The sequence below is a fragment of the Puntigrus tetrazona genome, chromosome 25, assembly GCF_018831695.1.
Source record: "Puntigrus tetrazona isolate hp1 chromosome 25, ASM1883169v1, whole genome shotgun sequence".
NCBI classification, from domain to species: Eukaryota; Metazoa; Chordata; class Actinopteri; order Cypriniformes; family Cyprinidae; genus Puntigrus; species Puntigrus tetrazona.
Genome location: NC_056723.1, coordinates 6,968,542 through 7,040,630, shown reverse-complemented (window position 1 = coordinate 7,040,630; position 72,089 = coordinate 6,968,542). Strand labels below are relative to the sequence as shown.

General features: G+C 36.5%; 4 pseudogenes; 3 read left to right on the top strand and 1 right to left on the bottom strand.

The window, feature by feature from the left end:
- The first annotated feature begins 26,175 nt into the window (after window positions 1–26,175).
- LOC122331106 lies at window positions 26,176–38,300 on the top strand (annotated as a pseudogene).
- A 1,812-nt stretch (window positions 38,301–40,112) lies between these two features.
- Window positions 40,113–52,882, top strand: LOC122331267 (annotated as a pseudogene).
- Window positions 52,883–56,135: 3,253 nt separating this feature from the next.
- Window positions 56,136–59,253, bottom strand: LOC122330490 (annotated as a pseudogene).
- Window positions 59,254–60,244: 991 nt separating this feature from the next.
- LOC122331266 lies at window positions 60,245–67,159 on the top strand (annotated as a pseudogene).
- Window positions 67,160–72,089: the final 4,930 nt, after the last annotated feature.

Here is a 72,089-nt window from a genome sequence, read left to right as displayed (position 1 = left end):
GACAAGGTTAAACGTCTCCATTGATTGGTAGCTTAGAGGGCAACTTTCATCAATGTCATGCTGCACATGTAGGGAGCTTCAGAATACTGTTCTCATGCACAGCTTTTTAAGTCCAGATGCAACTCAGTAAAGTGGCATGAAAGCTGTCTTCCCTTTTTTAAAATTGGAAACTTTGTCCCGTCTAGCCACGCAAAAAGACATTTTGTCACACTTCGGTTGATTCAAAACTCAACGATTTATTTGTGTCACTCAAAATGCTTGGTTTGACAAAGTAAGTAAAATAAAACATTGCATTTTATATGTATTCAAGATGGTTTTAATGCCAACGTCAAATATAAGCAACTCGACAAAACGAGTAAGTTGTCTGAAAACACATTTCATAAAACAATATGTTTTAAAAGTAATCAGAAATGGCAAGGTTGATAATGTCAAACTTGTTTTGATTCATTTTTAAATTATGGTTCTTAAAATAAAAAAAATAAAAAGGTAAAATAAAAAGCAGCAGTTTTTAAAAACTATTTAATATTTATGACATATTCAAGATGATTTTGCTGGCAAAGTGTTTTAAAAGAGCAGGATGTCTGAAAACACATTATTCATAAAACAATATTTAAATAGTCTCTCTGATTTAAACTTAAGTAGCGAAAAATGGCGAGCTTGTTTTAATTGTGAATTCATTTTGATTCATTTTTGAAATGATGGTTCTTAACATTAATGCGTATAAAAGTATAGCATTTTTTGAAACACAGAATATTAATGGTATGTTTAAGATGATTTTGCTGGCAAAGTAAAATTTAAGCAGCTCGTTATTTATGAAACAGTATGTTTTGATAGTGTCTCTTAGCAGCAAAAAAGGCAAGTTTAATTTTGAATCAGTTCAGACTATTCATTTGATCTCTGATTCAACGGTTTATTTGCATTATCGCTCAGACATTTTAGGTTAGCGTCACGTTTAACTCACCGCAAAATCTCACTGGCCTAAAATTCTAGCATATATAAGCCACCTATTTATTCTGTCCATCATCCTGTTCTTTCCTCTTGATGGTTGTTAGTTGAAATTTCACTCTGGCATGCATGAAGTGGGCCAGGCTTCCTATGCTCGCGGTTTTCAGGAAGTCGCACAGATGGAGACTTGCCTCGGGTGGATTTGTCACATTATCTACAATTAGACATTCTGACCAACATGCCCTGCGGGCTGAGTCCAATGCCCATGATACAGTTTGTTAGCAGTAGTTCTGGGACAAGGAAGGTTTTGCACAATATGATGCGTGTTTGACAAATTAAAAGTGCGTGGTGCAGCCTGATTTCCATAAAAATGATTCTTCAGATGCCAGGAGACTGTAAAAACACAGAGCTTTTTCAGAGAACTAAAGCGTTCCGAGCTCCCTGTGTGCATCGCTGTGTCTCAAGAGACTAAAAGACGTAAACACATCACAACACAACTTCACGTCTGTCATTTCGTAACCTTGAACCACTTAGATGATCTCATATGAGGTTTATAAATACAGTACCGTCGTTCAAAGCATCTCTATTTTGATGCTGTTTTCTGCAAACTCTGCTGGACTTCCAAATGTTTCAAAAAACGATGGGATGGGGGGTAAGATGTGCCACCTTTTTCTTGTCCTCTACGTAAAAGAGAAACAAAGGCATGACTAATACTGCTAAATATATATAGCAGTGTCTTATAAAGCGTTTATGAAAAGGAGTAAGTTGAAGTGCTGGGGAATATATAAAATATATGTGATTAAAAATACATACTAATGCATCTTATTTTATGCACATCATCTTCAATAAATGAATAAATGAATTTAATGTCATTATTTATATATTAGACTTTAAATAATAATTCATATCTAATATAAAAATATTTAATAGGATGAATTAATTATATTAAAATGTGTGTGTATGTGTATATATATATATATATATATAATTTTTACATATGTATGAGTGTATATTTATGTATATATGTATATTTAATATATAAACATAACTTTTTAATATACATGCATGTGTTTGTATTTATGTATACATAATAAACAATTATGCACACATATGTTATGTAAAAAAACTTTTTATTTACACTTGACAGCACTAATAATACATAACAAATTTAAAACATGAATAACAATCAATAAAATTGACTAAATACACACACACACACACACATATATATATAAACATTTTATTAAAACAGTAAAAACTTCAGCCAAATAATTTGCATGATTTTATACGCACATATATAATGCATATTTTTAGAACTGGATGAATTTGCTTTGACATTTAGTCTCTTTCAACATGTTTCATCAAGCGATTTCACATTGGCATGATTTATCAGGCATATGACACTGTGGCATATTCGCTTTCTCATTTTAATGACCCCTTTCCTCTCGTCAAACAGGAACGATAGAGGCAGCGGCACAATTTCCTGTTGTGAGGGGCTAAAAATACCTCAGACTTGCTGATCTAGACGGATTCAGTCAAAAAAAAAACGTGAAAATAACAGCGCAGCTCAAAGGACAGGGCTAGTATCGGTGAGCGTGCTTTTGCATGAGTAACCTATGTATTTGCGTGAAGATGTGCGTATGAATGCATCTGACAGGTGTGAATGCAATGCAGAAGAGCCAGGAGTCGATGGAGAGCCCTTTCTAATCAAAATACTCTGTTAAAGCCCAGTGCCTGAACGGAGTTATAGGAGAGCTGTTTGTTAGACCACTTCTCTCGGCTTTTCTCATTTGGTGAGCTTCAAATTAGATTCACTCTGTTACCGCCATCAGTTTTCAGCAGTCCGTCTACCTTCTTTACTCTCTGCATTCTAATTTGATTCTCTTTCATTCGCCATTCATTTTCCTCCCCTCTCTCTCTTATTCACTCACTCTCTTAAACTCCTCGACATCTCTGTCTTAGCAGTCCAATTTCATTCCAATCAGCCTGGTACTGTCCAGCAAAAAAATAGGAGCCAAAAAGAACAATGGAAGGCATTGTTAATCCAAGAAAGGCAGTGATATTGCATTCCACATTAAAGCTGAAATAGCTGCTTTAGAAACTTAAGTAAACAGATTGCACTTGCTTTTCCTAATGCTGTTGCACTTGGGCTGAAATATTTCCAAATTAAACATTAATTGCAACAAGGAGTAAGACACTAACAAGCCAGTATTACCCGTATTGCTTCATTTACTTGTAAATAAGGCTTCGTCTTCTTGCTAGGCCTGGATGATATATCGAATATTAATGGTATATTTAAAATGTTTTTGCTTGGTATCCAATTTAGTTTCTTAAAGATCATTCTAAATAGGCGACGTCCTTCATATACACTGAAACGTCTAAAGCAGCACCGTGCTTTCCTATTAAAACAATAGTTTATAAAAGAAATAATTAATAATAATCATTTAAAATATGTAAATATTAAAAAAAGTAAATAAAATATAAACTAAATCCTATATAAGCTAATAAATAAGCTAAAACATAGTGAGTCAAAACTCTGATTCAGTGGTTTGAATCAGAATTATAACAAAGCAATTTGAAATTATGGCCTTTTAGCAAGTTTGATTGTTTCTGAATCAGTGCAGATTCAGAATCAAAAGAAATGATTCCTTTTGGGATTGATTTGAATATTCTTATTTTTTACTAAGTCCTATTATCAACTATTAAATAAAATGAGATTAGCAAGTTGAATTCATTTTGAATCAGTTCAGATTTAGATTCAGAACAATAGTTATGACTCTGATTCAAAACTGTCCTTTTAAGTGTATCGATGTAAAACTTTTTCAAAGATCCATTGACTCCAAAATTCAAAATGGTCTAATTTAATGAACACTTACAAGAAATATGCAAGTATTGAGATATAGAATATCCATATTTCCTACTAAGCCCTATCTAAGTAGATTTTGTGGAGCCGAGAAAGGAAGAGAGCGATTTCAAAGTGTATCAGCGGCTCATTTGCATATAGAGGAGGTTGCACAATCGTGACCATTGTGAAATGAGGTTGGTCACTGATGAGAAAATAAACAGTATTTGTTTGCTTGTCTATGCACTGAAGTGCACTTTATGCACAGAGTATGTTTCCAAAAAATAAAATTAAACGTTACATCGCACTTTACAAACCATTTGAAGGTCATTCTGTGAATAGTTGCAATAGTTGAAATATAATTGAAAGGACATCCAGTAAGGGATGACAACGAGAACGAATTAATCGAATTGTGTTTCTATCCCATTTACAACTTATCTGTGCTGATAGCAAGCAGTTGGGAAATGGGAAAACTCTTATCTCCAACTTCATTAGCTGGGTTATCTAAATTACAGCCCTTATCTGTTTTAATTATTAATTTAAGTTTTAAATGACTTCTGCATCTGCGCCGTTCAAATACAGTGTGGCACTACGCTGCTAAAAGAGTTATAATGAAAAATCGTAGCAAATTTCAATTACGAGACTAAAACTACTAGGATTTTCATGCCCTAGAACTATCAAATTAATATGAGGCTCCCATCTGCTTGTCGTCTTATTCTAAGTCATCCGACAGACCCAAAAAAAAAGAGTGAAAAGTTCGATTTGAACCTGAAATCCACATGGTGCTTCGGCGTTTCATTTCCAAGCCCAGCAGCTCCAGACTGCAGTCAGATTTCAGCACCATGGAGAGCTCACAAAGCAGCTGAGCGTTCCTCTTTCAACTAGGGAATTTCTGTGTGTGCATGTGTGTGTTTTAGGTCTGTTTTTGGAAAGTGGCATGAAATATCATTTCCTACTTTACTGGATGGCTTCTGTTATATTGTTGCCCTATTTTTCCTCTCCCCAAATTTAATCAAAGCCCATTTGAGGACATTCTGTGCTACTAAATTGTTGATTAATCAGTTATTTGAGTTAATTTAGCAGCTTTCTAAAGTCTAAAATGGATGGATGGATGGATGGATGGATGGATGGATAGATAGATAGATAGATAGATAGATAGATAGATAGATAGATAGATAGATAGATAGATAGATAGATAATATAAATATCAATTTATTATACAATTATTTATCTGCAGGTAAATCCAAAATATATATAATATATATTTTTATATTTTAAGGTATCCTTATTTAAAAAAATAAAGCCTGTTTAAATTATTAATATTTTTATTATTATTTTGACATTATTTTCATGACAGTGAAGCATATTTAAACTCACATCACCTAGCTGATAGTAATACTAAATAAATAAAATAAAACAAAATAAAATAAAATAATTGTATTATTTCATGTTTTAAATGTGGTAGTTCATCTCATTTTATGGTCAATTACAATTATTTTATAAATGTTGTTTATGTTTTTAATTTCATCATCTGTGTGTGTGTGTGTGTGTGTGTGTGTGTGTAAATAGCCTTCTTGACCCCTAAATGAAACAAGAAATAAATAATAATAATAATAAAGTTATTGCATGTATATGTATGTAATTCAGTATCAGTAATGTTAAATCATCAGCATCAATAAAAAGTCAATTAGCAGACTCAAAAGAAGATACCTCAACCAATTAAAAACACGTATGCATTCAATGTGGCAGAGTTAACTGTGTTAGGGTTAAGTGTATTCTTCATTGAATTAAGTAATTCAATCCTAATTAAGTTAATTAAAACTACAATAATAATTTTCTTGTATTGCAGTACATAATGTTAAAACAAATCAAAATGCTTCCTTTTCTCTCTCTCTCTCTCTCTCTCTCTCTCTCTCTCTCTCTCTCTCTCTCTCTCTCTCTCTCTCTCTTTGCTTCTCCTTTCTTTTCTTGATGCCATTTCACTCAAGCCAATCCGAAAAAGCTACACAGAGCTATTTTAGCAACACAATGGCTTTTTTTTTTCCCATACAGCTCCGCAACCTCTTGGCACATTATCCACGGGGCCTGTGAGGTCATTCAAATAAGACCGTAAAGAACAGCAGGCTTTCAGGCGCTGTAGTGATACGTCTTCGGATTTACACAGTTCGGCCACGCGCATCTGCATATGAATGTACATTTCTAATAAAAAGCGTTCACGAGCGCGGACCTTTATTACCGTGCCGCAAAACACCTCCACCCAGCGGTTTAATTAGTCCCATTACCCAGCATTCTCTCTGGCTGAGCATTGATAATACAGCGAATGCAAACGCTGTGTAATTGTATTGGAGGTCCTTGCTTGAAGCGGGCGCCTGCGACACATTAAAAGTGAAGCGGCACACATACCCAACTCTCACAAACACTCCACTTGCTAATCTCCTGCCTGAGTTAGCACTTGTTATGTTGAGGAGAGTCAAACAGTATGGCCCACTGCCTCACAGACAAATGTGCCACATTAGCATTTGAATATGTATTGTATTCTAATCTCCTTTCACTCAAGCATATTTGAATATAAACCAATTTCCTTCCTGCCCATTCAGATTAGTCACTTTGCATTGCTCCGAAAGGACATGTTTAATATTCAGTATCAGATTTTCATATCTTGTAGGTTCATTGTGTGATATTGATATTTTATGCTATAATAGCTTTTTTTAGTGACTTCGCCGTACTTACTTGGCTTTGTCTGAAGGCCTTTTTTTTCTTTTACTCTGATATGAACCTGTCTTTGAAGCTGTCATAAACTTTGGAAGGATGTTGAGCAAAGTTTCAGCGTGCTATATTTAATCGAAGCTTTGAAGGCAGGTGTTAGCCGGCGTCTTCAAAAGGCCAGAGCTGACTTTTTTTTTTTTTTTTTTTTTTTTGACGTATGGTATATTACAGAAAGTATTATTAGCAGGGCTTTGCTGAACAAAACTCCTGACCCCGAGTGTTAAACGGAGGCACGTAATTGGAAGATAAGAAAATGACAGAAACATTCTGCTGGCTTGTGCTCGCGAGCTGTACGCAAACCATGCAGCGTGAGCGGTGTAGTCTGATTCACAAACAAGTGACTCATATGAGCCAATTATTTTTTGGGATTCGAAAACCTACACTATAACAAGTGTAATGTGATTTAAATCGTCCAAAAAGGTTATAGAACTCCTTTCCTCCAACCAATAAGCTGTATAGGCCGCTTTTCCAAATCAGAGCGTATGCCACAATTGCACCTTTATCGCAAAAGGAAGTTTTCATATTAATGTTTTGTACTCTTTTATCTGTGTCATAATTCAGGTTTGTGTAGCTCTGTCTGTAGCATTTTACAGTGATACTGATCATGTGATCATGCGATCATGGGCTTGATTCCAGAGAATGCACATGATCATTAAATATATATGTACTATAAATCATATACATTTCATGATCACATAACCCGACTACAATTTGATTGATATTATTAACTGGAATGCAGGGCAATATTTTTTTATTCACTATATATATATATATATATATATATATATATATATATATATATATATATATATATATATATATATATATATATATATATATATATATATATATATATATATATATATATATATATATATATATATATATATATATATATATATATATATATATATATATATATATATATATATATATATGTATATATATATAACAATATATATATATATATATATATATATATATATATATATATATACTTCTTTTTTGTAATGTATGTGTGATTCTTTGATGAAAACTAGTTACTTTACTAGTTACTTTACATTACTTTTTTTACCAACTTGTTTTTAAACTTATCATTTCCATTGCCTTTCTTTTTCTTTCTTTTTGTGAATATAGTCTCAGCTGAATGGTATGACACAGTAGGATTTTCCGGAAGGAACATTTAAAAAAGAAGAATTATTGATCTGGAAATCTGGAAATGTATATCAACATCCACTTGAAGCTGCATAGAAACTTCCAGTTCAGTGACACAATGCCTTTCCGTTGTGAAAGAGAGTCTTTCATGAGCACATACTGCTCAAAATCTACAAGCTTCACCATCCTTCAGCTTTGCCCCTGTTTTAAGATGTGAAATGTCTGGTGTGGGCTTCATGAAAGCCCTGTGCCACTAACAGTCTTCTATAATTAGAGCTTTGTCAATCAAATATTGAATTTGTGGGCTTGTTTTATTAAAGGACAGTATTGAAAAGGAAAAAGAACAGCCTGTCTCATCAGTGTCGTTCTTTATAGCAAAGGACCCAAGCAGGTGGTGATCATTAGTCTCTGGGTTTGATGTTGCTTCTGGGAAGTGTCCACATCATTGTGTCTTATCAAAGAGAAATGGACCAAGAGGCCACGGCTTCAGATGACCACAGCGGTGCTTTTGTGGATCCGTTCACCTCTAACATAATTAGAGGTTAAGAGCTTTTAAAATGGCCCTTGACTCATTTGCTTCACCAGAACTATCATTAAAGGATTTGAGTTCTGCACAGGAGATCATAATAACTCTGTTTCTCACTAAGTGTGAAATCGTGAGAGTACAGTCTCACACTTCACATTAAAAGACTTTATCGCCATTAGCTCACTGGAGCTTCAGGGTTCCGGAGGCAAAAACGTGATGAGAACCAAATGCTGGTTCTGATATTGTTTAACGTGATGTATAGTACGTGTTTCTGTCAACATCTTTTGTTTGACTTGAAAAATATTTATTTTCACGGGGGAAGCATATTTAAACTCCCCATCTACTCCAACTGTTAGTAATGCTAAATAAAATAAAATTAATGGAGAAGAACAATAATAGTTCAGTTATATTATTATTTTAAGTTATTATTATTATTTTTAAATGTCTGTTATTTTTATTATTAATATTGTACTTTTTCATGAAAATTAAGCCTGTTTAAATTTCCTTCCCTCAACTGAAATTGATAGATAGATAGATAGATAGATAGATAGATAGATAGATAGATAGATAGATAGATAGATAGATAGATAGATAGATAGATATTATAATAAGTATCTGTAATCAATTGTAAATGAATTTATATATATATATAATATATATATATATATATATATATATATATATATATATATATATATATACACACACACACACACACACAATCTTTAATAAGCATTCTGTAAATAAAATATTGTACATAGAAATATTTTAATGTTAAATAATAAATTTGATGGAACAGCATTGCAGTGTTTTTAATAAATTGATATGAAAATAACAGGAAAGTTTTTTTAATCTGGTGCCCTAGCTTATGGGATATTTCCATTATTTGACAACATCAAATTACAGTTATGTTAAAACCATTATAATTTTATGGTACTTTTATTGCACCCCAGCTGGCAGAATTTTATCCTTTTTATGGGATTTTTATAGTGTGTGTGTGTGTGTGTGTGTATATAATGTTTGGTTTTTTTGTACACATGAAGAAAATGCCTATTTAAGATTTATTACTTAATTTTCATCCATTTTTATGACGGTTAAGTGTATTTAAACCTCCATCCCCACTTTATTTAATTTTTTAAGATATAAAAGTGTATTTAAACCTCTGTACCCAAACTTTGAGCAATGCCATTCCAGTAAAAAGACAAAAATAAGCTTGTCTTGAAAATGATTTCACAATGCAAAAAAAAAACCTTAATCATCTTTTTTAGGCGGAAAAAAAAACGACCCAGCTATTCCTTTGTAAGATTCACCTCAGCACTTTCCACTGACCTCAGCGCTGAGCTTTGCATTCAGAAGTGAGGGAAGAGCCTTCAGTCAGCTGCGAGCAGCAGCCCGTGACAAGTTACGTCCATGATTTGACGAAGCGCATCTTCAGAATGAATGGTGTCAGGTCATTACAATGACATATTCTATGGGTGGATTATCCTTTGTTTGTTTGAAAGGTGGTGAACAAAACAAACAGATCCTTATACATATTAAACAGTTTTATAATGTTGTGTCTGGGACAGCAGGGACATCTAATTGCCAGGTTTGTTGTGATGTTGAGGCCTGTACAAATCTGCTCGGCGCAAAAAGGACAGATATCAAAGTGAACATGTGTCCGATGGCATGTGTGAGGGTGATCGTATCGATGTAAGCCCCGCGTGTTGAATTTCAAAGAGGGATGCGTTGAACCTGACTCTAGTCGCGGCGGGCTGACGGTGAAACGCTTCGGATTGAGAGTGGATACAATGTCAACATTCATTAGACAAGGCCCTAAATGAAATGGAGAGCTAATGGACTAGAAACTAAATGAAACTCTGGTCTGTGTGTGTGGAAAGCAGAATAAATTCATTCGCTCGTCTGCTTTAACTGCTTTTCTGGAGGAGTTTTTTTTTTTTTTTTTTTTTTTTTACCTTGGCTAAGCAAACTTTACATTAAATATTCAAATGAGATCCGTAATGAAAAATTAAAGCTAATGGCACCAATATAGCATATTATATTATGGCTCCTCCTTAAATTTCAAGCACAGCCAAGCAGTATTGTTAAGTCTTAATTAATAATACCTACTTTGACTTTGAGTGATGAACACAAGAATGTGTCTATCTGCTTCTGAGAAAGAGGCAAAAAGAATGTCGTTTGCAGAATTAAGCTTTTGTAGATGAAATACAAGGAGTAAGAGAGGAATCAAAGCTTGTTGGAACAAAGAAAGTCATAGTTTTCAAACAATTAGCCAGACAGAGTTGGCATAATGGGTACAACAGTCTGATGTTAAGAAATGTGGAAACAGAAAGATCTGAAGAGTCTCTTGTAAAAACCATTTAAAGCAGGATTCATTTAAAAGTAATTCAGGTGTTCATTTCGACATGTACAGTCAATTTAAGGCCACGTTTTCAAAATCAAATGTTACATTTTAAAGGGTTAGTTCACCCCAAAATGAAAATATTAAACCTGTATGCCTTCGTTCATCTTCAGAACACAAATGAAGGTGTTTTTAATGGTCTGCGGCGGTGGCCTCGTCCCGGCTTGCAGACCCTTCCTCATCCTGTCCCCCATCTCTCTCTTCCGTTTCGCTTCCTGTCAGCTATGATCTTTCCTATAAAAAAAAAAAAAAGGCATAATCCGCCAAAAAAACAAAAACATTTACTGATGTCAGATCCTGTTTTGCCGATGTATTTACGTTTGGTAGTGGGATCATTTTAGTTTTGCTGGAGATTTCATTAAAACATTAAAAAATATCTTAATTTGTGTTCTGAAGATGTTACGGAGGTCTTACGGGTTACTCAGCACAAGGGTGAGTAATTAATGACAGATTTTTCTTTTTGGGGTGAACTAACCCTTTAAATATTTCTCTGTAATATTTTGTAGCAAACCTAAAAAAGCATTGCTGAAAGTTAATACGTATAATTTTTTCATCATGACTTCATCGTGATTTTAATTGCCCTCCCAACATTGTGACCGTGAAAATGTTGGGAGGGCAATTAAAATCATTAATTACATGTCAAACAGACCAGCAGCAAAAATGCTTAATGATGAGCCCTAAGGATATATGTTTTTATTCAGACATTAATGCTAACAACACATATGTCTACACACGCACTCGTTGATTTTAGATGGCGGTGGATGAGAGAGTCTGTGGTATTTGTATTCAGAATGCTTTGGTCCAGTTGAATGAGCTCATGTTTTGTAATGATGATCGTAATAAGAGGCTGTGTGTTTTCATAAAGATATCCCATGAGCCCCATTACGGACATCAGACAGCTGCCGCCGCCACCTCTGTCCACCGGTTCCAGCATCTGCTACACAAACACACACACACACTCGGAAGCCAATAGACACCATTCACTCACCTACAAAAGCAGACTTCCTGAGGAGCCAATAGGGGCCTCAAGTTTCACTTCTCACCTTTAAAAGGTGAAACAAACCCATTCGGCCACTTGGACGTTGTACTCTTGTGCCAGTAACTGTGCCAAGTAAGGTTTCATTAACATTTTTTCTCATTAAAGTGAGAGGTCAATTCTACCATCATTTATTTACCCTAATGTTGTTTAGATCATTAGGTTGGCTGCGTTTCTTCTGCAGAAAAAAATATTTTCAACAGTTTTTTGGGTTATAAAACAACACTGGACTTTATTGTGTGATATATTTTTTTTACAGAATAACACAATCCAATAGGTTTGGTTTGGTACGTTAGGTAAAATAAAATAAGGACATAATTTTCTTATTTGGGTAGACTAAGCTATCGCTTTAATTAATGTCCTCATAAAGTACTAGTTTAAAGTTATATTTTCTTCCCAAAAACTGGTTTAAATGACAATGAAACTGAAAAGTACATCAATAAATAAATTATTTAAATGCAGCCAAGGTTTAAATAATATATAAAATAACAAGGAATATGCTATCAGGTAAATTCACATCAAAACTCGTGCCATCAAGTTATACTTTGCCATTTTCTTTTCATTTTCCAAATAGCTTTTATAAAATCGCTTACTCTTTGTTTATGAAAAGATTCCTTTTAAAATTCACTATAAAAAAATGTTTTCTTCCTAAAATGGCATAAAACAAAAAAAGTGCATTAAGGAATCAATTACCATTTAAATATATCCCCAGTTTAATATTTGACATTTTAACCCAATTTTCTTCCCTATAACTTTCCCTAAAATCTTTATGAAAAATATCAGGAAATAAGTTATATTTTAGCATTTTCTCTTAATCTTCCAGATTTTATAAAATTGCTTACTATACATAAAAAAACTATTAAAAGAATTCACTATACAAATTCTTTTTTCTTCCAAACTGCTTAAAATAGCCTAAAACAAAGAAATACAGCAAGGAATCAGTCCTCGTTTAAAAGCACCCAAAAAAAGCATGCCAACAGTATTTATTTTACATTTTAACTCAATTTTTTTTGCTAGAACTGCTTACTCGTCGTCTAGTTCTAAATAAAATGTATAAAGAAAACTGTTATCATGTAAATCTACCTTAAAATCAACCAAAAAGTTATATTTTGCCATTTTAGGTCAGTTTTCCAAAGTGTTTGACTTATTTCTTGTCTGTAATTAAATATACGTATAATAAAATGTATTTTGAAAAGACATTAAGTCTGTTTTTGGTCCACCAGAGTAACATACCCACAAAGCCCCAAAGTGATGTCAGCAAACCCCGCCAGACCCGGTCGACAATTGCCAAACATGTTAGCCGATAGCTTCATGTGTGCCAAACACCGGCAGAAATAGGAGGGAATGTCCTTCCACGTTCACCTAAACCTAACTAATCATGAGAAACCAAGATGACCCAAGCCTGACTTCACCGATCTGTCGTTTTTTCCCTCCGAGGGCTCAAGATTAAGCCGAACAAATGGAGAGATTGTGCAAAAGAAACCCCATCTCCTTTCAAGCCAACTTTATTACATTGTGTTGTCATCCGATACCATGATTAGGACAATGACTCTCACTGTGAGACAGCGTATAGCTATACGAGACAGAAACGAATATCCTTCGTTTCCCACAAAAGCGGCCTTAAATGTTAGCAGACATCCAAACTCAGCAAGGGACATTTCTGTTTGCCTTTCTTTCTTGATTATTCAGAATAGATGGACCCCAACAATATGTCTGGCGTACAATGATCATCTCTAGTGCCCATTTAGCAAAGGAAAGAAAGAGCAGCTTGTTGATTAAAAAGCTTTTTACTTTAGACATGTCCTCCATTAATTCTATTCAAACGCTCACGTCAAATCGCCTTGTCTGGAGGCTAATCACTATGAATGATCTGCAAACTCAAGAAGCCCAAAGAGAAGCTATTCATAACCGTTAGCAGCCTCGATAATAAAGCCTTCTAATGCTTTAATGGCTTTAGCTGTTATGTAGCGGGATTCATTTTCCCTTTTAAAAGCAATTACGTTCACATACCCAAACAAAGGTGCGCAGTCTCTCTCGGAGCTGTTTACTGCGACGCCGAGCACAATAAACCTTCTTTTGGCTGGCGTATACCAATTTAAAAACAGGAGATTGATTCATATGCTAGACTTTATAGCTTCCGCAAACTCTCTGTCGGATGCTAGCTTTGGGTTTAGCGTTGTATAACATGTTAAAACTAAGCTAGGCTAAGTCGCCGCCCGAGCCTGGAAAGTTTCGCCAGTCGACGCCGTGATTTTTTTAACGAGCGCAGCCTCTCATTACTGTCAAGAACTAAAGAACGGTCCTCTCTGACCTAAAGGCGCTAATTTCGCAAACAGTGCGTTTTTCAACAGTCAAGACCTCGCTCCTTTATCTTTTCTGTGGCACGCAGCAGATTTGAATCTGCGCCGCAGCAGCCCTAATTAGAAGAAACACGTCTCCCTGAAAACTTGCTTCTTACCGCTAACCAAACTAGCAAAGACGTACGTTGATAGCTTGAGTAACGTTTTGCCACGGAAGCTAGAAGTCAGTCACGAAAGTTTGCAGACGGCACGTACTGTACAGCACCTCTAGACTCTATTTGTCTTTAGTTTCTGTTACTGTCATCACCTCGCTCCTCCAGACATCTCAAGGGGACGCGGGCAGGTGCAGAGGGTCATTCGTGGCAGTAATACATTCTCATCCATTCTGACAGAGGAAAAGAGATTTTCTGAGAAAGATCTAAAGAGCTCGCCTGCCCATGAACTGATAGCAGCATTTTAGACTGAGAAAAACCGAGAAAAGGAAACTGTGTTACAGAAATATTGGAAGTAGAAAAGAAATTTGTTAGTTTCACCCTTATATCATTACGAACCTGCAGGATTGAATTTTTTTTCTCTAAAGCACAAAAGGAGATGGTTAGATGGACGTCCACGCTGCTCTTTTCCATCAAACTGAGCAGTGACCACAGACAGTAAATGACAAAGTATTTTTGAAAATGTTGCAGTAAATGTAGCAGATATTATGATATAATAATTTTAATATAATATGCATTTTCTTGCCTTTGTGACTGAGTTTCTTATATCGAAATCAAAGAAGTCTGACAAATGCTATAACATTACTGATGTTTAAACGTGACACACACACACACACACACACACATATATATGTATATATATATATATATATATATATATATATATATAATGTTACATGAAAACATCAGTATTATAGCATTTCTCAGGCTATGACTATATATACACACACACACACACACACACATATATATATATATATATATATATATATATATATATATACAACAGTAGACTTATAATAGCTATATTTTATTAAACATGCTAAAGTGCATACTAATAATAACAATAATAATACATTATAAAAGAAATAAAAATCATTATTTTAAAATAATTAAAATTAATTTTATTATACTGTCATTCATGCAATTAATCTCTAACTCTTAACAAAATAAAATAACATCAAATAAAATATATTCAAAATAAAACATTTCTAATATTAACTAATATAGTTTTTTTTTTTTTTTTTTTACATGTTTTGTTTGTATTTTTCACAGTATAAATAGTTCCTCGTGAATCAGATAAATGTATCGTTTCCTTAATATATTTGGAAGGTGGCAAGGGAGTCCACGGCATCAAAAAGCTTAAAAAACTCTGGGTTCACAACCTCCAGGAGGCATCCCTCATTCATCTTTTTTCTGGTATTTCATTGATTTCTTCATTGCATTTTCATTTTGATGATAGGCTTCGAGACTGCTTATTCTCCGTGACATTAATGATTCAGACTGACCTACGATGTTTGAGCCAAATAACAAGGCCAGCGCTTACAGACTGCAATACGAGCGAGAGTGGCAAATTATCTAAACATCTGAATCCCGCTATAGCAGGTCATCCGACTCGTCGTCTCCGGCGTGTTCGTTTCAGCTCATCCCTGATGACATTCCTCAACAAACCTTCTTGTTCGAGGTAGATGGAGGATGAGTCACTGGAAGCGTTTTTAAGCTCATAAATGCACTCTGCTCATCATCTGCAACTGATGAAGTCATAATTACAGAGCTCTCGCCGTGCAGCCGCCAGATATCATTCAGCATCACCTCCGTCCTCAGATGTCTGACTAACAGTCGGGCGAATGGAAGGAGATGCTGCACAGGCACAGTTATGAATCCGTGTTCACAGATGGTCACAGCCTTCAAACACTTTGTGCAACATCAATCTTGTGGACGTGACATTTGGCCTCCTCTCGGCGCCTTACACAAAGGTTGCTTTTGAAAGATTACTTCGGAGAGCGATTTTCAGGAGAACAGAACAACCTGATGTATTTCGGTCCTGGAAAAAAACCTCAGAAAGATTAAAAGCAGACTGCACCTGCACCTGCTATTGACACATTTTTGTACAGCATGATAAATGGATATCCTAGTTTTTCAGTTATTAACTGCATTAAACAGTTTCTGTACCACTGAGCAGAGAGATCTGGTAGCCGGTCATTAGTGGTGCGCGATAAAGCAAAGCATTGCTGTTACTTTTGCTCATACTTAGGGGATTTGAACAAATCTCTTACACTATAAGCATTAAACATTGGTGCATAAATTTTCCTGAATGCCTAATATCAAACAGCTTGTTGAGGAAATGTGCTATTGCGCTCGATTTTTATGCCTGGTGGGCGATAAAACAGATAAAACTACCTTGGAGTTAGACTGAAGAACAGACCCGAGCCAAATCTACGCTGCAAAACAACGATTGGCAGCTGTGATTTGTAAAAAAAATACAGAAAAATAAATTTACTGCAAAAAACAGTCAATTTTACCGTATAAAACTGCAATTTACAAACATGAAAATTGCTATGTAAACCAGTAAATACAACAACGCACACCTCTATTTCGTACCTTTTAACATACTGGCGAGCACCATAATAATGCTGGTAGTAAAAGAGAAAGCCACATGGAGAATCCAAGCTCATCATAAGCAGCTCGACCACAAGCAGAAGTACATAGAGTCATTCACGCAAACACAAAACACTATCATGTTAACACACGGCAATTAAACAATGCAGTAAACATTCATTAAACAACAGAAGATGTAACATAAAGCCCAAATATACATAAGTGATAACAAAAATCGATAAAAAAAAGCTAAATACATTCAAATGGGGGAGTGTCATGCAGGGAGTTATGGGAATATCAGTTTTCAGGTTTTGACTCTAAATTATAAATTGATTTGTTCTGTTTGCTTCTAAATACTGTAGAATTAATAGGATTTTACTGTAAAATTACATAAAATTTCTGGTTGGATGCTTTACAGTTTTTGCCTGTATATATAGTACAGGAACTTACTTTTTTTACAGTTAAAATGACATTTATATTTACAGCGTAGAGACAAGAATAGCTTAGAGATTTGAGGATCGCTTCATCTCTCTCTAACTCTAAAGCAAAATTTTGTATTTCAGTAATAGACCACTGCAAGATTATCCGTTTCTGCAGTGTTACTATTTATAGGTATGTGTTTATGAACTACTGAAATTTTTCCCAAATTGCAAATGAACTTTTTGTCGCGTAGAGCATTTGCTTGCAGAAAATGACAACTGGGCAAAATAAAACACATTCATATAATCATTTTTAAACATCACAATATAATGTGTACAGAAATCATTAGTTGGTGGAATAAATCTGATTTTTCTTCACAATTTTAAATGGTCTTTCACATTGCTCTAGGACGACTTTATGCCACATTTGATGGCTTGTGACCCTCCATCTTCCTCTTGATCACATTCCAGTTTTCAATGGGGTTCGGATCTGAAGACTGGGCTGGCCGTGACATTGTCTTGATCTGGTGGTCCTCCGCTGAAACCTTTTCTGACCTGGCTGTGAATGGAGCATTGTCCTGCTGGAAAAAAACCCCACAAAACCGGGTAACAGTGACTACGTTCATATGAACATCCACGTACATCTAACTATTTGCCTTATTCTAAATAAGACAATATTAATGGCACACATCATACCCAAGCAGCGCCATCCTGCGTTTAGAACCCTTTAGAACCCAACCCTTTAGAAGAAAAAGTAATAGTGTGATTAATGTCTATACTGTACTTCAATAATGCGACTAGAATAGGAATACTCCTAATTCGATTACTGTAAGGTAATCAAAAATCGCAGCTTACATGCTAGATTCTTAATCAAAGTAAAATTGGATTATTGTTGTATATGTAAATATAATTAGTCAGAGGAGAAGGTAGCAAGTTTTCTTCCAGGACAACCTTGTACGTGTCTTGATCAATGCAGCCTTCACAAAGACTAATGTGCCCTTATTCCAGCCTCTCTGAACCCCACCCCCTAGTTCATCTCCGACCCTCCGCTAAATTTCACAGTGTTTTGTGAGACAACGTAGCTTGCAGACCTCTCCGGGTCTCTGTTCAACCATTACGACCAGCTGGACTCATCAGAGAAGACGACCTTACTCTAGACCTCTGTGGTCCAATCCTTATGGTCTTTTGCAAACCTCAGCCTGGCTTTTCTTTGCTTTTCATCGATGAAGGGCTTTTTTTTCTAGCTTCGCACAACTTCAGCCCTGTTTCGAACCGTCCTTGCCGTGCTCTTCACCACAGCTGCCATTTGCCATTCTTTTTGTATAGGTCACTTGATGCCGTCCTATGGTTGTTGAGTGACATTCAAATGAGTTGGCGGTCATCCCAATCAGTGGAGAGTCGGTAGTTATTTTTTGATTCCAATTACTTTTGAGTCACTACTAGCTTTTGCCTTCCAGCTGGTCCTTTTGTAAGAGGATAGTAGACCACAAAATATATATGTGGAGAGACAGAGAGAGAGAGAGAGAGAGAGAGAGAGAGAAAGAGAGAATGTAATAATGTAAAGAAACAAATATTTATAGACAAATATATGAAAAATGCATTTTGGTCTCTTGCGCATTTTTTTTTTTTATTTTAAAATGAATTTATTTATTTATAGACTTTTAAAGGTAAATTCAGCAAGACAAGACTGCTTTGCTGTTTTCTTGTACCATGCCAGCTCTGTTAGACATCCAATAAATCACCCGTGCGTTAACTGGCATGGACACTCGTTCCTGGCAAGACATGAATTAAACCTAATACAGCGTGGATCAGCACCACCTGTTCTCTCAGAACAACAAGCCTTAGACCCAAAACTTATCGGTTTCCATTTCAAGAACAACACTTTACATAAAAACACTCTTAAACCACTATAAAAGGGCTCTTGGGGACCAACTCGGTTTGAAAAGAATGATACCATTCACTGATAATGTCCGTATCAAATCTATTATCTTTCTAATTAAGTCACCTTCGCTGATTTAACACAGTGACCCTTGCTACTCCTAAACATACAAATGAATGTAAGCTCATTTATGTGTTTGTATAAATACACATTTAAGTAATAATTCATTATATTATATATTTAGCATGGCACACTAATGTTTCATACTTTTATTCATGTCTACTAAACCCATTTATGCCTAAATTTGAAGATTAAATATTTCAAATGCAGTACAGCTGGTAAAAAAAAAAGAGATAATGTACAAGCATTAAATACCTCTCAGCTATTGTAATATCTGGTATAATGATAATGAAATGACACTGTCTTAATCCCGTGAAATGCCAGATTAAAAGAATTCGACAGCAGGAAACTATTTCTAATGAAGTCTACTTTTAGATACAGCATTGCTTAAAGAAATGAGAGGGTCATTGAAAAAGCAGGAACTTGTTAATCTTTTATAATGTCTGAGACTGGTTAAAAAAAAATGTGAATAAAGCAAATGCTTTTCCAAAAGAGACGATTTCTCAAGTAATATGCTTTCTACATCGCCTGAATTTTACAAGAATGTAGTTTATATTAAATGTCTATCGGTAGCAAGGGACAGCTTAAGGGTCAGCTCTATTGACGCACTTTTTAAAAGCATTCTGTTTTATTTGTCCTTGGCTGATTTTAGGCAATAAAAAGGGATTATTCTAAGAGATATTTCCCTGATATCAGTACATACACCAGGCGTTTTGAAGGCTTATTGCAGGGCAGGTTCCTGCTTGTCAGCGACTTTGCTTCTGCTTTGTCAGTGATTGAATTTAGAGCCTTTAACACCCAGAATTTTATCAGGCCATTCATAACAAACGTCTGGAATGTCCCCAAGTTCAATCTAGACTTACCATTATTGATCAAAACACATGGCACATCTGAAATTGGATTGGTCATCTTTAAAAAATATATATATAAAAATAAGACCCTTTAATGCACTCAACTTAGTTTTCAAGCATTATAAGATGTATGCGTATTTAAGCCATTCTTAATGCAGGTCTTAACTTTTGAATTTTGTTTACAATTGTGGTATGATTTTAAACCATAACAGTTTACCTGAAGAAATCCATACTGGCATTGTAGACTGTAGAGAAATAAAATGGGAGGCTAGTTAAAAATGTGAACCCAAAGCGCCCCCTAGAGGCCACTACATTATTAATTCTATTTGATTATCATGTTTATTTTTTGGAATTATAATACATGTTTAATATCTAGTACTTAAACGATGTATTATTACATTACCAATAAATTTAAAAAAAGCATTTGAACATATATAGTGCAACCTGTGGCCTAAGTAAAATCTTAAAAATTCGACATTTATCACAAAAACATAATTAACTAAATAAATAAATAAATCAGCTGATTTTAAATTCTCACAGAAATATACGTCCAGCAAAAACAAAGGTCATTATCTAAAAAAATACAAAAGAATGGGTTTTTGTTCTTATAAAACAAAATGAAATAAAAAAGTTTGGCAGGGTTGTTGTTGTTGTTGCTTTTGTTACTTATATATTTGTAATTTTCTGTAGAAAATAACTGGCACTTGGTGTTTAATCCTTAAACAGTAATAAATTCCTCTTTAAGTTTTGGAGTGCATGGCCTGACCACTTTCTTTATTAGTTCATTGTTATGATTATGTATTCAAATGAACACCTCGTCCAGGTCATGCCTAATACTCTTTAAATTATTAAAATATTTTTCATACATAGAAAAAAGGATACTCCACACATAAGTAAAACAATTAAATCATCGTATTTTGAAGAACGTTGGTAACAAAATAGCTTCGGTCCCATAAAAATCAGGAAACAGCTAAATATTAACTGACAAAGCATTTTGTCATTTAAAACTTAGAAATGTCACAATTCACCATTTACTTTGCCATTGGTTTTACTATTTGGCAAGTTGCCTGAGCATTACAGCCAAACTCATTTCCCTGTTGTAAAAAAAAATAAATAATAGAACAAAATAAAATAAATATAAAATATAAAACAAAAAGAATGGCAGACATTTAGGCCAAATTGGGAGTGAATATGAAAATCTTTGTCATTATTTTATCTTTGCTCTTAGAAAATAATAAAAAAAAATACATTATATATACAATTATATATATATACAAATGACACATACTATAAATAAAACAAACAGTGGTTTATTCTTCATGTGCATATTTAGCAGGAACATTAAATGAAATTGACTGAACAAATATTAAATAAAACACTATATACTATATTTTTTTAAAGCAACTGTGTTTTGTTGTGTTATTAACATTAAAAGAATAGTCATCTGTCTGTCAATTCTGTTATAGTGTTCTGTTTTTTATCATTTACTCCCCCTCAGGTTGGTCCCCACTGACTTCCACAATATTTTTTTTTTCCTACTATCAAAGTCAGCGTTTGATAACCCATCAACTAGTGTTTGATAACCCATATCCTTCAAAATATTTTCTTTTGTGTTCAGCAAAATAAATAAATTAATACAGGTTTGGGACAACATGCGAGTGAATAATGACAGAAGTTTTATTTTTGGTTGAACTATTTCTTCAATGACAAAGCGGGCCTCCAACAAGCTTGTGCTATTTTATCTTTTATTCTTTATCTTCTGTCTCTGTTTTCTTTTTATTTATCACATAATTAAAAAAAAACTATTATTGTAACATGTAGTGGCTGTAGAGAAGGCTTAGACTTGTCATAGCACTTGCATATCATTGCTCTTTTGTTGGTTTTGATTGCTTACATTGTCCTCATTTGTAAGTCGTTTAAATCAAATGATCTGCTAAATGACTAAATCTAATGTAAATGTAAGCTAATGACACGCAGTGTTTATGTTTAGTTCGGTTGCCTTAAGAGCTGCACGTGTACTTTCGTTTAAGACATAACCGTGTTTATATGTAAACCTTGTTGTGTGTTTGTGACAGCAGACGTGAAATGAAGCAGACGCGATAGACAACTTAGTTCGCTAATTTGACAGGCTTGTAGTGCGCGCGCTCCGTGTGGATGCAGAAAAAGCATATGTCAACCTGATCTGCGTATAAATAGTACGCCAAATAAAACTGGAAATGTGTGATATAGATACTCAAAAATGTACTTTGGCGTGTTTGAGCAAGATTGTTTTTATTTCATGTACAGATTTTGTACATTTGTGAGTGGATAGAGCGGGCCTACATATACAGTGAATGTGAATGTCATCGGCATATATGTAGTAATTGTAAACAATGAATAATAGTTGGCCAGGAACAGATCCCTGGGGGACAGCTTATTTCAACTAGACGGTAGTTGGTCAAAAATTCTGCACTGAGACGTAGAACTATGGTCAAGGAGCAACGAACCAGTCACCAGAGAGTAGATGATCATTTAGTACCTTTACAAGAGCGGTGTCTGTGCTATGTGATGGACAAAAGCCAAATATACATAGAGAGCATTTTCAGCTAGAAAAGACCGAAGCTGGGAGTCAGCAGTGCTTTCCAATAACTTAGCAATCGTTGGTAAATTTGAAATTGGTAGAAGAGATTAGGGTTGGTTTTTTTTGCGAATTTGGGTGACAGCAGTTAAGCAGCTGAAACAATATTTACCGATTTGTGGCTCTTTAGCCTGTCGTGATAGATGCCACGTCGGTTAAAGCGGCACATGAACTGATTGTATTTTCGTGTATAGCATAAAATAAGCATGAATGAACATCAGAAAGTATTTTATTTCAACAACAAAAAAAAAGATGTAAATAAATTTTTTTTAAGTTTAAATCCATCAGCGTTAATCTACTCTCCTGATTTTTTTTTAGCAGAGAAATTGGTGGGTTCGGGATTTTGATTGGTCAGATTGCCTGTCGATTATGTTCCCTGTGAAGGGTTAACCGCTCACAGAAAATTTGCCTTTGTGTTTATCTTTTACTGTACAATGAATGGTTCTTTCTAGAACCCAAAGTGGTTCTTCTGTGGCATTGCTGCAAAAACGTAAGGTAAGAAACGTAAGCAATGAAACGTTTGCTTTGTATTTTTATTGATTTAGAATTTAACAACAGCAAAGACTCACATAACTCAACCAAATAATTATCTGCTGACACTAAATAAAAATCTTCAGTATACAGTATACAGAACCAATGTGCAGCTTTATTTACAAAGTAATCCAAAATACAAAGATAATCCAATCAGATGGAGACTTGACTTGAAACAGATTTGACTATTCAAAAAAACAGCATACAACAAAAATACTACAAACGACATAAAAACTACAGAAATCCAATGTATGAGAATGGTTTGTGCAAAGCTACATTTACATGATGCCAAGAATATAAATGTAGAAAAATAGTTGTGCATGCTTTACCTTTTATTACAAAAGATGTATTAAGGTATTCTCCTCCGTGAGAGAGAGCGACATGTTTTTCAGATCCTCTGGGGAGTTAACGGTTTTGTAGCCGAGCTCGTCTAAAATGTGCTTACAGACAGTTTGTGTGTAATTAACCCTTTCAAAAGACAGATTCAACCTCCAGCTCTCTGCATTGGCCGCTGAGTCCCTCAACGTCCCATACTTATGTGTTGCTGACTTGTTGATTTTGGCTTTTGTGTTGTTATGTATCCAATCCCTCACACTTTTTTCCAAAGAAAGACACAGGAATTCGTAGACCTCCTTGGTTTTTTGGAGTGGATTTCTGGCCAGGTCTTCGTATCTCACCAGCATGTACCGTCCACGAAGCCACGGCATTCGGCTCAAGCTGAGTAACAAAAGTTGTAAGGTTTACGACCCGTGGCTTCTTTTCTTCTTCTTTTCTTACAGCTAAGAGGTGACAAAACTAGGCCAAGGAGAGCCGCTGTCCTGCAATATCCAGATCCAACACCAGTTAATCTGAACCAGTTCATCAAGGTCTTGCTAGGTGTACTAGAACTCTCCAGGTAGGTGTCTTAAGGCAAGCTGGACCTACACTCTAAAATTCAAAAGGTGTTTCACAATGCCATATAGAAGAACCTTTAAGAACCTTGTCTAAATAGTTCCATGAAGAACCTTTAACATCTGAAGTGACGGTTCTTTAAAGAACCATTGACTGAATAGTTCTTTATGTACAATTAAATATTAACAATAATAATAAATAAAATAATAATAAAAATAATTTTTATACAAACACACCAAAAATGAGCATACATTTAGAGTTTTGATAGCCTTTTTTGTTACAAAAGGTAGACAGATTTAATATAAATCTTAATATCTTCCCGAAAATGAAAACCATTGGGGAGAACTTTCATAGTTCTAAATTCGTGCATAAAATATTTGTCTGCAGACCCAATCACAAGCTCACAGTCATGACACCACGTCGTTTTTTATAACATCAAATAACTAGTTTAAAGTTTTTAGGAAATTAACACTTGCACATACATCAGCATGATAAGAACTACCTAAAATCACAGAAACTATCTTTGTAAAAAAAATGAGTTGAAGTGTAGTTTCAGTTTGTCTCATGTCCCATTAGATTGCATGGAGAGGGCGGGGCTCATGACCTGTACTGCAGCCAGTCACCTGGAGGCGATCGAGACCTGACGGCCTCGCTCTTCAAGACTCGCGAGGCCAACCGGACTAGATAGACAAGGTGAGTGTTACTATACACGTGACATCTGATTCACATCATGCTAACAATCCTGTCAGATCGGCCATCCTTGTGAGTGTACAGCTCGCTCAGTCTGCTCTGTTAATATCTCTGGGCGGACAAACAGAGAAAGGGGAGGGAACCTTTCCCCCGAATGACGACATAAAGGGAAGATTCCAGATTGGGGATTAAATTTTCTCAAAGGCGAAGCAAGATACACCTATCATCATTTCTAGCCACTGGGGCTAGGCTAGGGGAACTTCTATTAATGTTAAAAAAAACTCATAAAGTGAAATTTTCATACCATAGGACATCTAAGAGCCTGTAATTCGGGTTAATCATGTAACTTGAAAAAGCTAAAAAGAAAAACTTGATTTTCCTCACGACAGTCACAGCTTTGACATCTTTAAAAATTATTATTTTCCCTTCATTTACAGATGTCTTCTAATTACACAGATGCTGCCATCCTTTCTTGCCATCCTCACTATTTTCACCCATGTTCTAGAAAATAGCCTACATTTAGGAAATCATGTAAACGCTTATAAAGCGTTCATACGAAATTTAATTGGTTGCTGCCATCTAGAGTCAATTTGTAAAATAAATAAATAAAACTAGTTTTCAATTTTAAACGGGTTTGGTTTAACATAAGGGATATTCTAAGAGATATTTCAGTCATGTTAGTGGATTTCGAAGACGGCAAACATTGTGCAACTAATTATTGATATAATAAGAAATGTACAGCACTAGAGTGACACTGAATTAAGTGACACAAAGAAAGTGTTGTGTTTATGCAGCAATTTTATTTCCACTGTTAAATTTGACATACATATGATCTTTACTCTTATTATACATTATTAAATAATATATAAGTGACATAAATTTATATATATATATATATATATATATATATATATATATATATATATATATATATATTACTATTACTATTAATAATAATTATTATTATTGTTATATATATATATATATATATATATATATATATATATATATATATATATATATATACATATACATATATATTAATATCACTTATATATTATTTAATAATTATCATCATAATTTAAAATAAGCCTATGAATTTGTTAAAAACATGTATAACGTTGCAAAATGTTATATTATATATATAATACAACAATCTGATTACTATTACTATTAATGATAATTATTGTTATTTTTATTATAGCAATATGTTAAAGTCTACATTACATTGATACAGTTTTAACAAACAATGCACATAAATAAATATACATTAATGAATTTTATAATACAAACAATATATAAAAAATACTACTACTAACAACAACAGTAATAATGATGTATTATATTACAGTATACTATTTTTTACTATTGATTTACACTAATATGCATCATAAATCATATATTAATTATACAGTACTATTATGATTAGTACTACTAACTGCAACAAACAAGAAGGACAGTGTATTATATAACAACAATAATAACAACAACAACAACAAGTATATATAGACTACATTGGTACACTATTGATACACATAACTTTTATCCATATTATAAAAAAACACACACAGCACTGGGGCATCGATGCGTGAGTCAACCACAATATCCTTAAAAGTTCATTGACCCCAATCTGAACCTCGTTTCATCTAAACGCAGCGATACGAAAAACCACCACGAGGGGGAGCTAAACGCCTCTTAATTGTAAACACGTTAACGCAAGCGCTTATAAAACACGTAGACCCAACTCAACAGGTATCCACAACTGGTTATACGATCCCAGATATTATACGATTTTTCCCATTTTCGTCACGTCCTCTCGTGTCACGCTCAGTGTACGTATTTAACGAAGACCTTGCCGCCCTCGACTCTGAACGGAAGACGCGCGCGCCTCACGCGTTTCACCGGTTGCATGATCTGATGTCATAATTTGACGATTATTTCCCACGGACACGGCGAACAACACACCAGAGAAACGTGACGGGGCTGGACTTCCACCTCGGGGCTGGACCAATAGCGTCTCGCAAAGCCGAGTCACTCATTCTGGTAATCCGTACACGTGTCATAGCGCTGCCCAATGGAAGAAACGAGAGCGTCTACAGCGGCTGCTCCTCATCTCAAACTTCACAGAGAGGCATAATGTGGCTCCTGGACGGCTGAAATCGGGATCGTTTGCTCTTTCGGACTACCGTCTTTAAAGCTTTAGGATGGAATAAAGCGCAGCCATGGTGGTGAATTCCGTGCATTGGTTTCGCAAAGGGCTGCGGCTTCACGATAATCCGGCTTTGCAGGAAGCGCTCAATGGCGCGGATACTGTGCGGTGTGTTTATATTTTAGACCCGTGGTTTGCGGGATCGGCCAACGTGGGAGTGAACAGATGGAGGTTTGTGATTTTAGTTTTAGTTTTTTGTACGTAAACGCATACGTCGGGAAGTTTGGTTTAATGGCGAAGCGCGGATACGGTGGCGCGTAACTACGCAGCTCTTTTGCACAGCCGTTGTTGTTATGTTTTGGCCCTGGACATGCGCCGAGTCGGTGTGCAGGGCAGCTGGGTGCTTTGCTGTGTCATTTTAAAGCAGTGCTTATGCGTGTGTCTCATTTAAGCGCAAAAATTACATTCTGACTTTTTATTACCGACATATATCATTAAAAAAAGCGCGTAATATTGACTCGCGAGGGGCCCGACTGCTGTTTACAGCAGGTGAACGAACTTTACAAGTCAGCTGGCCGCTTCAGTCCAACTTCTGTAAATCCAATAGAGCCTGTTATTTTTAGTTTAATAATACGCGCCGAATTAATTAGTCGTTATTGCGTTGAATGTTTGCGATTGTGGCGGCTCAGACCCGTTAAGCTATATGGAAGCTAACAGGCTAATGTGGTTTTGCTCACGCCCACTTTTGTTTTATATAACCGCTAAAATTACCAATTTCATTATTGCGTCATTGAATGTGTCTGTCGGTGAAGTCAAACGCATGCCGTTTGGAGACGAGGTTTATTAAAACCTAAACGTAAAAAATAAGAAATCTGAATTGAAACAGGCGAGTCACGTGATAGGACGGTCCCGTTTTCACGTGTGCCGTTTTACCAGACATACCGTGAAACGATCTGTTTATGAATGAAGAATAATCACAACTTAAAAAAAACTGAATGCATATCGGAGTTTTGTCCTGCATTTTGTCAAAAAGCCGTCGGACTCGGACGATAGTTTGAATTTGTAAAGATCCGTTTCTGCTTATGTAATTATGAAAACAAACTTATATAAGTTTATTGCTTTAAACGCGATGCGTGTTGCGTCAGACAATGAGATTTTAATTTTATTTTTAAAAAAAAGAAAGTTAAAAAGTTTCGTATTGGGGGGTTAGATTCGTCCCGTTAACTCGAATCTTCTGAATCAATTCAACGGGATTTGTTCAACGATTCTTTCGGTTATGACAACAGGAGCGACGACAGAAGGGTTATAAACGAATCATTCACTTCACCAGTTCATTAAACAAAACTATTGTCTCTGAAACAGGCCTTAAAAAAACCTTATGAAAATATATTTATAAAGAGAGGTTAAGTATTTTGGTGGCATGTAGAAGAATCCAATGAAAACCTGAATCGATAACCAATCAAGATTTGGGTGGTCAGTACAAGGTGCTATTAATATTGCAATTTGCTGGAAATAATTTTTGTACTTAAAATATGTAAATTGTCTTAGATGTTGACAGAAACAACACGCTTATATTTACACTTCCTCATGGAAATATCTCCTGCTAGTTGGTAATAACTTGTAAAATGTAGCACTATTTACGAGGTCATGGGATATCCATTTCAACCTTTGTAAATATTATAATGTTTCACGTTTTCTCTCTGGCAGATTTTTACTGGAATCTTTAGAAGATTTGGACACAAGTTTGAGGAAGCTGAATTCTAGGCTATTTGTGGTGCGAGGACAACCAACGGACGTCTTCCCAAGACTCTTCAAGGTCTGTATTTCTATCAGGATGTGTGTCTTTTTAGCCTCACTTTGGCTTTTAAAATCTAAACAATTATCTCTGACAACTTGAAGCGTGGAAAGTTTCCATCAGGTCTGAGTATATACTGGTACACAAAGCAATGCTGGGTTTTTAGCAGCGTTTTATGTGTTTACTATGGTTAGCGATTTAAGCTCATTTTTAATGTGTCCGCAGTGATGTTAGTGGCCATTAGTTGGTTCATCGGCAATTGATGATTCGTTTCAGATGATTTTTCTCAAACTGAAGAATCTGCGAGCTGTTTTGGCGGCAGCCATTTTATAATGAATAACAAGCCTAGACGTTGATTTAAAACATATTGCCAAATATCAGCCTCTGGCTAATAAGTTTAGCAAACATTAGCTCTTGGCTGGTTTCTATGGTTCTGTAATATACACAATGCAGTGTAAACTGCTGGGAAGTCTATCGTAGAGGAAGCTGTGGGTGTTGTGATCGCTGGTCCACCACAGTATCAGCTGAAGAATATTGGCAATGTATTAGATTTGGCAAAATTATGTTCAATTTTTATAGTTTTGCCTTATCAATACCAGACATAAAGCATAAAAATGTAGTTTGACGAGGACGGTGTTTGGTGGAAATCTCAGCCTTAGTAGTTTTTGTTTTATAATGATAAGAATAACTAATCTGAATAACAAAGTGTTTAGAGATTATATCATTTTTCGTGAGCTGGTAATTAGTATTGCAGTGTGATTTTTAATATTACAAATGCACAACCATTTAAACATTGTGAACCAGTAAATTTTTTTTTTTTTAATCTAAAACAGTAATAATCTGTGAAAAGTCAAATCTAATAAACTATTGTAAATATTCAGTCCCTCAGAAGTCATTCTGTTACTCAAATCAAAAATTCAAAAAAAAAAAAAATTTACTGTTATCGTTGTAAATGATTTTTTTCAGGATTCTTTGGCCAATAATGCAAAGCTTTAAAGGAATAGCATTTACAAATACAAATATTTTAGTCACATTGATTTAAATTAATGCAACTTGCCGAGTGAAATAAAAAAAATAAAAAATAAATCCTAGCCTCATTGTTTTTACTTTGTCATTCACAACTGTCCCTGAAATGTATTGCTTGAAATGTTTGGGAACCCTGAGTAATATAAATGTTTACTAGCTATGCTTGCTAAGGCGTCTCTTTACCATTGAGCGTCTTTGAGTTTAAGAACTTGTTCAAATCTCTAACCTATAGGAATAAAGTTGAATGCATCCCACAGCATTTCGATGCTCCAGTAATGTCACATTCAGCTAAACATCTGAGTCCTGACTCCTGATCGATTTTTACACCAGCATTTCAGAGTAGTTTGTTATGAAAGATCTCATTTTAATGCAGTCGGAGGAGTCTTCTCTCTCTCTCAAGCACGGCAATGCATCAGTCAAGTGGCTCGTACGAACCCTTTGGCAGGTTAATAGTGCTGTTTATGCAAGGGGGTGAGGGCACCAGCACACCAGACCTTCAAAGTGCACTTGTATAACCAAGAAGTCACAGAATCCGCCTACAGTACACTTCTTCTGAACTGCTGAGTAGCACGGCGTCTGTTTTTGTGATGATTACCCGAGAGATGTGTGAAGGGACATTGCAATGATTAGTAACGGTTTTACTTTGTGGGCCTTTTTTGGTAATCTAACGCTAAATTACTTTATCAACAGATGTACTCGCTATCAAAAGAAGCAGTTTGTCAATGATGTTAACTCCCAAGAATTTTGCCTCTACTTTTATCTACTTTTATATAATAATTTTTTTCTCTCTCTCCATTCCTAGAAATTAGGAGTAAAAATACTTGGTGTTCTATTTTGTTTTGATATTTTAGATTTAACATTATACATGTATGATCTGTCTCGTCTCTTACAGGAGTGGAACGTCACGCGTCTCACGTTTGAATATGACTCTGAGCCTTATGGCAAAGAAAGAGATGCAGCCATCATTAAAATGGCGCAGGAATACGGTGTGGAAACCATGGTACGAAACACTCACACGCTCTACAGTCCAGACAGGTGGGTGACGAACCGAAAACACACACATTGCTCATGAAAAATTGACAGATGCAGTATTTTTTTAAGGTCTTGTAAAGAATACATTTTATAGGTGCGGTTTATTTGTCTATAAAACTGTATTAAGTTTACTCGTCATGTCATTATTTGACAGGTAGTGTATTAACTTAATTTTTAACGAGCATGTTTTATTAGTGATGTCCATTAATAAGTATTTGAAAAGTTTTTACAGTACTGGTTCAAATATTTATGCTCTCCAGTGCTGCATTTGTTTGATCAAAAGTATTACTGTGATATATTATTGTTAATTAAAATAACTTTATAGTCTTCAGTGTTGTTTTTATTATTATAATCATTATCAGTGTTGAAAATAGTTGTGCTGATTATTACTCTTGTTTTGTTCAGAATTATTAGTAAAAACGTTTGATCAGAAATATAAATTTCTTAAAAAAAAAAAAATCTTACTGACCTTAAGATTTTGAACAATAGTTTACATGAAACTAGAATCAGCAGAAACAAACACATTTGATGTATAGTTTCTCAAAAATGAAGCGTATGTTTGTGATCACCCTTTCTAATCTGTTTTGAAAATTTGTGCGTTCTTGAAGCAATCAGATGAATCCAAACAAAATATATGAATTATTTCCCTCACAGAACTAATGAGCTTAAGAGTATGGTATTGTAATATAGTGTTTTTTTATATATATATATATATATATATATATATATATATATATATATATATATATATATAATCCAATTTGTTACCATGGCACCCCTAACATCACATTTTCAGAAATGTGCCCCTCACGAGTGTAGCTAAGTGAGTGCTCTCATTGAACGGCATTAAGAGACACTTTATCATATGACACTCCAAACTCACTCAGGTCTCGAATGCCATCATAGAGAATCAGTTTCACATTCTTTTGAGATAATTGTGGCAATGGGTTTGACACGGCATCTATGTTTCTCATTTTGTCCATCATTTGCATGCCATTTTAGTCCATTAATGACCAGGCGTTATGTAAGCGTTATTGGAGAAACTAATCTAAAATTCATTACTAGTTCCTGATGGAGCAGTTATTATTTGATATTACATAATTTCAGAAATTCATCTTTTGTTCATTACTCACGCACCTTTCACCCATCAGGCTAGGTAGGAAACGCATTACGTGGGCTGTTGGGGTTGATATTATTACTACTATTATTACTAAATATGCATGAATCTTTTGGTTTGCTCAGTTAACATTTTTTTAATATAAGTGGAAAACATCTCACTGATGGTTATGTGGTAATTGGTTTGATTGACATCTATATAGTAAGTAGAACGTAATTTATTAGTATTTTAAAAATAAATCGAATTCATAGCTTTCATAGGGTTACATGTATAGTTGGTGACGTGTGTGTGCAAATATATAGTATTATTTATTATTTTAATATTTGCATTATTTACTTGTAGAATTCTCAGCTATTTTTTTTAAATATAAAGTAATCATAATTGTGTATTTTATAAAACTTGTAATCTATTTAATATAAGTGAATACATGAATACAAAAATTAAAACATTTAAAACAAATGTTAAATTAGTTGCACAATTTAAAAAAAAATCACAGTACACATTTAAAGTGCATCCAAAATGTTCATCAAAATTCACTAGAACAAATTTTTGTTGACTCCTATATGTTGATTGCTATATATAAAATATAACTTCTTTAATATTTAAAAAAATATTTTGCCTTTTACAAGTTGTATTTATCAATTTATTGATTTTTTTCTTTTGCATATAGTAAAGCTTTAAACACTGATGAAATTGTAAAAAAAAAAAAAATATAATATATATATATATATATATATATATATATATATATATATATATATATATATATATATATATATATATATATATATATATATATATATATAGGTACAGTACAAATGTCAATAGGACAAGTACAAATCTGAACTACTGGGCCAGAGTGAAAAACCTCCATTTTAGTAACAGCTATAGGGCAACTTTCCTAATCATTGACTAGATTCCTCAGTAAACTTTGCCAGCACTTTTAGCATAATGTGACATAACAATGAACTACGCAGCACCGTGACCCTGGCTTGCTCTTGTGTTTATGTGCAACTCACATTCTCTTTCTCATGCCTTTCCTGAGAGTATTACCAAACAGGAGAGCATGACTCTCCCCTCTCAGATGATCGTGCAGATACACTACTCCTGACGTGTAATGTAAAACAAGTGGCCTTTTGCGTAGGTTACATAAATGGGATGGATGTTGGTGATACGCCCAGACTCTACGTCTCATTGAGAGGGGAGAGAATGAGCTTGCAAGCATAAGCGTGTGTGAATGCATGTGCGGGTGTGCATATGACGTCTGTCGCTCTCCTGGACGATACGAGACTCGCTGCTGCCATCTGACGGCGGAAAGAGGCTCTGGCGGTCACACTGTGAAACATGTGCTGTGTGTGGGAGGGTGAAATAGCTCAGCATGCAAGTCACCACTGCAAACATGTGCGAGCCGAGCGCCGGGCTTTTCCTAACGAGCACGCGGGTGCCCCCTGATTCTGCACCGTGCCGAGAAAACCGGCCAATGGCAAGGGCTCCACCCCTGACGGATATAGGCAGTTGTATAAGATCAGGACTATAAATAAGGGACAGGCTGTTAATATGTTAAGGCTGTTGTCTCTCTCTTAGAGGAGCCACCGAGGCTATTAGCTCTTCTTTTCCAGTCTTTTAGAGCCAGACAGGCATATGTGCTTGCATTTGGAGAATGTGGGGAAATGTTACTTTAGGGCACACTGCCATGCCAACTTTACTAGCTGATCGAAAATCGCTTTACTTTTAAATGACCTTGTTTCCTTGAGTAAAACTGGGCTTTTTGCTGTTCAACTTTTAAGTGGAAAACCTCTCAATAGTGCTTGTGTGGCAACTGGTTTGATATACATACTTGTGAGGTTGTAAATAGAGTGTATAGGTAATTTTATTAGCATTAAAGTTTATTGCTAGTGTAAAATAAAACGCATAGCACTATGTAGTAGAATATTCTAGAAGCGGTTTGTCCTACAATCAAGCAAGGTTGCATTAATATCAGTCAGGGCAACAAGTTGTTGTTTTTTTTAGTTCAGATTTGTACTGATCCCACTGTATATATTTTTTATTTTTTTATTTTAATAAATTAGATGTGTTTAATTAACAGTACCGTTGAAAAGTTTGTTTTTAGGTGAGAATGTTTTCCAGAAAGTCTTAAGGCTGCAGTTTTCTGACTAAAACTGTAAAATGTGAAAATATTAAAATAAAAAATTATTTGAACATTTTAAAATGTAATTTATTCATCTGATGTTTTTGGGGTTTTTGTGTCACTTCAGAATCCCTTAGAATTTATTCAAATATGTTGATTTGCTACTCAAGAAATTATTCTATCATCTATCATCATTATTATTATTATTATGCATTTTATTAGGGATGCATTTTAGGGGTTTTTAAGCTCTGCTCAGTATCCGTTCAATGAACGTGCATCTGTTCACATAGTAGCCTACCTCTCATGTTCAAAGTCCGCTCAAAAAGCAGAGTCCACTTAAATACCCAGGCAAAACAGGAATTTTCTGTGTAGTATACTTGCTCCTGTTTGCAATAGCACTACTGTGCTGTAACATGCTGTAGTACAGCTGACACTACCCTCTCGTGAGCAAACAATATTTATTCATCTGTCTTAATACATTTAGTAAATGTTGCAGTTAACATTAACCAATAATAACAAATGAATTAATAAAGTATTGTTCATTGTTAGTTCATGTTATCTATAGTAGTTAACTAACCCTATTGTAAAGTTCTATCATTATTAAAATAGCCTAAATTCTGTCCGCTTCTAAATTCTGCTACTTTCAGTAAAAGTGTGGTTATTTTAATGGCTTTTGTTTTTATTTATAATTAATATTCATTATTACAAAGCATTTTCAGTTTTGCCAATTGCATCCAGAAGTTTTCACTATATTCCAATAATAGTGTAACGTACAATGTATGTTTATGCCCTACATTTATTTTTGTACTAATGTTGTTGTTGTTGTTTTTTGATCCACAAATCAAGTGACAGCCACTCAGTCCTTGAAATGAAATACCTGGAAATGAACTTTGTGATTCCTTTTGAAAATTATTTATTATCTACACTTTATCAGTCCGTCAACAAGATCAAATCAGACTGGTTTAAACCAAAGAAATTTCTTCTCCCGAGTTCTATAAATATTCAACCTTGGAGCAAAAATAGCTGCTTTTATGCAGTGATATCTAAGACATGTTTTTGCTTTTTCCTCAGGATCATAGAAATGAACAACCACAGCCCCCCTCTCACTTTCAAGAGATTTCAAGCCATTGTGAACCGACTTGAACTTCCCAGGAAACCATTGCCGACCATCACTCAAGAACAGATGGCCAGGTGTCGGACACAGATCTCAGAAAACCATGATGAACATTACGGCGTACCCTCTCTCGAGGAGCTGGGTTTTAAGACTCAGGGTGACGGCTCTCATGTATGGAAGGGTGGTGAGACAGAAGCCCTGGAAAGATTGAATAAACACTTAGACAGAAAGGTGAGAATACGTTTAATTAATAACAAGAAATGCAATTATGCATTTATACATTTCTAGATAATAATAATGAATGCATATATACCTGTCAAAGTTATTTATTTTTATTTTATTATTTAATCATGTTATTTTGATTTAGGCCTGGGTAGCAAATTTCGAGAGGCCTAGAATAACCGGTCAGTCACTGTTTGCAAGCCCAACTGGCCTTAGTCCTTACCTACGATTCGGCTGTCTGTCATGTCGCGTCTTTTACTACAATCTGCGTGAACTTTTTATGAAGGTAAGTCTTTGATGTTTTATGGCCACTTTAATCATTTAATACTCAGTGGTAGAAATTATGAAAGTGCATGCTCAAATTAAATAATTACACTTGCCAATGGATGCATTTTATTTTAATAATAGAGGGTCCCAGAATCGAGCCTTAGGGGATACCACAAAAAGTGATTATATATATGCACTTCAGTGTATACTTTATAAAGTTTTAGTACAAGAAAATAAAAATTTGGCAGTAATAATATAGTATCAGAATATGTTATAAAAACATACTGTAGAACTGCCGCAGCATAGCAATATATTGTGTATGTTGGACATTAAATATTTTGTCATTTTTAAATATTTTTTTGCACTTCTTGCACTTGTCTAGCTACGGAGACGCTCCAGTCCACCTCTCTCACTCTTGACCAGCTGTTGTGGCGAGAGTTTTTCTACACGGCGGCAACCAACAACCCCAACTTTGACCGTATGGAGGGAAACCCCATCTGTGTGCAGATCCCCTGGGATCACAATCCAGAGGCACTGGCTAAATGGGCAGAAGGGCGGACGGGGTTCCCTTGGATCGATGCCATCATGACCCAGCTAAGACAGGAAGGCTGGATCCACCACCTGGCCAGACATGCCGTGGCCTGTTTCCTCACTCGTGGAGACCTGTGGATCAGCTGGGAGAGCGGAATGAAAGTAAATGAGACGGCAATACTTTGCCTTCTTTCCTTTCTTGTTTTATTCCTTTTTCCTGCATTAATCTTTCTCCTCCTTTCAGGTGTTTGAGGAGTTGTTATTGGATGCGGACTGGAGCGTGAACGCAGGCAGCTGGATGTGGCTGTCCTGCAGTGCGTTCTTCCAGCAGTTCTTCCACTGTTACTGTCCTGTGGGGTTCGGCGCAGGGCGGATCCCAGCGGAGACTACATCAGGTACACTCACCAGCCCTGAACCACACCTAAGCATGTCTTACGTCACCGTCTAGTGTTATATATTATGAGAGTTCCGTAGATTTGTGTTGCATAAAGGCTTATGTCAACCACCACAGGTTCTGGTCTTTCTTTATGCAATGATACCGTCATTTGTAATAATTGTATAAAATAAAAAATGTAAATTATTTGCATCTGTTATAAAAACGTCTTAAATTCTCACTTACAGGAGGTACATCCCGCAGTTAAAAGACTATCCCAACCGCTACATCTACGAGCCGTGGAATGCTCCAGAATCGGTGCAGAAAGCCGCCAACTGCATTGTGGGTGTGGACTATCCTAAGCCTATGATCAACCACGCTGAGAGCAGCCGGCTCAACATTGAACAGATGAAGCAAGTTTACCAGCAGCTGTCGCACTACAGAGGCCTTAGTGAGTAACACCCAGTGTACCTATCCATCATAACATAAGGGTTATTACAGCCCTCTTATGGAGAAATGGGAAATAAGATAAACGGCCATTCGACGAAAGACCACATTTCTTTGACTCAGTATCTGTAAGCGTGGCACGGATGCAGCTCGTCTTTGACCCATAAAAAGAATTTGTAGACCGTTTGTAGTTAGGCAGAATTTAGTTATCTATCAAAGAGATAGATGTGACATCTGTGTATCTGTTATGCTGTTGTATGCAGATAACAACTTGATTGGCATTTACCAAAAATTGCAACAAAGCCTCTTTCGTTTCTTGGCAGGTTTGCTCGCCTCAGTCCCTACAATCCAGGAAGAGGCGGAGCCTCCCATGTCAGATGACTCTCAGGCCAGCAGCAGCACTGCCGGTGAGACGATCATTCATCACGCTAAGAGCATTCACTGTGAACTACGCTCCATGATTTCACAAAACACGTTTTACAATCCCAAAGAAAATGAATGCGTAAAACATGTTCTTTAGTAAGAACAATGTGTTGGCTGAAGCACTATAATGTTTTTGCAGGTCAAGCATCCACTCGCTCCCCATCACCGCACCAGCCCACCCCTGCACCATCAACCCCGCCTAACTCAGGGCCCTCCACCCCAAACTCAAGCCCAGCAGCAACTGCCCCGGGCCCACACCCAGAGGAAAAGGTCCGACCCTCTGGGCTCCCAAGCAAACAGAAGTCAAAAGTCAAGCACACCAACCAAGCCAAAGGAGTCGAGCAGCAGACTGATGACAAGCAGTGACCACAGGTAATACATCTATTTAATCTTTTTTGTATTTTTAATACTTTAAAATAATTCTAATTGTATACATAAAGTATTGAAACGTATTGAAAATTGTGTGTGTGTGTATGTATATATATATATATATATATATATATATATATATATATATATATATATATATATATATATATATAAACAAGAAAAACAAGAATTAAATGGTATAATTTAAAATTGTGAATTAAAAGGTCATAGGTCATTACCCTTTTTTAAGTTAGTAATTTTAATAGCTAGCAGCTCCGGTTTAATAAACATGTATCCATTACTTAATGTTTCATGATGAGGTATGTGGGAGTTATTTCATAAACCAGCTTTATTTCTTGCTCAATTTATTTTGCTGCATTCCACAATTGAATTAAACATGTTCAGAAAGGAGTACAACGAACATTGATGAGGATTTCTATTTCTGCCCTTTTCAGGTTAAGACTGCGCTCGCAGTCCCACGTCTAAAAGAAGTCCCACGTCGCGACAGACTGAAAGGGCAGGAGAAAAAGTGTGCAACGGCGCCACCTTCAGCAGAACAACAGAAACAGCAGTAATAAAAAAAATAAATAACAACAGCAAAAAAACAAGTAATAAAGGCTGCAGTTCCGTGAATGCGTGTGACAAATCCAGGGCTTGTTGTCAAACATTCAGAATTTAAAACAAAAAAGCTGCTTTTGTTCCAGTTTTGACCTGCTAAACTAACCATGAATGTGCGAAGATACAGATCTGTATCAGATGTGTAGTTCTCACTGCATTGCGATCTGACACAGATCTAATGAATATTGCCGTCGCTGATGAAAGTCTAGGCTAACAAGCGACTGGTCCATACAAGTATTCATGGAATTTAGCCAAATTTTATGCAACTCTGGTTTATGGATTGATAATAGATATGATGAGGGAACATTTAAAAAGAAACGGCCTACAGTGTTTTGACCACATGAATTTGAGAATTGTCATTTTTTTGTATTAAGTCTGATGTAGTTGAACTCTATAATTGCTTGCAAGCTACAAGCAACTAGTTCACACAAGCAATGAAGAATTTTACTTCTTCGGTTTCTGGTTCAGTAATTTGTCCCCATAAATATACGCTTTGTGTATGTAACTCTGAATGCAAGCATTTCATTGCCACTGGCTGCACTAAAGTTTTCCGATTTTTAACTGCATCCAATCCTCAGTTTAGAATTCAATAAGCTCGATTTATTTACCAAGTGATTAATTTTAACATTTTCTAACAGTCGTGAAAGATTAATTGTACATTCCACTAATGTGTGCGTTCATGATAATTTAACAGTTTAAGATGTTCTCCGGCAATGTGGAACAGCTTTATTTATTTATTTTTTTGTCCCTTTTTTTCGTTTTTGTATTGTATAAAAGAGTTTATTTTCATTAAAAAGGCTGACTGGATTGTTAAGCTGTTCTGTTTGTAGGCAGTAATTTATTTAAGCCTTTTCACTGCATGCTTCTGTCAGCGACAAAACCATGTTTCCGCGATATATTGCATCTCACGATGTTTCAATGTAGATTACAATATATCAAATAAATTTCTTGAACCTATTTGAACCTGTTTGTTTTTCTTTAAAATGAAATTCGTTCGGCGCCCTTCGTTTTGCAGACTTTAATGAATTCTTGCAGCCGTTTTCACTTTCTGATCACACAGAGATTTTATTTTTATTTTTGCTCGGTGGATGTTGAATCCCATAGATCTGCACTGAAGTTAGGACCAGAGCCAAACACAGGTATCACGTGAACAGCTAATAACAGCAGCATAGTGATGTACATTCCTGCATGCTCTGGTTTTAGTCCTGAGAAACACTGACTTCGACCACCACTAGAGGGTGACGTACGGCCCTGATGTTTGTATTTTTAAAAGAAGTCTATATAAAAATGTTCAAGGGTTCCTTATTTACATTCAAATTGTTTATGGTCTGTTATAAATCTGTTAATTTATAAATCTTTCCAGGTGTCTCACTGTATAATTTCCCAGTGCATATATTTGTATTATTTTAATACGATTTAGTATTGTGCATTTACTTTTTTTATTTCTAAATTTTCAGTTTATTTTGTATTTGTTTTGTTCTTGTTATCCTGTCATTTGTGTTCTGTTTTTTGTTTTAATTTCTTTTGATCAGATTTTGCATTCTTTTTTTGTTGTTGATTTGTCATCTTGCATTTGAGTGTTTGTTGTCCTTTTTCTATGCGTTTTTGTTTCTCTCTGTCTTTCTTTGGTTTGTGTTTTTTTCTGTTTAATTGCTTTGTTCTGTTTTGGTGCGTTATGGTTTTGTCCTTTTTTTTTTTTTTTTTTTGTTCTTTGATATGCTCTTTTTAGTAGCGCTGTTTTTTCCCCCCTATCTCTCTCTCTTTGTCTATGTTGTTGTTTTTAACACGATGAACGATTAGAATGACATCTCTGAATTTCTCCTTTGTATTAAAGCAGTGCGCCATCAGTGAACCCTTTCGGCATCCAGCAGTGTGCTGGTGTTTATCTCAGACCGGCGTTGTAGTAATGCAATAGAGCTGCTGTATGCAGGGCTGATGTGAATGGTGTCCTGTGGGAGCTGCGCTAATGAGGGAAGAGCTCTCAGCTCCTGTCCAGGTCAGCTAATGTCTGCTCTTATAGAGCGTAATGACCATAGAGAGACTCTTATCTCGGCCTCTTTGCCCGTTTCCCCTCTCTTCGTCCTCCATCTTCTGCAGAGTCCCGCAATGAAACGGATCTCCTCCAAGTCAATAACGCCAGTTATCTGCGATCGCCCCACCGCACGATGTAAACGAAGAAGATGCATGTATGATCCATCAATAACGTATTTGTTTTTCCATTAATGAAACGCAAGTAGATCTGAATCTAATTAACAGGGTTTAGGAGGAGTTCCTAATGAACTTTAATGATACAATATATATCACAGACAGCCTTCCAGATATTTTCATCCCTTATCAATGACATCGATTCTCAGCAGGCATCTCTTCGCCGAACCGGCCTGCACTTGTGTGGAGGTGGCAACAGGCCGCATCGATCTGGACCATCAATCACTGGGGTGGCAGACTCTTTTAGTGGAGACTACGCCTCTCTCTCCCCACTCTCTCGCTCTCTCTCTCTCTCTCTCTCTCTCTCTCTCCCTTTCTCACTCCCTCACTCATGCACTGCTGACTTTAATGGCTCCATTGAAGGACACACGCAGAGCAGAGCAAGGAGTGTCAGGGGTGTACAGTAGGATGTTTTCCAGGGAAGTGAGGACATCCACTACAGCTTCCCGTGGCTGATGTAACGCCCCGAGGACCCTCGTGGAGGACATTTCTGTTTGGAGCGCCGGACTGGTAGAGAAAGAAAGTGGCATAATAGTCTGCTCCATCGATTCCCCACCCCCAAGAAGGGTCCAGTGGCACCGCCCTGCCCCGCAGATGGTGCTCAGCCTGGCCATGGACTCCAGAGAGGATGGGGACAGCTGGATGGAAGAACAGTGGGAGAAATGGTAAAGTACTGATGCAGTCGTGTCCCCTCGCGGCCTTTTTACGCTGCACTTAACTGACCTTGGTTCAGCTTGTGTGTTCTGAAATAGGCCAGTAGTTAGTTTGGTGTGCATGAAGGAAATATATCTAGGGTTACGGATGGAACTGAAGGTTTTGTAAGTCAATGAGCGTAAAGCGTTTCTGATCTAAAATTAGGCTTGCTTTGAATCTTTTGCATGGTACGAAATTATAAATCCGACTCTAAAGTAACGACTGCGGTGTGTAAAAAAGCGTTAATAGACGCGCTTGATCGAATTCGTCGTTATATTAAATTCTCTTGCTCATCTTGTTATCTATCTGGAAATGCGAGCGGCTGCCACGATTACAGGTATTCAAACAGGAAGTACTGCAAATTTTGTGCATTTAAATGATCAGTAAACGGCTAGCTTGCAGATGAAGGGTAGGAATGCTTAAAACGACTTTTAATCCTAAACATTAGGTATAACGCAAAATAATGCTGTCATTGCGTACTTAAAAACATTATGCGAACTTACTCATTTACATTCAGGAATAAAAACAGTGACAACCAGTAACTGTGGGATTATATTAAATGACATTAAGAGAAACCGCTCAGTGTAGAGCATTGCAGCAGTAGTCATGAAGTTACCAGGAGAGCAGGAGAGCCGTGCCCTCTCTCTGTGTATGATTGTGTAGCGACGGCCTCGTGGAGGATGACGTAGTGTGTGTCACTGTCTGCATGGGGTGCTGGCGCTTTGCAGGTTAACCCGACATCAGTCTGAATGAATACGAGGATGACGACCTGTCAGAAGTGACCGAAATCACGGATGAGAACGGAATCACTCTCAGCCAGCTCGACCTCGACCCTAAAGTAAGTCTGTACCCTCAAATTAACCTGCCGTGCAGATTTTTAGTCTGTTTTTATACGTTTTCAGGAAAAAATATATCAGTAAAGGCATAAAAGGTACTGTAAGTTTTTTGTAACTTTTGTGTGAAACATCTAAAATTGTATATATTTAAATGTATTTTATATGTATATATCTGAATGTATATTTTGATGTCAGGGAGGTGTGCCAAAGCACATACGGGTTAATTATCTGCTCTGAGCCTGTAGCTAATCTCCAGTGGGATAAAATCAAGCTATGAACCTGAAGCGTGCTACTTTTCAGGAGTCAAATGTTACACTTAAAGGAGAGTTCACCCAAAAGTAGATTAATTAATTGCAACTTTGAAATGTACAGAACCACGAAAGATTTTAGACAAACGTCACAAACTAAAAAGAGCAGCCAGAACATTCTGTAAAACATCTCATTTTGCATTTTATGATCAAAAAGTCAAACAGGTTTAAAAATGACAGAAAATAACCAAAAGGTAACTTGTGCATGACCTGTCCCTTCCTTTTCTGACCTCCCTTGTGTACGTACTCCCTTAGTTAAAATTTAAAGAATACGATTACTGTTAGTAATCACGGTTATCTTAATTCAAAAACAGTGGCAGCGCCCACCACAAAGTAAAATGTGTGTGGTTTATATATCTTTCCACCCTAAAACCAAACAGTCACTTATCTTTCCATGAGACACAGTCTGGAGCTAAATGAGGAATCATCTGACGATGCTGAGCTCTGCGAGCTGTTTACCCCCCAAAGCAAAAATAGATTTCTAGGTCAAAGGCACAACATCGGTTTCCATGTACTGCAGTCCAAATATGTGTGGAGATTGAGTATATCAGTATTCATATGACTGAGCTCACAATAGAGGCTGCTGTGTTCAGTTCCAATTAGCAAAGCAGTCAATTAGCATTAGCATAAGACATGAACACTGAGGGAGATGTCAAAGTCAATCACATCTGTTTATCTTGGATAACAACGTACAGCCATTTAAAGTTAAACGAAAATCCCTCATAATTTCACAGGCTTTGTATGTAATTGTTAGCATCCTATGCACTTTCATGATAAAAAAAGGCAGTTTAGTGTAACTAAATGTTCTAAATTCTGTGTTAATTCCATTTATCATGGATATCACCATGTGATCTTTTAAATTAAAAAAAAATATATGATTCCACTTTTATGCAATAGTTAGTATGCCAAAAAAACCTGCATTTGAAGGCAATACATCTAGTTTATTTTTTCAATGTGTCTGTTAACAATCATAGCTCAAGTGTTAATGCTGAGAAAAGCTGTTTAATGTAGTGCTGCAAAAGATTAATTGCAATTAATCACATTCAAAATAAATGTTTTTGCTTGCATAATATATCAATGTGTACTTGTATATAAAAACGCAAATGTATATACATTTGAAAAAATATGTATTTGTATACTTTTTTATTCATATTCATAATTTCAACAATTATCAGCACTTAAGTGTTAATGCTAAGAAAAGCTGTGTTAATAGATAATAAAGCAGTTTAGCATAATTGACTTTGACACAGAATTTATAATATTCGGTCACATCTGATTGTTCAACATAATCATTACACTGACTTAAAAATCCCTTATTTATGATTTCACAGCATAACTGGCTATGACAATGTGTTCAATAACACCAGATATTATTATCTAACCACTTAAAATCCTTAGCCTTTCAATATAACTGACATAATGTTTTATGGTAAGAAGAGCTGCATTTAAAGACAACAAGGCAGTTTAGCATAATTAAACATGTTATAATCTCCCTCCTCGTCATTTCTGGGTGTGTTTATTTTGCTTATGTCGCGTGACACGCCTCATTGTTCTCCGGGATTGAATTAGCTTTCCTTACAGCAGCCAGGAAGGGAGCCACAGGCTGATGTCATCACCGGGCTCCGATTGGCCGGCTGCGTCTGACTGCAGCTCCTTTGCTCTCGCCTCTAAAGCTCTGCTGCCTGCTCTTCCCAGGATCACATGACTCGGCCGACCAATGGCACGCCGAGGAGCGGCCGGAGGAAGGGGGTGGTGGAGCTGCAGACGGAGATGCTCCACTTGGACCTGATTGATGCAGAGGGAGGAATCTTGGAAGAAGAGGAGGAAGAGGAGAACGAGAGGCAGCCGGTTGATGCCGTCGATGACAACCACAAGGAAGAGCAAGGCGCAGGGCGCCTGTCACTCAGCCTCCTCAGCTAAAGGATTTCATCCCTGCCGTCGCCATGGATACATACCGGCCCAAGAGACCCACCACCCTGAATCTTTTCCCCCAAGTGCCAAGGACTCAGGTGAGATGGACAGTTTTGGCAGCGGCCTACGGTCTTTAAGAGGCTTGCGATTGCGACTGAGGCAGATGGACGGAGATTAGAAATTGTTTTACAGTAGAAGTGATGATTTCCATACTGCACAAACACGATCTCGAACGGTAATGCCATCGAGCCGTTCCCCTGAAGGTGCGGCGTGTATTTTCAGTGTGCATGCACATCGGCGGCATGTAGCGTTCGGGTTTCTTTGATACTCCCGGCCGGTGATGCTGATGACGTTTCCTGTTTGTGAGCTCCCGCTCGGCCCACCTGCTATGAATCACTGCTGTCCGCCCTCCGTGCGTAATGCAATCCGACAAGAAAGAACGAGAATGGATCGTTACTGTTGACCTGCGAGGTCAGACAGCAGAAGCGGCACTTTATTGTGCCGATTTTAACAAAATATGAGGTGGGAGTAAAAACCCTGTCGTACGTGGAGCTGACATTTGATCGGGTTGTGATTGGCGTTTTTGGGATAGCTTCTAGATAACTTGTTGATCTATACATCATGTTGAAAGAGGCTGGGGCATGTTGTCCCAGTTTTTACGCCTCTTGAAGTATTTTTTGGCTATATTGAACATTTCCACTGATACTGTCCTGTAAAAACATTCCCCAATGGAAAAGCAACATACTCTTGAGATGACATTAATGAGCGTAGTTTTATCATGTTTTATCATGATGATGATGATACTGGAATTTTAGTTTTTACTCCATTATGCATTTCCAAAGCACTAACATGAAGAGATTTATGACAGTTTTGAGCTCTTTAACTAAAAATGCCAACCTGTATTATTTTACAAAACACATTTTTAAAAATAAAAAAATTAAATACAAATATTGTATTTAAATAAAAAGTAAAATGCAAAAATAAATGCTATAATATAAAATTATTTAATACTACTATTAAAAAATATATATATATATATATATATATATATATATATAAATAATTTTATATATACACACATACAGATATTACTTCAGTCTTTGAAGTCATCTCTCTCTGAATTTCAAGTACATCATAGGTAATGAGGCTGAGGAAACTAAATGATTTAAGTACTGGCCCAGCACTGATCTCCTGAAAAGACTTCCAACCCAGACTGTGAACTTAAAATGACCTTTTCAATTTTCTCCAGTACTGCAATAGGATTTGTTTATGCTGCTTTCTGTAATTTCCAATACTGCTCTGCGTTTTATCAAGAAGACATATATAAATCACAAATATTCTCATTATAATAGTTATGTGTATTTTGTAATTCAGTGCGGTTTAAATGCATTAATGAATACTGTCATCATTCACTCATGTCCATCCAAATATCTATCCTTCACGAAAACGCGAAGGAAGATATTTTGCTGAATGTTTTAGTTGCACTATAACATATATTAAATGTGTCAATAAAGTACTTTATTCCAGATCTTCGAATGCAAATAATACACATCTCATTTTTGATTAATACAGGTCAATAAAGTTTTGGAATGATACGAGGATGAGTAAATGATGAGAATGAGAATTTTGCTGTGCTGAGCTTAAAAAAAATGCCCATTTAACACAATACAGTTGTTCTGCAGTAATTGCATAAGAATATTTACCATCTTATAGCATTAGTGCTGCCCAGTCCGGTGTCCTGAATTCTCAAATCACTGGATATTAAAACCGACGGTCTTTTATAATTAATACTTGCAAAATCCTGCTTGTATTATACCCAATTATTTTGTCAACTGATTATTATGAGGTCGACATAGTTGCTTGTGTGGAAAAAAAAAAACAGGCTGTTGCTTGAATATTTGAGCACGCTGAATCACATCCAGGTTGGCAGACCGTTTCACGACCAGAGAAGATGGTGGATGACTGTAAATGTGCTTCCCTGTCTTTAATCTCATAATCTTGGCTTGTCGAATCTCTCTGTGTCTGCAGCACTAGCACAGCCGCTGGGCTCAAAGGGCATTTGAGGAATTAGCAAAGAGCTTTTCTACTGAAAGTGAACAGAGTTATTGGGTAATACAGAGTTAAATTGTGAGAAGTCTGCTCTAAAAATATCTACATTGGGACTGAAATATTTCAGCTAGAGGCCTTGGTGTTGGCCGAAACCCTCCAGAAATCAGTGTGAAGCGCTATTGACAACCTATTTCTATTACTTAATATGTAATCTGACATGTTTTTAAATGAAATGGGATATTTTAACAAAATGTAAAGACTTGGCTTACGAGGAAATGTCATGACATAACTAAATGCAATTGGAGGGGCTTTGTAATGTCATCCAAATAATGTAAATAAAAATACACCAATGCTTCATGTACTGTAACACGTGCATTAAGAGACAGTGTCATTTATTAATTTCAATTATTTTCAAAGGGCGCTTTTTTTTTATCATTTATTTCAATTTGATTGAGTTGTGGATGAGAACATGCTGCTATTTTGACTTGATTTAAAGACTTTATTAAATTGAGACGTTTTCCATTAAAACTGTATGTCTGGGCAGACGTAGTGCCTTTAAAAAAAATAGGCAATTAGATTTGCATTGGTTATTAAGTATGTTATTAGGTGTACAGGCATTCTTACACTAAAAAGTATCTGATATACAATACTGATGACTCCTTGATATTTTACAAACAAGAATGTGCATTTTTAAATCTGCTAAAGGAACTTTAGGAGCACATTAAAATACAAATGACACTGCATACGACACTGGCATACAGCTAAGTATACAACTGTCAATTCTGTAGAGATAAAGAAAAAAATACTTCTGATACATTAATAGACCGAGATAGGCTCTGATTAATAAACTAGATAACAATGAACTGTGGTAATCGAGTTTTTCTCCTCATAGCACTAAATAAAAGCATCATATCAGCCATCTGTGTCTTCCTACTCCGTCACGAACACTACTGTGTTCCCATCTACCCCCACACTTACGCACACACTGACACTCTCTCACGCATGCCAATTCCTGCATCATCGATGGGCGCGTTGCTATGGCAACATAGGAGTGTCAGTGTTAAAGGTGCATTATAGCAGCGTGGTCAATTGGTGAGTCAGTGTCAGGAAAGAGCAGTACATTTATCGGTCAGATTGCGCTTCCTGTAACCCTCCTAGTTTTATGGATTGTTGTCAAATACGGTTTCTGTTTCACCATGAAAAAAAAAAAAAGCTCCAGATGACGACAGTGAATAATGCTGGAAAAAAATACATGATTTATCCAAGATAGAGGAATGCCTGTGTCAATTTTAGTTTATCATATTTGGTTATGCCAAGGTATATTTTTGTAAGTGTTAATCTCAACAATATCGGTCTAAAATCTCTCAGCATTTTGTATTAAAATCTATTCATTTTACTTCAATTGCAGGACACAATAAATAACAATTCCTTTGGTGAGAAAGAACGGAGGAAAGAAAAGAAAACCCATTCCTCTTCACCACACATTAAGGGTGAGTAATGGCCACGTCTGAAGAATTGCTGAGACTTGAATTTCTCAAACAAATAATCACCTCTATGCATTAGAGGAACGTCCATAAATGAAAGAAGTTGTAGGTGTATTGTTGTTCATATCTGTAGGTGTTTTTGTAGTATTTGTTTCCATGGAATGAAAAACGTGTTTACGTGTTGTAATTAACTTAATGGGATTTCCATCAATCTGCTTACCCAGAGAGATCATCAGATTTCTTCTAGTACGAAAAAGGCCTGGATAGTGTAAAGCTAATGTGTTTTTTTTTTGTTGAGATACATTTATGAGTTTAAATACAATGGCTTTGGACCAATTTTGATGAGTTTACTATATACTAAAACAATATGCTTCCCTTATGATAAAAACTTGGCCTATGTAAACATTTGCTCCTACCTAAACACTACCCAAATCTAATTTACAGACACTTGTCTGCGAGTAATTCATGCATGTTTGACTTTTCTCCTTTTTCCCTTTCCTAATACTTTAAGATTTGCAAAATCAATCTTTTTCTGGTAGCAACTTCTCAAATTGAGATCTGCCACCATCCAATCAGCAACCAATGGATTTAAATAAGTCACCGCCCTACAATAATTTCCTTTTCGAAAATATTTTCTCTTGAATGTACATCACAATATGGATGAAAATCACTACTTTCATTGCTTTTTGACTGACAAATACATGACTGTTTGAATTTTACATAAATACATTTGTTCTAAACAAGCTTTAATCTCACATTATTTGCTTATACCTTTTTTCAGAAAGGTTCACAAAATGACTCACCTCCATATATATAAAATTTATATTATATATTTATTATCTAAATAAATAAATATACATTTATATTTTTAGTTTTTTTTTCAACTTCTATATTAGTTTAAAAGTCATCACGATTGATTACTTCTACAGAGTGAAACTTTAACTATGGCAATGACTGACATTTTTACATAATCCTCTTCAGATGTTTTTCTCCATTAGGCTTATTGCCTAATGTATAATCTTCTGTGTGTGCGAAACAGGAGATCCGGCGGCCAAACCTGAGCAGGTTGGCCTGACCGATGGGGACAAAGTTCAGGCCAGGGCTGACACTGCCACGGGGCTCTGCCTCCTCCACGAACAAAGCCTCCGCCTTTCACACCAAGAAGAAGGACAAGTTGTCAGAGTCTTTGAACAACCCCAACGTGGTGGCGCCCCTCACGCAGACAGTCATGAGGGAAAAATCTACGGATGTGACCCTGATAGAAGGTGTCCTTGACATTCCGACCATTTGCAAGGAAAAAGCCCGGTATCACACCGTCAACGGCTATCGGGAACAAGTGCAGTATCCTGTGGAGAATGAAGGTACGTGTGACCAGTTGGTTGACAAAAACAAGGACTATCACATTTCTGAAGGAAATGCAACGGAGGAGATCCACCTCACGCCAGTCAACGGTGAACAAGAGCGACCATTTCTGTCCCAGAGCAGCGACAGCAACCGCATGTCCATTAGTTCAGACACTGAGCTTCCACCCCTTCACTACTACCCATCGGCAGGTTGTCCGAACCCCTCCATTAGCGAGGAGGATGAGGTGTACCCACCCACGCCCCCGTGCCGGACTGTCAGCCTCAGCGATGCAGGGGACGCAAGTAAGTGGGCCGAAACACGCAAGCCTAAAGTGGCAAAGGAGGACACAGGGAACGTAAAGGCAGTGGCGGTCAGCACAGATGCTTCGGGACTGACATATGACTCGGTTAAGTACACCCTGGTGGTGGATGAGCATGCTAAGCTCGAGCTAGTGAGTATCAAGGACTGCTACAAAGGTTACGAAAGTGACAGTGACAATACAGTCTATGAATCTGCCATAGACGAGGACGAGGAGGACCAGGAAGTGGATGAAGAGGAGGAAGAGTCGGGAGCGAGGGGCATGAGGAGAGACATTTCATGTTTGTCTGCGGACTCCACCACAGACACCACCTCAGACATGCCTCGCTCCCGCAAGTTCATGAATGTCTTTGTGAACGGACGGTCACGTTTCTCTGGTGAGTATTAAGAGCTTATTTGGAATTTGTGAAAAAGTAAATGTGAAATTTAGTTGTAAAACGCATTCATTTTCTTATCATAGGTGTTGCAAATGTGCACAGATCTCAAATATTTAAGATTTCTAAAATCCATTAAGCCATTTCTTGTGTTTGCCGAGTTACTTTTACCCATGGACCACTTCTATTCTCCACAAGGCCTAGTTTCTGAGTTTATTTTTGTCTTCCGATATGTTACAATGAACTTGGAAAATAAATAATACATCTGTTTCAGAAAAGTATCTACAATCCATTTAATGTGGCAGTTGCGTAGCAGAAAAGGCCCACTGCTCCCAGTAGATGACAGCTTTATAAAAGGGGCTGAACATGCAATATAATTCAGAAAACAAATTATGTCTTATACATTCATAAACCTAAGTTGTTCAAGGGAAACTAAACATCCATTAAACTATATGCTGTGGATACACCAAATGAAGCCAAGAGCAGTGTAAGAAAGTCAAAGAATGGCAAAGGGCCAAGGGTTGAACTTTGTGGCACCTTTTCAGTAATACATCTGTCAAGACTCTGCAAGAACTACAGATTTCCCTCATTAATGGATTTGCTAATATTACCAGCTGACTTCTACCAGCCAGGATTAAGATGATGAAATTCAGTCAGCAGTTCCTACCAAAATGTGTCTATCCTTTGAGGTTCTTGTTGTGACAATAAACGCTTGTTCTCCCACTCAGGTGCTGAGTTTGGATTCTTCTCCTGTGTTATTAATGGAGAGGAAAGAGAACAGAGCCACAGAGCAGTGTTCAGGTAAGGATTCAATAGAAAATTTGATGCGCTATATTTTTTTAAAAGCAAGAAATATTCAAGTGACTTAAAAGGGTTATTGTAACATCCCGGCAAAAAACTTTGCAGGCCATTTAAAAAAGGAAGCCTATTTTTGGGATCAATTTAATTTTTTCCCCTGCATTTTTGACATTTGTTGTTTTTGAGCATACTGGATTACTACATTTTTGCTGCATTTCTTAATTATTAATAGGGTTTTTTGCACTGCTTTACAGTACTAAAATACTGGGACGATTTTGCGTAAACTATTTCACAGTACCATTTTGCCGGTTGCATTCGCAAGCCAGTTGACAGCTACATCATTTGTGCGCAGCGATCAACAAGAAAAAACAAAAAAACAACAACGTTAACAAGACGGGTGTCTAGCGATTAAAAGAACGGAAAGTCAGCTGGCAATGCTACATGTCATTGAGGCTGATAGAAGCAGAAAAAGATTGAGTCTTTAGATAAATTCCGTTTATAATATAAATAAGTTCATACAATGTTTACGCAGCGCTTTTAAATCATGGCGGGTGAGGACGTTTTTAAGTAAGTGTTTAGCCAATCAGCATATACTTGTCACCCTACTCTGAAGTAGGAGCTAATTTAGTTCCTTCAAACCCTTCCTAGTTCCTCTGGTGCAAACATGGCAAAAAGTGGGTTGAGTCTGTTTTTTTTACAAATTAACTTGAGGATTTTTCATTTTTGTTTACAGGTTTATTCCTCGCCATGATGACGAGTTGGAGATGGAAGCGGATGACCCCTTACTGGTTGAGGTTCAGGCAGAGGATCTATGGTGCGAGGCCTATAATATGCGCACTGGATCCAGAGGCATCTTCCTGCATTTTATGCTGTCAAGGTGACAAAGGATGAACTTCTTAAAGGTAAATCTTGGCTTTGTTATACCATCTGAGCTTTTGTTTCTTGTGTATTAAGGAATAAAGGCCTTCTGTCTTCTGTGATTTATTTAGAGGTCAAAAGTGACTGGATGGACAAATTCTGGGTAAAATTCCTTGGTTCTGTTCAAGTGCCGTATCACAAAGGGAACGATGTGCTTTGTGCAGCCATGCACAAGGTATACTTATCTATATTTGCCTTGGATTTCCATAATAGCTACAATGACATGATGTTCATATGCAATCTGATTATGTAAACAGATAGCAACAAATAGGCGAACAACAATGCAGTTCAGCCCCCCTTCGCCTTGCATTCTGGAGATCAACACAAGAGGAGTGAAAATCATTGTTCAAGATGACTGCCGGACGTCTGGAAGGGTTTGTATATACTCTATTCTTCCTTCCTGTGATGCAGTAACCTTTTAAACCTCAAAGTTTTTTTTTTTTAACAAATCAGTGTTATTTTATCATTTACGAAGTAATTGAATAAAGGCTTAAGGGTGTCAATTTAATTTAATACAAATTTACCATGACACGAAATAGTATAGCATAGTAGTAATGTATTAAAAATGTATATTTGACCTCACGGTCTAATAATGCCTTCTGCCACTGAACTGTGACACAAAATATTCAGTCCCACGGTTATGCAACGAAGCGTCTTAAGACCCGATTGGTAATCTGTCGCCATAATGTGGGGGGATCTGGCCCCCTAAGCCGTTGTGAGTGAATTAGTGAGTGCGCTCAGTGATGTAAATCACAGGGTTCAGGAGTTAAGCGCGCATACTAAGACGACCTAGCACCACACTGACATCATGTGGCTGCAGCTTAAACTAATGTGTTTCAATCCCTGCTGCTGATTAGACCACTCAGTCTTTCTTTCCATATTTTACAGGGCGAGAAGTGCTTTCACTTTTTTCAGTTGAAAAACATCTCCTTCTGTGGGTGCCATCCGAAGAACAAAAAGTGAGTTTGAACAGAAAATTATGGTTTCTCTCAAAACGCTATTATTAGACTACTTCTGAAATGAAAATAAGTGAGGGGTTAAAAAAATTCATTAAAAACTTACATTTTAATACACTTATTAATTTTTTTTTTAAAACAGGAACAGGATTTATTTGACATGGAAATTTTGTTCAAATTGTATCATTTTAATGAATGCTTGCTGAATAACAATCAATTTATTAAAAAAAGTAATAATATGAATGGTAGTGTAGATTCAAAGACTAATACAAAATTCTTAATTTGGGACTGAGAGTTTGTGGTATCTTATTTACAGTCCATTTTTACCCACCTGCAACGCCCTCTATAGGGAAAAACATACAAAAACAACATTACAGCCACATTATTGACAGTAAAAGTCTATCGTTTGTTTTTCAGGTATTTTGGAGTAATAACGAAACATCCAGCATACCAGAGATTTGCCTGCCATGTGTTCTTCTCTCAGATGATACAACCACAAAACTGGCTGAATCCATAGGGTGAGTTCTCTAGTTTTCTTTTTTGATTTACTGTTAAAACACCAAGTCATATATTGAGGAAAATATCTACTCTATTTAATATACTTTTCTTTTAATACAAATTTCCGTATATAGAAATACATATACAGTGGTGTACATGATTATTTGCTAGTTAGTTGCAAATAATAACGCACAATTCTAAAAAATTAGTAAGCCATATGATTGTACAAAACAATTGTTTTACTTATTATTTACTTATTTTACTTATTACTTATTAGGTTTATAGTCTGTTTTCCCAGAAAGATTTTTACATCATCTTTTGTTAAAAGTCAACTTTTAGTTCTATGCTAACATACAGTGAATAGGTATAAAAGGACCACAAAATGTGAGATGATGATTATTTTTGCTAATTAGATTAAAATACTAGAATCTTGCTGTTGATTGGTTAAAAAAAAAAAAAGAGAATCGAGTGTGCAACGTGCCTTTCCACTTTTCATATTTCACATAGTGAAGTAAATCACATTGTTAACTTGTGAATAAATATTTGAAAACTCAAAAACAGAAGTGCAAGACTAATGTTTAGTGCTTTAGTGAGGGAATTAACTACAATCCTGTGAAGCATTACAAATGACAATCAAATAATAAACATATAGAAATAAATAAATTGATTTTAAAATGTTGACCTTATATGAGGATAAGTAGTTTGAGAACACAGGAAGACTGTATACTTTTGGTGCAATTTCTCGCTGATTTCTGATAGGTGGAGGTTCTGTAAAGAATCATGGGTAATGTAGTTTTTCACCGGGAATTTAGCTGTTAAACATGATTAAGAAACAATTTAAAATTACGCAGGCTGATGGATTTATTAAAAGTGTATACCATCGATTGACAACGGCATCAGTTTATAATCATCAGTACGCATATAAAAAAATACTTTTGTTTCTACAGGAAAGCTTTTCGGCAGTTCTACAAAGAACACATGGAATATTCCTGTCCGACAGAAGACATCTTCCTCGAATGACCTTCAGTCTATTCATATTTTTCCATTATCACATACTATATGAGGTGTCGCATGATGGTGGTTTTGAGCCTCTCTGTAACGTGTCATGTTGATGATATAATGTTGATGTCTATTTTAGACAAATGTTAAAATCGAAAACAGATATCAGCTACAGCGCAACTTCTTTCACATCGCACAACTCGAGTATTACTGACTGGTGTAAAGCCTTAAGCTTAACAACAATAAACAACAACAACAACAACAAAATGTTTGATGTGACTTGTAAAAAAAAAAATGATTTATGCAAAGTTTGGTTCTGAATTAATTCGAAGCACAATGTTTGGTGCACTGGTGATGGATGAAACAACGTAAGACAGAAATGAGATCTTAAAACAGCTGTTTGTAAGGGTTTTTTTACCTTGAAATGTCGGTTTCAAAATCTTCCAGATGGCTCACTCGATCTGAGGCGAATCTTTCTGTTTCCTTGTCGGGCTCCTCTACAAACGCCTGGGAGCGTGCGGTCGATAAGCGGGTACGAAATGCCGCGAAAAGGGCGGATTGCTTTACGGCAGCAACAAATACACGTGTACAGCTGTTGACTGTGATTACGACGGCGAATATCACTCTTAACTGTTGGGGGCTCCGATGTCGCAAAATATACATAAAGTTACATTTGCTCTAAAGCTAGACTGGATCCACAATACAAGTTTATCCGAAACCAAAGCATTGCTGGGCCATGTCCTTCTTCACTCAGAAGGGAAGTGAACCATGTAATTGAATTCAGCCCAGTCTGTCCATCTAGTGTCCCACTATGCGAAACCCCAGGTTAAAACACACTTTCTAACGTTTCTCAAGTAGTTTTGAAAGGTTGGTTAGCAACGCTTTGAACCCAAGGTTATGAAACCTGGATCCAGAGCACGGCTGTGCCACAATTTCAAGTGTTGTATGTCACATAGGGTAATTGCTGCTGTTTATCTTCAGTCAGTTGCGCACTACAAAGTCTCACAAGTACAATATGGCATCCATGCTCAGTCTGTGAACGCTTTTTCTTTTTGGTTCTCGTATTTAATGTTTATGTGTGCTTATATTCCCATATGTTGCTCTGTTAAACAGAGCGTAGTCTGGGCTTATTCGCATTCTGCTTCAGTCTCAGTATCCCTGACGTATGTAGCTGTGAAAACCAAATAATTTTATTTTCTTTTTACATATATAAGATATCTTATTTATAATTATATTAAAATGGAAAGATCTTAAAATATATTATTCTGGCACATAAAAATATATACAGAGAGGATGCAACACTATGGTGCTGAGGAATATGGCTGTCTGGTAATGAAAAATTTGTGCTTTCTAATTTTTCCCCTCCCAGATAGAAAAGAAAAGTTTTCAAGCCAAGGCCTAAAATGGACCCATCTTCGCCAGGCCTTTCAAAATGGCACATCCTCACAGCATGCGCTACCTAATATGCAATACTTACTAAACAAGCAAAGTTTTCATTGAATAGATCGACAGGCCAAGTGGTTTTCTGTAGAACAGTGTGAAGATGTTTTGCTTGGTATGGCCATTTTGAAAGGTGGTATTCAGTTAATAGGACCATTTGTGTCTGCAAAAATATCTGTGAATCTATCCTGAAAAATCACAAGTTGTGCCTATTTCATTTATCACTGTACATTGTTTTGTTTTTATGAATGATCATAAGTCTTCTGTGGAACCCATAAAGTTAAATCCTATTTGTAACTGGATTGTTCTGCTGTGTAATTATTCAAGTGTGGATGTGTGTGCGTATGCGTACATACACACAAACAAAAGATTTATACATGCACTATTGAATTGTTTTTAAATTATCTTTTTTTAAAAGTTCACAAGGGCTGAAAATACTTTTTGATCAAAATACAGTAAAACCAGAAAAATTTTAAATAACTTTGTATTTACAATGTATTTTATTCATGTTGCAAAACTGAAATTTTCAGCATCATTACTTCAGTGTCACATGATCTTTGATTTTGATTTGATGCTTAAGAAATTATCATTTCATTCATAATTTCAAAAGAACGTGTTAACTTATAATTAAATTTTTTAGTTCCTGAAAGTTAATGTAAATTAGTTTGTCTAGAATTCTAATCTTACTAATTTTTGTTTAATGAAACAGAATTTGATATACATTATTGCACTTAAATATGATATTCTTTGGGTTAAGTCGATCACAGATCAATCACTCTCCTACTGAATGTTTCTTTTACACAACAGTTCTATAGAAATGAGAGAAAACGTAATTTTTAGACAATATGGCTGTCCAATTTATTTATTTTTGTTTCGGCAACAGAAGTAGTTTGGTTGCAGAGAAGCTCACAGAACTAGAAAGAAGTGAACACAGACGCGTATCAGCGCTATTGAAAAGCCTCTTTTCTAATCAAATAAGTGAACCGGCACTAACAGCAGACAGAAAAAAAGATGTTAACAAGCAGGTCTTTGCATGTTAATTCTCAGAAGAGTCAGTCTCCTCTGTAGAACCGTCGCTCTCCATTTCGATCCTCTTGCGTTGATGAAGGGACTTGCGTGGCGAGGCCTTCTTGGACGTTTCCTTCTGTCCCACAGCGCTGCTGCTGCTGTTGTTGGACGTCGGGCTGATGGCGACTTGAGCTATGCTGGAACAATCACAGAAATATAGCGTCAAATGCTACTACATTAGATTAATAACATTAGTTAAACATAAAAAGATTGTTGGTAAGCTCTCCATCTTTTAATAGCAGGCGGTTTATAGTTAACCAGCAAGTGACTGTAATATACTCTTTGAAGCAAGTCCGTCTCTCTCACAGTCTCTCCAGCTCCTGGTCCATCTCTGGATCAATCAGAAGGTCCGATTTATTGGGAAGAGCACCTGATAAATAAATAACAATAAAGCGTTTATATTTATTGAATTATTAAAAAATACAAGTATTCAGAAATACATTTAAGCATCATCTAATGCTCACCGATGTCTTGGTTTACTCCCTCGTGTTTTGCCAAGGCCATCAGGAAGCCACAGAAAGACACTCGCTGACTGCTCTCTAAGATCTCCTTAATGGCAACAGTGGAAGGAAACCTGAGAAAAATGAAATGAGCAGTGTTGAGGATGGCTATAGTGGGTTTTATTATATTTGGTGATAAACAAGTTACTATATAAGCCTGCTATTATAACTCTCTGTAAATATAGATGAAACAATTAAAATATTATTATACATTTTAATATAAATAGAATATTTTTAAATAATAAAACCTAAATTGTCAGAAGCATGTAACATTTCTAAAACATTAACAATTTTTTAATAAAAATATCAACGTAAAAGCTTGTTTAATATATCAATAAATTATATATTATAAATAGTACAATGTATAAATTCTGAATGTATGATGGGTGTTTAAAATGACTTAATTTTTGTCTTACTTGTGCTTGAACCTCTCACAAAGTCCCTCAATACATTCACAAAAGACGGAGGAGTCCACGCCTTCTTGAGTGTCTGGCTCTCGTTGGCTGCGCTGATAACTGCTCCACCGAGGTGGAGGTCGGGACTATGACAGTGTTCGGGTTCTTCCCCGACAGCAGGTCTTGGTAAATCACAGACACACTCTCCGCAAACTCTGCGAAAGTGAATGAGGATGAGATCATTCCGATGAAAGACGGAGCCTCAAGTAACCATAGAAACATTCTCACAGGGTAGTGATGATGTCACTCTGGCCTTTTGTTACAAGCGCAGTTCAACTCTCAAGGTCAGAACGGCTTTTGATGTTAGCAGAATATTTAAATATCACCTTAATTTACTCTTTTAACATCAAGATTTTACTTTTCATTTTATTTGACTGTATGAGTTTATTTTAAGTGGTCACACTGTGTTTTTTTTTCAATATTTAATCTGAATTCACTAAAACCGCTCTCTTTTTTGCAATAAAGTAGGTTTTGTGACTCAAAATTGTCAGAACCTCAATACTATCTAAAAGGGAATAATCATTACAGTTACAGTTTCATATTATGTTTATGTATTGTATTATATTATAAAGTGTATTACCTTCATAATAGAACTGAATCTGGAATGAATAAATAAAATCTGAGAATGACATTAGACAGTCCGTGGCATCATCTATCAGGACAATCCTAGAATAGAAAAAAATAAGCCGTTAAATGTCAGTAATAAAGGAGGGAAAGGTCAAAGAGACACCAAAAAACTACCTGGCTGCATTTTGTACCATCTCAGTAGGAAAGTCAGGACATAACAGCTGTAAAAGTGAACTGTATTCTGACATTGCCAACAGATCTGCAAGAAGAAACAGCTGTATTTGATCACTGTAAACACACCAATGCAAGCAGTTAAAGTAAAGAGTCATGGCTTGACTTTAAAAATGATAAAGGGGACATCTGCCTCTGCTTACCCCCATTTTTGCCAATCTGTCTGAAGCATTTCCAGAATATATGGATGAAAGACTCTCTGTTATGAGGAGTCGCCTTGATGTAACTGAATTCTCTGAAGAGCACATGATTCCCATTCTTCACACTGGTAAAACTGTAAAGTGACATTGTAATATCTGTATTTGAAAATATCACTATGTATTACTAATATACAATATACAACTTAAATATTATTTTAATAAATAAAAATAGCAATGCATATTACATTTATTTTTGTGTGTGAATTTATTCATGAATAACAATAACATTTTATTTACATAACCTACAATTATCCATTAATAAATAAGCAAAAATGATATAACTCTATAGCTATAAGTGCTAAATAATAACAACTTACTATTCTGCAAAATATCGGACCAGACCAAACTGACTGTATTCCTCTTTATGTTCAAGCAGCTGTGTGACTGCATCGTTGAGATAGAAGAGGACATTCGTTTCAGCTGGAAAGAAAAAGCAAAACGCACTGGCATGACAGTAATGTATTAAAAATTGTCAGTGCATCTGTCAATCATTCTGCAAGCAGTTGTCCTGAAACCGACTGCACCTTGTCAATCTACGAACCATCAAAACAACCACCAAAGCAATAATAAACGAAACATACCTAAGTATTCGTCAACAGTGAGATTGAATCGATCCGTATTCATTTTCATGTTGTTTTATGGTTTTAAATTATTAGCTGGGATGCAGATGCGGCGCATGACTCTGCTGGTAAGCCATTCAGGACGGAGTCTAGCAGCTTTAGCGGTCAATGTGTGCCCACTCTGCACTGCGCCAGACACAAAATGCGTAGCTTCTTAGGCCTCAGGGCTAAAATTCTGGTAAAAAGTAATATTTTTCTATTTAACAAGACTATATTCTCATATTTAATTTGTGTTTTGTCAAGAAATATTTATTTTGTATTTAGGTAAGACCCTCGGTATCTTTGCTCAAATTCATCAAGGGATATAAAGCAACCAATAGAAGACGCGGTTGAGCAGCACGTGACACAACACGGAAGTAAGCCTGGGTGGAGTCTCGCCCTCTTTTTTAAAAAATGCTTTGCTGTGTTTCGTCAGTTTTGTTGATGCAACCGCGGCTATGGAAACCAGCGCATGCGCAACACAGCCGTTTTACTGCGCCCATATGGCTGGCCATTTAAATACTAATCCACGAGGATCTGTAATTAAGTATTTCTGTGCTGCCACAGTGCGTGTACATATCATTTCCAAAAGAACGCTAAAGAGGGCATTTAGTTCTTTAAAATATTACAAGATGTATGTTATTATAAATATATTTTATTATGTAAATGTAATAAAATGACATATTCTACAATGCGAATTGATAAACCTTTGACAGATAGTTATGTAATTTATTTTATGTATTATGTATTACACGTGTTATACACATTTATTTTTTATTACACACACGTTATATATATATATATATATATATATATATATATATATATATATATATATATATATATATATATATATATACCTATATATATATATTTGTATTTGTATTTATTTATTTATACATTATTGTGTGTGTGTGTGTGTGTGTGTGTGTGTGTGTGTGTGTGTGTGTGTGTGTACACCTCACATACATAATATTTATGTGTCTTTTGCTAATTGTTTTGCAACACCACCATAAGTGTCATAATATGACATTCTGTAATTGCATGCTTACTTTATTGATGCACAAATATATTCAAACACTACATACTACCCAATAAAAACATGCTTAACCGCATAAAAATGCACTGTACAGCCTATAACAAACGAAGTGGTGGTTTGAATGAAAGCTAGGCGTCTCCTCCTCTATCTCCCCGCCCTCGGAGGCGTTTCAAAGCCTGAGAGTAATGACCAAATATTGGTCCCAGCTGATGAAGATCGCCCTGTCTTCCCTCTCTAAAAGCAGGTAAATAAAATTTGTATATTTGCTTATAATCGTAAGAGATCGGAGATTATTACACGAAAGGCGTTTTAAGCGTTTTCTGCCTCGTTATAGATTGCTGCGTTTTATTCGAGGGCCTCGGTTTTAGTGACGGACTGAATAACATCAAGCCGCTTTTATATCTGTGACAAACAATAGTGTGAGTCGGGTTTTTCGTTTTATCGTCGCACATCAGGTCGGACGAGACGGCAGGGGTTGGTTTTGACGTTTCAAGCGTTGGGTTTGTCGGGAAAAGCTGTGAAAATGGCGATATTTGTTTGAATCTCGTGATGGTTTAAGCTGTTGCAGGACTAACAGACAGTCAGCCAGGGCCGCGTATGTGCTAACAGCTAACCGGTATATTTAAATTTAGCCGTATTTACACTTCGAAGCTAAACAAACCATACTCGGGAATAGTCGTAGAAGGCTGTAAGAACTAGATTTGCTATGTCGTGATTAAAGTAGGTGCGTATTTAAACGTGTTATCCTGCAAAAAGCGACGGCCCGAGCGACAGCAGCTGCGGGTCACTAACGGCTCTGCTGCACCCCGATGGTGTTCTCACATGTGATGAGCTGCGAACCGCTGTAACGTTTATAAAACCCCCCAAACTACTTAATTTATCCTTACTTACGCTGCTAAGTCGTTTTAACGGAGGCTATTGCGTGTAATTGTCATTGTTTGCTTATTATGTTTGTTTTGGGCGGGCTGAATTGGCGGCAGTTTTAGCGTACAAAAATTCTTCTACGCTATCTAGTGCTTTTTTGGTTGTTGTTTTTCTCACTTGGTCCTGGGCTTGTATTTTAAAGATTTATTTTTCTGCCCGGATCGATATGTAATATGAAACTAGCCTCTTCTGGGAGATGCATTAGTGGATGTTGCTCTGCTTTGGCTGCAGATCTGGATGATGTGTGCATTTGCTGTGAAGTGAATCGGGAATTTCTTCTGTCTGACTGGAGGTTGTGGTTGAAATGCATGGGGATGATGATCTTGCATAGATGTTGTTGTGTCAAGCTGGTCAAGTTTCTCATGCCGTCTTAATAACATTTGTTCTTAATGCTTTGGATAGTTGAGATGTTTGTTGCATGCATCAGATGAGCTTAAAGATGTCTAATTAGCATTCAACTCTAGAAGTCTGCGTTTGTGGTCGTAAACTTTTACATAATTAGTGTGATTGCAATACATTTTGTTCTGCTTTGTATGCTGTGCGAGCAACCAAAGTTTCCTCCTCTTTTTAGCTGAATAGACAAGACGGACAGATAACAGCCATGGGGGATGACAGTGAATGGATGAAGTTACCCATCGACCAGAAATGTGAACACAAGGTGAGTGATCCCGGTTTTGACCCGTCCAAAATTCCCTGGTGGTGTAAGACCAGCTTTTGTGGTTGTAGCACTAAACTGTCAGCGGTTCGCTCACCCTAATTGTTGCCTTTGCAGATGAATGCATGCAAAGCACGAATTAAACTAAAACGATGGAAATATAATGCCTATGTTGTTAGCAATCTCATTTACAAGTGAACCACTGCTTTGCCATGTGTTTGTCATGTTAAGTCATTTAGCATCACTTCCAATAAATGTAGTTTTAATAGCGTCAGTTGTCTGCTCCAAACCACTGCAAATCCTTGATATTCAAATCTTTTTTGAGATGTTTATTTGGGCAAATCAGGGTTGAAATTGTCATGTCACACACTCTTCAAAAGTAATGTTAAAAGTAGTATTTTATTCACACAAAGTCACTATTTATTTGGTTGGAAAAATAAAAGTAGAATTATGAAATTAGAAACCTTTTAGAATTATATATATATATATATATATATATATATATATATATATATATATATATATATATATATATATATATATATATATATATATATATATATATATATATATATATATATATATATATATATATATATACATATACACACACACACATATATGTAACCCATTCTTCTATTGGTAATGCTGATCCTAGTTTCATGATCCTTCAGAAATTATTCTGATGCATTTTGGAGGTATAGAAGCATTTAGCATTTTTTTTTTTCTGATTCTTCTGGAATGGGCAGCATCCTTGCTAAACAAACAAGTGTTTTATTTTTTATAATGCAATATGTGATGCTATTTTTAATATTGATATGTTTTATGGAGTTAGTTTTTCTAGCTACTTTAACTTTCCTGAGGTGAATGCAATGTTAAGTGACAGGTTGTTTACATGTGACGTCTTCCTGCAGTTTAAACTGATTGGACGACCGCATGATAGATGCGTTCCAGCCAGTTATGTTGACTCTTTCAACATACCCCCGTTCGTTCATTCAGTTTTATTCTGGCTGGAACTTGTGAAAGGCGGGACAATCAGGGGGAGGTGGTAGTAAAAAAAAAAAAAAGTGCTTCTGTTTGATCGTATGGTTCAATCTCACAGATTTTTACATTGCTTGGTTACATGCGACATTAAAAGTTTTGCTTGAGTTTATTGAAAAATATTGAGTTTAATAGCTGGTGTTTTTATCATGAGTTTTTTGCATGTATACCTTTTTGCATTACCACCCAGGAAGATAAAGCATTTCATATACATGGTGACCTTGAGTTCACGTGTCCTGTAATATGAATAGTGGTGCTTTAAACATATGTCAGGCCTTGAAGAAAGTGGGTCAGTTACATCAACTCACGAGCTCATTTATTTGGTTGTTCGTTGTCATGATTGATCTTCCATTTTCCCTTAGATTTGGAAAGCAAGATTAAATGGATACGAGGAAGCATTGAAGCTCTTCCAGAAGATAGAAGACGAGAAGAGCTCGGAATGGGGCAAATACCTTGGACTTATCAAAAAATTTGTAACAGAATCAAATGCCGTAGCCCAACTCAAAGGACTGGAGGCAGCACTTGCTTTTATCGAGAATGCACACGTGGCTGGCAAGTAAGTAGTCCCATTTTGTCCCAAAATGCCAGAAGCACCATCGAAGTAGTTTACACGACAAAAGTCTTTGAAAATAGTGCTAGTTGCTAAGTTTCAAGTGAGTTTCACGAACCACTGATTTTGTCCTTGGAGGATTAATGGCAGCGTTTGCTTCTCCTCAATCCCTTAGCAGCTCTTTGTTTCTGTGACCTGTTTTATACGCGATAACGTTTTGTGTAAAAAGCTTTTGTTTACATCTGAGTTTTGGAACAAAGCAGAAATGTGATACGTGGTGAAAGTCTATTTCTGGATTGAGTGAGAGTCATGAGAGCAAAGTAGGTGTCTTGTTTATAGGAACACTGTAGCTTTAACCCATTCAGAAAACATGGAGATGTGCCTCATTTTGTTTTTGTGTGAGAACACTGCAATTCTATGAAATTTAGACATGCATCACAGAAAAAGGCCTACATTTCTGCTGCTCTGGGCACTGCTTTCCATTATTGAGCTAGTGTCTTTGTGGCTATCTGTCTAAATATAGCGGATAGAATCCGGTCAGTCATTGTTAATGGTACAATAAACTCTCTTGTAGAGTATCGATTGTTTTAATTGGGCTATTATAAAGAAATTGTGAAAACAAGTAACGTTGTATTGTTTGTTTTAATGGGGTTGTGCTTAGTTTTCTTTAGAGATACAATATCTGATAAAACCTGAAAACAGGAATTTTATTTTTCTTTATTTGTTGAAGTGAGGTTTTTTGTTTTAAGCTCTGTAACGCCAAAATTGTCTTCAAGTTGTTCAAGTGAACATACTTGTAAAAGAATATTGTAGAGAATGTCGATTTGTGAGACTTGCTAGTATCTATAGTGTCTTAATAGGATCTAATGGAGAGTCTTATCTTGCAGGACAACAGGGAAGTGGTTTCTGGAGTGGTTGGCAAGTTTTCAACCAGCCCAAAGCACGGGCCAAGGAGCTGGGAACTGAGATATGCCTCATGTACATAGAGATCGAGAAGGCAGAGGTGGTCCAGGATGAGCTGATCAAAGGATTGGATAACAAGAACCCCAAGATTGTTGTCGCTTGCATCGAGACGCTAAGGAAAGCACTTTGGTGAGTAGGCAGTTTTTAAACCTGTTAACCATTAAGGAAATGTGGCAGTCAAATTGTCAGTTACTTGTTGGCACTTGTTCAGCAAATACTTTTAAATGTCTTTTCAGTGAATTTGGATCCAAGATCATAACACTCAAGCCTGTTGTGAAAGTGTTGCCAAAATTGTTTGAGTCACGAGAAAAGGCAGTTCGAGATGAGGCCAAATTGCTGGCAGTGGAGATCTATAGGTGGATTAAGTGATGCGCTTCGAACTCCCTCCAGAATATCAACTCTGTACAGGTGATTTAATATAAACGTTTACAAGTTTTAAATATAAAAATGGTGCATCGAGATATTAGTACAGATTGGATCTTCTCACATTTTGATACTTTACTTTCAGTTGAAAAGAGTTGGAGGAAGAATGGGTGAAACTCCCAGCTGCAGCTCCTAAGCAGACCGGTTCTTGCGCTCTCAGCAGGACCTTAAGGCCAGAGATTTGAACAACAGCAGGCTGCAGGAGGAGATGAGGCAGATGGTGAGAATACAGCTTTTGCACCAGTGCAGTTTTCTTTTTTAAATTGATTTATCGTACGTCATCTGAAAGTTTAATAAATAAGCTTTCCATTAATGTATTGTTAAGATTGGACAATATTTGGCTGACATACAGATATTTAAAAAGTTTGCAAAAAATGTAAATGGAGGAAATCACCTGTAAATCTTTCCAAATAAAGTCTTTGCAATACATTAACTTACTCAAATTAAGTTACTATAGATTTATTGTACAAAATTTACAAAATGGTACATTAAATTTGATATCCAAACATTTTAGCATAAGGAAAAATAATAATTTTTGACCCATAAGAATATTCTTTAGGAGTCACGTTTAGGGGATAACGTTTTGTTTAACTTAAATTTTAATTTCTTTCTTTAGGAAACGATGATGATGAGGTTGAAGCTCCTTCAGTGGATCCTTATGAGCTTTTGCACCACAGGAAGCTATACGAGGAGATCCTTTCTAAACTTCCTAAAGACTTCTATGAAAAAATTGTAAGTCAGAGCAACATAACGCTATCTGTTTAAATAAATGTTGGTTTTTATCAATTTCATTTGTATCATTTTTACTCCATTACAGGAAGCAAAATGGCAGGAGAGAAGAAGGAGCGTTGGAGGCAGTGGAGGCTTTGACTAAGAATCCAAAACTAGACAGCGGAGACTATGGGGACCTGGTTCGAGCGCTAAAAGAGTAACCAAATCAACTGGGATTCTGGGTGATGGGATGTGCTGTGTGAGCAAGGCCATTAGGACCAAAAAAACCATTTGTTTTTGCAGAGTTATTGGGAAAGATGCCAATGTGATGCTAGTGACAATGGCAGCTGCAATGTTTAGCTGGACTGGCAGCAGGATTGAGGAAGAAGTTTGGGACGCCAGGAGCAGGTCATGTAGGTGCTTACCATGATGTAAAATGAGCTCCACAGGAAAAAAAAGATGAGCAAATCATGATTGTTATTTCACAGTAAATGGATGGCTATTTTAAAATTGTTTTCTTTTTTTGAAGGTGGTTACCAACCATTTTTGGAGAAGTTCAAGGAGAAAAAAAACCTCAGGTGGTTCAGGCCTTGCGGGAGCCATTGATGCAGTCTTCCCTTACTGTAAGTTTTAAATATGTTTGGTGACATGATTTTAAATTTGATCAATTATTAACAATTTCTAAAATGGTCCTGTACTGTAGACAACCTTACTGAACATCAGTGAGGATGTTCTGGGAGTGATGGACAACAAGAACCGTCCATCAGACAACAGGCTTCACACTGTTTCCTTGGAAGCACAATGCCACACCCCAAACACTTTGCCAAAGAGACGTTTCTGAAGCCTTTCTGTGCAGCGTTCTCAAGGTACAGTTCCTCCACAGTCAACAAACCTTCTGCTGGTGTCTTTAGGTTTGGGGTGGTTGTCCTTATAAGTTTGCCTGCCTTCTCTCTGTGCAGCAAATGAATGATTCTGCTCCAGAGTTAGAATGCTGCTTTTGAAGCACAGGGATCTGCATGAAGGTAGTAGAGGAGAAAGCAGTTAATCCAGACACTTACAGTGTTGACAAACTCAAATTGGACAAGGTAAATGTTGGCTTTGCATTATGACATACTTATGTTACAACTTTTTAGGGCACATTAATATAACAAAATAGCTGATAACCAATAATTTTGTTTATTGGAGCTTCAAAAACACAGTGAATTCTTCATTTACAATAGGAACTTACCAAATGTTTTGTTTTTCAAGGTTAAATGACTTGCTTAAAGAGGCAAATGGAAACATACATATGCAATGTTATTTAATACATTTATTAGATTTGCTTCAACTGAGATAAATAAAATGTTTACGTATTGTGAATTATTCACTTTGTATTATATATTGAATTTGAATTAATATTAATCTATTTTAAATGATCTTATGTTTTAATTTGTTCTTAAATTATTGATCTTTCATGCTGATACTTCAATGAGTATTTTTTTTTTTATCAGCAGAGACCTTTACGTTGCATAAACCACCATCCCAGCTGAAGAGTGAATGGCCCACACCTTCATTGTACTAACTGCAAGTGTATTAGGCAGTCATCGACAGATTTTAGGTGAAACTAATAAAGTTCATTAACCTTTTTTTTTTTTTATTTTTATGCATAAATAGATAAAAGAGAATGTGCTGATAAAGTGGAGCTTGTTGGAAGAAAGGAGGAGGTGGTGGTGGAGGAGGAGAGAAGAAGAGGAAACCTGCCATGGCTTTCCACCTGTTAAGCCTGCCAAATCATCCGGGCCTCCTAAGAAGCGGTTCCTGCCAAAATATCATCAATTCATATTTTATTAAATCAGTTATTTTTAAGCAAGGCAAATTAATTTATCTTCTTCTTTGTAAGACAGGCTGCAGGACCTACAGAAGAGAGCAAACCTGCCTCTGCCCCAATCTGAAGTCAAGAAACTGAACTGCAAAGGAGATTATTGGACCAGGCTATCTGTATGTCTTTAATTTTTACATTGACATTTTATTTTATGAACTTGACCAACTGTGGCTGTAATGTAATTATTATAATTGTTTTTTGTTGTTAAATGGCCTGAAGTTTGTGAGGCTACGCTGTGCTCCCAGCGCCTCCTGTGCAGCTGCTGGACAGCTGATAGCGCTGGAAGGAGACTTACTAGCATGGAAGAATTTCAGAGGTAACTGGATTTTAGCCACTAACTTTTGTACTGGCTCAGCTTGGCCTGTGATTTCAGCAAGCAACATGCCTTAAGCAGATGTATTTCTGCTTGACTGTGGAGCAAATGGACAAATCTGAAATGCATGCCAGGCTTTGTAGTCAAGATGTTGGCTAAGAAACCTGGATGGAAAGAGATAACTTTCAGGTAGTCTATTTAGCAAGTAAGGAGCTGTTGTTAATTCTCAGCGTTTGGCATTCGGTCTGAGTTTCAAGTATATTTCCCTCTTCAGGTCATACCAAATAGGCATTGCGTTGTGCGGTTGTCCTTTCAAAGAGCGTTCTCAAAGACATCTGCATTGGGTGGTTCTGGATGGTCTTGTTGATAAGATTAGGGTGAAATTATGGAAGTAATGCTAAAGGCTCTTACAGCGATCGGAGGGGCCTGTTCTCTGCCGTGGACTGCTGAGCAGGTTAGTATTTGGGACTCTTCATTTTTAAACTATCGGAAAATGGAAAAAACATAGTTATTTGAATTATTTATAGCCAATGTAATACTAGCAGTAATGTAGTAAAAAGTAGACTTAATATTAAGTCAGCATTAAATGTTTAAGAATAAGTAAAATAAATATAGTACATAATGTTGTGTACTGTGTAATAGTAATTGAAGTGTGCTGTTATAGACATAACAATACTTTTGTACTAAGACATATAGTAGTTTTGGTTATTAAACCTCAATATGGCATAAAAATAAAATTTATTCACGATTTTAAAATTGCCCTTGTTTCTCAATTTTTCCAGGTCGTCTCAATGGCTTTCACTCAGAAACCCTAAAACCAAGCGAGACCTTGTTGATTGGTTGGCCAATGCCATGAAGAGGTTGGATTTGCAGGGTGAGCAGTGTATACCTGAATTTTTATTATTATTTTTTTCCCCTCCCATGCAGTTAATCTTTCCTCATTTATGGCTCTGGATATAATCCCCACCCTTTTTAATCCAGAATAAATGTCAAGGCGTTCATCCAACGATATCAAAGCTATCAGGTGCCACAAATCCTGTAAGTCATGCTTTCAATATCGTAATAAACATATGTTGTGCATTTAAAGTGGATAGTGGTAGTAGTTTAGTAAACATTTATTTGCCTGGAATATTGACTTGATATTTGTTGCCAAATCCTAATGTAATTGTTTCACGTTAACTTCAGGCCTATTAAGGGACATCAGCGATAAACTCTTTTTGGGAGTCATGTATCTCTGTGCATGGCGCTCCTCTCATATTCTTTGAGATAAAACCAGCTCTTCTTTCACAAATTGATGCTGAGTTTGAAAAGGTAAATATGCCCTTTTGAGAAAACAGTATTGCATGACATGGTGGATTTATCCATGCATTAAAACCTGTTTTATATACATAATCATTTGAATACACCTGCTTATTCAATGTTTTAATTTGGTATTGCTGCCTCCCTACCCAGCTTATGTCTACATAATGAGTGTGTGTGTATATATTTTTACCACTTCATTGTCTGTGTGGCCATATTTGTCTATTAGTTAGACCTTTATCAAAGCAAGATTGTTTGCTATGGCACAATGTGTTCACACTATGTAAGGGAGCTTGGAGCTTTTTTAAAAATGTATTTTATATATATATATTTTTAAATGTTTATAAATTAAATAACCAAGAAAAAAAAATTATTTGATAGATGCAGGTCAGTCTCCTCCACGCCCCCACCGTGGCGCCAAAAAGCAGGAGCAGAGAGGGAGGGAGATGCTGGTGAGGAGAGGTGGATGGTGGAGCTGGGCTTATCCATGGACTTGCTGCCCAGAAGCGATATCAGGTCAGAAAGCGGTTCTTTTTCCAGGTCATTACATTCATTAAGCGGTTTTGGGGTCCCAGTACAAACAAGCCGATTTAGAACCTGATTCTCATTCCACCATTGATAAAGCTAACGCCGGACATGGTGTCAAGATCAGCGACAAGAACTGGAAGATAAGGAAGGAGGGGCTTGATGGGGTGGTAGCAGTCATTTCTGAGCCGGTCATCCAGGCCAATGTTAGCGAACTGCCGATGGCACTGAGGCCGTCCTCAATGATTCCAACAAACTACACAGTAACACAGTTACTTTAATGTCAAATAAATTTTAATTTTTGTTTAATGTTTTAGTGCTATTCATTGCCATCCCTGCATTTCCAGTTGTAGCATTCAATTAAAGACATGGTTGTAATTGCACAATGTTTCTGTAGGTCAGACAGACTCTCAGTATCCTGCAGCAGATAGCCACAGTGTGGGTCCACTCTCTCCAAGCAACATGTCAGAGCAGGAATTCGAGATTTGTGCACCATTTCTTGGTGACAGCAGTATGAAACGCTGATTGGGGTTGTTACTCTTCTTGTGCTGCTGGCCTGGATGTTGGCTGTTCACAATAACATTCAGCTAGAAAATAAAATTGCTTCTAATTTGTAGGTGACACTTCAGCTAACGTTGTGCTGCTGCATGTCAGCGCTAGATACATGGAGTGCATTCAGAATGAAGAGTGGCTTGAGAAGAGACCTATCAGAAGAGCTCAGAAAAACCCTTCCTCCGACAGGAGAGTATTCCCTTATGGTTACTCTCTGAGACTATCATTTTAAGTCAATATTTATTAATAAGAAAATATGTAAAGAGAAAAATTCATGGCTAAATTGACTTATTTAATCAATGTCCTAGCTAAAATGCTGTTAAAATTCTGTAGATGCAGGCTGGCTTGCTGAGAAGCTGCCTACTCTGCGCACGGTGCCTGGGCCTTATGCCTTGTATTTCCTCACCTGTACAGCTGTCTGGAGGACGCCCAGCGGTGATGTCTTAAAAAGCTCAGGATCGCTTCCCACCTTCATGATGCACCTGGGCTGAGAAAATAGGCAGGCAACAGGCAAACTGAAGGCAAGTGTTACTCCAGCTTTTAGTGTCACATCCTTGAGCATCATTCTAATATTCTGATGTTACTTTTGTTGCACTCTTTAATGTTTTTATGAAGTCAGATTAAAATCTGTGGTTAATTCAGTGTTGGCTGGCTGGTTAAGACCGTGCATCAATTTTTACAATATAAACTATAACATCAGTCTGCGCTCTTCTCCTGGCGGCCTCAGGGCCAGGTGGTCGGCATGCTGGAAGGCCAGGGCTGTGATGCCAGCCAGGCCTGCAGCTCCTGCAAAGCTGCAGCTGACCTCCTCTTTCTCCAGCGCCCATGCTGCCGGCAGCCTCAGGTTTGTGCATTTTCCACTTTAATCACAGCTAACATGGCCACCACTTCCTGGCTAGTTTGTCGAACAAGTGTGTATTTGCATGATTGAGAATGCAGACATGCACACCATAAGATACCCTCTTTTGTTCCTGTGCATTTTTTCACTTAGAAGTAATGTACATATATATATATATGTATATGGGACCCATGTGTCATCTATTTGTTGGTTTGTGCAAAGTAGAGATTAAGATGCTTTTCATTTTACAGCTCAGCCAGGAACCAAAGTCCCAGTGATTACAGTAGACCTGAACTCGACCAGAGCCTAAGAAAGCTAAACCAGCAGGTCCTGCGGCTAAAAGGTGTGGCGCTCTTCCAGTGTGTCTGTTTTGCCTGCTTTGAGTAGGGAGTGGCTGCTCATGAAAAGATTTAAAACCTTTTTTCCAAACTGCCTCTGAAACAGCAGGTCTAGCAATTACACAAGGACTGTTCTCTTACTAGATTAAGAAAAGAAGCCTAATGTTAATTTAGATTTTGCCTTTTTTAATATAAAATTAAAAACAGGATGAATTAGGTTTAGCATTTTTGTTTAAAATGCTTGCTCACTAAAGTGTCTTTTTGAGCACTAGAGAGGGCATGGAGGCTCCAAAGTGAAGGGGAGAAGATGCTAAACAAGCAGGCTCTCGGGGCGCCTAGCAGTGAACAGGTATATTGGAATCTCCAGGCACCGGTGGAGGCTGGGTGAGGTGGCACTGTTTGGGAGTGGGAAGCACTGCATTTCTTTGGGGATAAAGCATGCCGCCGGTTTCAAGACAGGGCCTAAGCCTAGTTCTGGGTAAGGTAGTCTGGGGCTGTTTCAGCAGAAAAGGCACAAGTTTTTTTTTTGTTTTTTCCAAGGCAGGTTTTGTAGAAACACTTTAAATGTCTGATAAACTATGGCTAATCCTGGTTTAGGCTGGCCCCGTCTATGAGGCAGCCAAGATGTTGCCAGCTGTTTGAATTCCTTACTGGGTACTAGAGGGCACCTTGCATGACATCCACACACAGATGTATTGCTGCTACTGATGACACTCCAGGAAGTCCCTAATATGGTCAAAGGTATCAGTTGTAATTAGGCGCTGGCACAAGGATATGAATAGTGAGTGGGGCAATGATAAATGCAATTTACTTTAAGTTAATTTATTTGTTGTGGAAGGCGTTTTCCAGTATTTACTTAGAAGCTATAAGATAATGCCTTTTAGTTTACTTAATAGTCGATCAATTTTGTAGTAGTCAGTAGAAATTTCTTGCTAATGAGAAAGCGATTTATAAACCTAAGTTTTAAACCTGTACAATGGGTAATTATACATTTTAAATAATTGAAACATTTATAAGGCTTTGCTCATGATTAAATTGATATTAATCTCGTAAAGTACAACCCTTAGGCAAATTGATGTTCATAGGCTAAAGGATTCGTCATTTTAAACCAAATGAGCGTTATTACATCAAAGAT